The sequence below is a fragment of the Rhinopithecus roxellana genome, chromosome 1 (genome assembly GCF_007565055.1).
Source record: "Rhinopithecus roxellana isolate Shanxi Qingling chromosome 1, ASM756505v1, whole genome shotgun sequence".
Classification (NCBI taxonomy): domain Eukaryota; kingdom Metazoa; phylum Chordata; class Mammalia; order Primates; family Cercopithecidae; genus Rhinopithecus; species Rhinopithecus roxellana.
The window spans coordinates 203255699-203327074 of NC_044549.1; the positions used below are offsets into that span (position 1 = coordinate 203255699).

At 48.1% G+C, this 71376-nt stretch overlaps 1 protein-coding gene across 1 annotated transcript; it reads left to right on the forward strand.

Annotated features, from left to right (window-relative positions):
• The first annotated feature begins 22061 nt into the window (after window positions 1–22061).
• NRROS (negative regulator of reactive oxygen species) lies at window positions 22062–38229 on the forward strand. Its single transcript, XM_010381187.2, has 3 exons — window positions 22062–22242; window positions 35139–35259; window positions 35979–38229. The coding sequence occupies exons 1-3, from the start codon at window positions 22136–22138 to the stop codon at window positions 37947–37949; spliced, it is 2199 nt and encodes a 732-aa protein (XP_010379489.2). The 5' UTR covers window positions 22062–22135; the 3' UTR covers window positions 37950–38229.
• The last annotated feature ends 33147 nt before the right edge of the window (window positions 38230–71376 follow it).

Sequence of the window (71376 nt, forward strand, 5' to 3'; positions counted from 1 at the left end):
CTCAGGAGGCTGAGGGAGGAGAATCACTTGAATCCAGGAGGCAGAGGTTGCAGTGAGCCAAGATCATGCCACTGCACTCCAGCCTGGGCAGCACAGCAAGGATCTGTCTCAACACAACACAAAACAAACAAAACCAATAGGTAACATTCATCCCACTGTTGTGTAGACTCACAATGGGCCGAATGTATTCCGTCCGAGCTTCCAGGTCCACGGTCCACCCCCTCCCACCCTGCTCTCCTCTCTCCGAGCTTCCAGGTCCACGGTCCACCCCCTCCCACCCTGCTCTCCTCTCAGCAGACCTGTGTCCTTTGGCTGCTAGCTGGAGTCCCTAACAGGGATCCCCGTCAGGGAGGAGAGAGTGGTTGTGTGTGTTCCCCTGGTTTCCTCCTACAGGGGCTTCCTCAGGGAGCTGCTTCCCTAGATCACAGGTCACAGGGCTTCCCAAGGAGCCTCTCCATGGCGCGTGCGGATTCTGCCTTTTGGGTTCAGAGGTCACAGGGCTTCCCAAGGAGCCTCTCCATGGCGCGTGCGTACTCTGCCTTTTGGGTTCTGATCACCGTTGCCTCCCCCAGACCTAGGGATAGTAACAGTCCTTTGGGGCAAGTCCTGGGTTCCCGCATTCCCATGACCACACTGTGTACTGGTCCCTTTATTAAACCCTCCTCGAACTGCCTAGCTTGCAGGTGCCAACTCTTTCCTATAATATGACGTCATATGTCATCATGCACTTTTTTTTTTTTTTTTTTTTTTTTGAGACGGAGTTTTGCTCTGTCGCCCAGGCTGGAGTGCAGTGGTGTGATCTCAGCCGTTCACTGCAACCTCCGCCTCCTGGGTTCAAGCGATTCTCCTGCCTCAGCCTCCTGAGTAGCTGGGATTACAGGCATGCACCACCACGCCCGGCTAATTTTTGTGTTTTTAGTAGAGATGGGGTTTTGCCATGTTGGCCAGGCTGGTGTCGAACTCCTGACCTCAGGTGATCCACACGCCTCGGCCTCCCAAAGTGCTGGGACCACAGGCGTGAGCCACAACGCCCGGCCACACAATACAGATTCTATGTCCACATTTGGAGAATTACCTTTGATTGTGAGTGTTCAGCCTCAAGAAAACAGCAAGGCAGGCAAAGTCTAAAGGAGGGAAGTGAAGAGTTCAAGAGGTGGGAGTGTGCAGCCATGTTGGGACCGACATGGCTTACAATCTTCACATTAATCACTTACAGGTTTGATTATAGACTAGAATATTAGTATAGGGAGCACATCTTAAACCTGGAGATATGCTTTAAATAAATGAAATGGAGTATTACCTATGCAGAAGGTTGTACACATGAAATTCATTACTCTAAGAGGCAGTACAATTTGAAAGTAAAAATCAATTCCAAATGGTTTAAATACACAAATGAAGGAATTTTAAGTCACCCAGGGAAACTTGAATTTTGAGGTTAATATCAAGATATGAGAGAGGTGGCCGGGCGCGGTGGCTCAAGCCTGTAATCCCAGCACTTTGGGAGGCCAAGACGGGCGGATCACGAGGTCAGGAGATCGAGACCATCCTGGCTAACACGGTGAAACCCCGTCTCTACTAAAAATACAAACCTAGCCGGGTGAGGTGGCGGGCGCCTGTAGTCCCAGCTACTCGGGAGGCTGAGGCAGGAGAATGGTGTAAACCCGGGAGGCAGAGCTTGCAGTGAGCTGAGATCTGGCCACTGCACTCCAGTCCAGGCAACAGAGCGAGACTCCGCCTCAAAAAAAAAAAAAAAAAAAAAAAGATATGAGAGAGGTAAATGGACTAGAGCTGATCTGGAAATTCTTATGTTTAATAATAAAGAACATTTTGAACATAAATAAAACTTACGTTAGCTCCTCATTTTCCACCTTAGCTGGCACTTCTGAAAACATACACCTTATATAATACATTTACCTCTCTCATTTGAATTCTGAACTACTATCTGCTGCCCTCTCAGGAGGTTTTAACCTGGAGTCCATGGATTCTAGGGGGTCTGTGGATAGAATTGTATTTCAACATAGTCTATTTCTTCTCGAGTATGTATTTCATTTTCTACATTTAAAAACATGATTCTGAGGAGTCCACAGGAGTTGCCAGAGTACCAGAGGGTTGTGTGGCAAGATGAAGTTTAAGATTCCCTTGTAGGCCAGGTGTGGTGGCTCATGCCCGTAATCCCAGCACTTTGGGAGGCCGAGGTGGGCAGATCACCTGAGGTCAGGAGTTTGAGACCAGCCTGACCAACATGGTGAAACCCCATCTCTACTAAAAATACAAAAATTAGCCAGGTGTGGTGGTGCACACCTGTAGTCTCAGCTACTCGGGAGGCTGAGGCAGGAGAATCACTTGAACCTGGCAGGCGGAGGTTGCAGTGAGCCGAGATCACACCACTGCACTCCAGCCTGGGTGAAAGAGTGAGACTCCATCTCGAAAAAAACAAAGATTCCCTTGTAGACCAAACCAGTTGTCTGGGTTTCCCAGGGCACTGCCTTGCTTCACACTTCTTGTAAGGGTCCTGGTTAACAGGGCACTTCCCAGCCTTTGGAGAGACAGGGATCTCTTTCCACTTTGGTGTGGATGCAGAAGCACAGAGACTAGAGTTGAGGCAGAAATGAGTAAGAAGCTCTCCCAGCCCAGGGCCTGTTTGGGAAGGAGGAAGCTGAGCTGCCAGGGTCATCTTCCAGGCCCAGCACAAGCAGCACCTCCCTTCCCTGACTGCTGCCAACATAGACTCTCTCTGCAGTTCCACTCCCTGATCCCATCCTGCATGACTGGATACACTTTTGGACCAAGCACTGAGACAAAACTGAATTTAAAAATTTAAATTAGGCCAGGTGCAGTGGCTCACGCCTGTCATCCCAGCACTTTGGGAGGCCAAGGTGGGCAGATAACCTGAGGTTGGGAGTTTGAAACCAGCCTGGCCAACATGGAGAAACCCCATCTCTACTAAAAATACAAAATTAGCCGGGTATGGTGGTGCACACCTGTAATCCCAGTTACTCAGGAGGCTGAGACAGGAGAATCACTTGAACCAGGGAGGCGGAGTTTGCAGTGAGCCGAGATGGCACCATTGCACTCCAGCCTGGGCAACAAGAGCAAAAATCCATCTCAAAAAAAAAAAAAAAAAAAAAATTAGTGGGGTGTGGTGGCACGTGCCTGTAATCCCAGCTACTCAGGAGGCTGAGGGAGGAGAATTGCTTGAACCCAGGAGGCAGAGGTTGCAGTGAGCTGAGATCGCGCCCCTGCACTCCAGCCTGACAAAGACAAGTTCTTGAGAACAAAAGGTTCTTTAGTTCCCTACATGGGCCCCTAGTGACCACCGCCATCTCATTAATAAATGGCTTTGATTCTTGGGCTCAGTAAACAAAATGGCTTGTGGCGTGTGGAACTGAGTGTCTTTATGCTTTTGAAAATTGTACTAAATGCTTGTCTCCAGAGGTTTGGCCCTTAGACAATGCCTGGAGGGAAATTTATTTGCAAAACTCCCCACTCTCTGGAAAATCATTTGTTCTGGTCAGATTCCTGGAATTCATATATAGATACTGGGGTATCTCACAACTGGTGCCCGTCACAATTTTTTCTGCCACTTTGGGTTAAGTTTTCCTCCGGGCGTTTCAGTTCTAAGAATGCTCCCTTTGACAGAGAAAACAGAAGCAACATACAGGCTGAGGAGTTCTGCTTTCTCTTGTCACCCACCAACATGACAACATTGACCACAAACAGCGTATCCCCTTTTTTGCTTTGAATATGGCTTTATGAAGCCCTTGTACGGGCCTCAATCCACGTGAGGCTTTCCCTTTCTCGGAAGCACACTGCCATTTGTTCCATCTTATGTTCCTCTGCAGGCAAAAGCACCCTCTGTTCAGCTCAGGCCCACCTTCTCCTACAGTCACATCAACAAACATCTGCAACCTTGGGTTTCTTTAAGCCCCGTCCTCCTTTTTTGCTGAATTGAGATTTTACTGGCACAGTGAATGTTCTTAGGAAGTACTCAATTCTTGAGCATCTTTCCAACCTCTCAAGCCATGGTATGTTCTTTTAATTGGTAAAATCCAGGGACCACGTCTAACTGGGCCCTGCCATTTCTCTCGCTATTATATACTGGAAGAAGACACAGTTGCTTTCTCCCAAGCTTCCTGTCATTTCCACTCTGCCAACCAATTCCTCCTTTTGGCCAAATTTAGTTCAGAGTGGCAGTTCCCCTTACTACTTCCTCTACTCTCTGGAAGATGAAATTGTCAGCATGCAATAATAATAGCTGACGCCTACTGAGTTCTTTCTGTGCCAGAGGCACCTTTACTATGAGGAAGCAGAGGCACGGAGATGCGAAGTATCTTGCTCAAGTTCATCCATCTGGCAGGTGGCGGGGTGTGGGCAATCGAGCCAGGGTCTGACTCCAGAGCCCAAGTTCTGTTTCTTGCTCTACGCACCTGAAATTGAAGACTGATTTCAGCTGGACAGACTTTCATTATTATTATTATTATTATTATTATTATTATTATACTTTAAGTTCTAGGGTACATGTGCACAACGTGCAGGTTTGTTACATATGTCTACATGTGCCATGTTGGTGTGCTGCACCCATTAACTCGTCATTTACATTAGGTATTTCTCCTAATGCTATCCCTCCCCCAGTCTCCCTCCCCACGACAGGCCCTGGTGTGTGATGTTCCCCTTCCTGTGTCCAAGTGATCTCATTGTTCAATTCCCACCTATGAGTGAGAACATGCGGTGGGTGGTTTTCTGTCCTTGCGATAGTTTGCTCAGAATGATGGTTTCCAGCTTCATCCATGTCCCGACAAAGGTCATGAACTCATCCTTTTTTTATGGCTGCATAGTATTCCATGGTGTATATGTGCCACATTTTCTTAATCCAGTCTATCATTGATGGACATTTGGGTTGATTCCAAGTCTTTGCTATTGTGAATAGTGCCGCAATAAACATACATGTGCATGTGTCTTTATAGCAGCATGATTTATAATCCTTTGGGTATATACCCAGTAATGGGATGGCTGGGTCAAATGGTATTTCTAGTTCTAGATCCTTGAGGAATCGCCACACTGTCTTCCACAATGGTTGAACTAGTTTACAGTCCCACCAACAGTGTAAAAGTGTTCCTATTTCTCCACATCCTCTCCAGCACCTGTTGTTTCCTGACTTTTTAATGATCGCCATTCTAACTGGTATGAGATGTTATCTCATTGTGGTTTTGATTTGCATTTCTCTGATGCCCAGTGATGATGAGCATTTTTTCATGTGTCTGTTGGCAGCATAAATGTCTTCTTTTGAGAAGTGTCTGTTCATATCCTTTACCTACTTTTTGATGGGGTTGTTTGATTTTTTCTTGTAAATTTGTTTAAGTTCTTTGTAGATTCTGGATATTAGCCCTTTGTCATATGAGTAGATTGCAAAAATTTTCTCCCATTCTGTAGGTTGCCTGTTCACTCTGATGGTAGTTTCTTTTGCTGTGCAGAAGCTCTTTAGTTTAATTAGATCCCATTTGTCAATTTTGGCTTTTGCTGCCATTGCTTTTGGTGTTTCAGACATGAAGTCCTTGCCCATGCCTATGTCCTGAATGGTATTCCCTAGGTTTTTTGCTAGGGATTTTCTGGTTTTAGGTTTGACATTTAAGTCTGTAATCTGTCTTGAATTAATTTTTGTATAATGTGTAAGGAAGGGATCCAGTTTCAGCTTTCTACATATGGCTAGCCAGTTTTTCCCAGCTGGACAGACTTTCAGCAGGTCCAAGGATATCCAGGTCTCCCATCAGCATGTCCCCACCTTGGGGTTGCCTTTGTGATAGGGATGGGTCTGTGGTCTCTTTCCTGAGTCTGGCTGTGAGAGCTGGGTAACTCCCACTGTAGTGGACAGAGATATACCTGTCTGGTATCTCTTCTTGTCTTCCACCCTTAGCCTTCTATCCCTGTGACCTACGACCCCACACCCCCTCCACTCCTCACAGGGCTTTCTTGGTTACTTCCAGGATGTCTTCATGTTCTCCCCGGACGATTCATGCAGGCAGGCTTTTCTTAAACACCTTTTCTTCTTCCTGCCTGTGGACCGTCTTACATTCACTGTAGACGTGGCTGGCAGAGTAAATGGTGGCATCGCCTGTGGACCATCTTACACTCACTGTAGACGTGGCTGGCAGAGGATAATGGTGGCCCCGCCTGTGGACCATCTTACACTCACTGTAGACGTGGCTGGCAGAGGATAATGGTGGCCCCGCCTGTGGACCGTCTTACACTCACTGTAGACGTGGCTGGCAGAGGATAATGGTGGCCCCGCCTGTGGACCGTCTTACACTCACTGTAGACGTGGCTGGCAGAGGATAATGGTGGCCCCGCCTGTGGACCGTCTTACACTCACTGTAGACGTGGCTGGCAGAGGATAATGGTGGCCCCGCCTGTGGACCGTCTTACACTCACTGTAGACGTGGCTGGCAGAGGATAATGGTGGCCCCGCCTGTGGACCGTCTTACACTCACTGTAGACGTGGCTGGCAGAGGATAATGGTGGCCCCGCCTGTGGACCGTCTTACACTTACTGTAGACGTGGCTGGCAGAGGATAATGGTGGCCCCGCCTGTGGACCGTCTTACACTCACTGTAGACGTGGCTGGCAGAAGGTAATGGTGACCCCGCCTGTGGACCGTCTTACACTCACTGTAGACGTGACTGGCAGAAGGTAATGGTGGCCCCGCCTGTGGACCGTCTTACATTCACTGTAGATGTGACTGGCAGGAGGATAATGGTGGCCCCGCCTGTGGACCGTCTTACACTCACTGTAGACGTGACTGGCAGAAGGTAATGGTGGCTCCGCTAGACCATCTTACACTCACTGTAGACGTGGCTGGCAGAGGGTAATGGTGACCCCACCTGTGGACCATCTTACACTCACTGTAGACGTGGCTGGCAGAGGATAATGGTGGCCCCGCCTGTGGACCATCTTACATTCACTGTAGACGTGGCTGGCAGAGGATAATGGTGGCCCCGCCTGTGGACCATCTTACATTCACTGTAGACGTGGCTGGCAGAGGATAATGGTGACCCCGCCTCTGGGACCACTTGATTGGTGGTGGGTTCCCAAGTGGAACAGTTCTTCTTTGTGGATACCTCTCTAAATGGTTCTGCTCCTTTTCTCCCTAAATTTCAGTAAGTTTTGGAAATGCCGCATTTTCTGGGTTAAGTAATCTCGTTTTAACTAAATGGCTCTCCAAGGCTGCTTCTCTTCCATAGTTATTGAGAATACATCTCACTTTGCCCCACTTAATAAAAACCCTGCAGTCACAATAAAAACAACAAACACGGAGTTCTTAATACGCGTCAGGTGCTGTGTCTTAAGGGTTTACAGGATTGATTTGTTAAATTTTTCACAATTCCATGAAGTAGGTGCTCTTATTATCACCATTTTACAGATGTGGAAATGGAGGCACAGAGAGGCCACACCACTACTGAACAGGGCATTTTTGCTCATAGAACAAAGTCTATGTGAATCTGTTTCTTTTACAAACTTTCTATTAATAATTTTCAGCCAGTCCATGTGATCAAGAGGGCCCTAGATTGAAAGAAGTATCATTTCATTGAAATTATTTCAAATTTAGGCCAGGCGCGATGGCTCACGCCTGTAATCCCAGCACTTTGGGAGGCTGAGGCAGCAGATCACGAGGTCAGGAATTCAAGACCAGCCTGGCCAACATGGTGAAATCCCGTCTCTACTAAAAATACAAAAATTAAGTCGGCGTGGTGGGGGGCACCTGTAATCCTAGCTACTCAGGAGGCTGAGGCAGGATAATCGCTTGAACCCGGGAGGCAGAGGTTGCAGTGAGGCAAGCTCGTGTCACTGCACTCCAGCCTAGGTGACAGAGTGAGACTTCATCTCCAAAACAAAAAACAAAACAAAACAAAAAACAAAGGAAAGAAAGATTTCAAATTTAGTATTATCAAATTCCACCTATAGGCCACTGTATACTTAGAATCTATTAGCTTCTGGTCCATAATTTAAATTATCATGTTTGTTATTATAATTATGTAGAATTGTAATTTCAGAACAGCTTAAATAGTAATTTGACCCAAACTGCAAATATTCTTCTCACATAACCAACTGTAAGTCAATTCTATCAGTTTCTTATTTTTAAGTTTGGTTTGAGTTTACTTCACCTATAAACATTTATTGTCTGTTAACCTTTCTGCCAATATTTTGAGCATGCTGCAAATATTTCAGTGTTTTCTATCTTATTATGCAGTTTTGGCTAACATTTAACTCCTATTCTTTTATGCATTCCCAGACCTAACTTACCCTAAAGTATAGCCCACCAAGAAACATCATCTCAGAATATCAGACACTACTGCCTCTGTGAATAGTTCCATTACTCCGTCTCTCAAATGGCTCAGTTCCCACTGGGGTAGTAGACTGTAATTTTTGACTTTTGCCAATTGAATTGCAGCTCTGGCTTCCCTGGGAGCCCAGCAGCTTTGCACATAGGTGCAGGTGATGCAGCAGGTTACTCTGGCAAGACTTGCTGTCATTGCCTTCTGCTAATTCCAGGAAAAAACGTATTTTACCTTTCCAAATCCTAGTACCTCTTTTCTTCCCCTGTCTCTCCTCCTTCCCTCCTCACCTTTCTCAACTTGGAGGGGTTTAATTTGCATTTTCTTTTCCTACTTGGAGAATGAGTCAGGGTTTTGTTTGTGTTTGTTTTGTTTTGTTTTTCTTTTTGTTTGTTTGTTTTTTGACAGAGTCTCGCTCTGTCACCAGGTTGGAGTGCAGTGGCACCATCTCGGCTCTCTGCAACCTCCACCTCCCGGGTTCAAGCAATTCTCCTGCCTCAGACTCGCAAGTAGCTGGGACTACAGGCGCGCACCACTACACCCAGCTAATTTTTGTATTTTTAGTAGGGACAGGGTTTTACCATGTTGGCCAGGATGGTCTCGATCTCTTGACCTAGTGATCCGCCCACCTCGGCCTCCCAAAGTGCTGGCATTACAGGCATGAGCCACTGCACCTGGCCCATGAGTCAGGGTTTTTAACTGCAAACAACAGAAACTGATTCTGATTCCACTTGAGCAGGAAAGGAATTTATTGGAAGGATAGTGGGTAAATGTCAGTGTGAAGGCTGGAGATGCAGGTGAGCAAATGGCAGCAGCAAGGGGAGGTGGGCAGCTGCACCCACAGCCATGGTCATGCCAGGGGGTGGCTTGTTTGGAAAGCTGCATCACTGTGACTCCCTGGGACATCAGAGGCTGCAGCTGCCACCCCTGGAGGCAGCTTCCTCACATACTTGCTCCATGCCCATGTTTCTTAGCACACATTCAGGCAGTGGAGCCCAGATCATGCAACCAAATCCTAATTTCCAAGGGATAGGACTCTGTTTCCAACCAAAACCATGCAAGAAAAGCCTCCCCTTAGCAGTAAAGAGGTTCAGATGCTGAGCACCCATCAAACACAACCCCTGCAAATATTGACTATTAGAGATTCCAGCTCTAGGGACATCGTCCTTTTATCCCCAAGCAGAAGAAGAGAGTCATTTCTGCTCTCAAAGGGATGAGTGCCCCTTCTCCTTAACAAGGAATACCAACTTCCTGCAGTTTTCTGATATTTAACAATATATACTTTATATATTTAAATTATATAATGTTAAATATTTATATTATTCTTAATATAATTATATTTAATATATTATACTAATATGATAATTTATTAATATAGTAGATATATTTCATATATTAATGATCTCCCTAGTAATCATCTCCAACATGGGATTAAGGATAATTGTGGCAATTTTGAAATTTGGTTTTGTTTTTGAGACAGGGTCTCGCTTTGTCACCCAGGCTGGAGTGCAGTGGCACAATCTTGGCTCACTGCAGCCTTGACCTCCTGGGTGCAAATGATCCTTTTGCCTCAGCCTCCCGAGTAGCTGGGACGACAGACGCGTGCCACCATGCCTGGCTAATTCTTTTGCAGTTTGCATTTTTGTAGAAATGGGGTTTTACCATGTTGCCTAGGCTGGTCTCAAACTCTCGAGCTCAAGGGATCCACCCACCTCAGCCTCCCAGAGTACTGGAATTACAGGTGTGGGCCACCTTGCCTTGCCCAGATTATTTTATTTTATTTATTTTATTTTATCATTTCATTTGGTTTCATTTCATTTTTTATTTCAGACAGAGTCTTGCTCTGTCACCAGGCTGGAGTGCAGTGGTGCGATCTCGGCTCACTGCAACCTCCATCTCCCGGGTTCACACCATTCTCCTGCTTCAGCCTTCTGAGTAGCTGGGAGTACAGACGCGCACCACTACACCCAGCTAATTTTTGTATTTGCAGTAGAGAAAGGGTTTCACCATGTTGGCCAGAATGGTCTTGACCTCTTGACCTTGTGATCCACCCACCTCGGCCTCCTAAAGTGCTGGGATTACAGGTGTGAGCCACCATGCCTGGCCGATAATTGTATTTTAAATAAGAAAACTAAAGCTTCAAAATCCTTAAAATGTAATGCTTAAAAACATTTATACAGATATTAAAGGAATAGTTCAATAGCAGTGAAATATTTTTAATTTGAGAAGCCAAATACATATTCATGAATCACTCTACAGCTACAAAGAGAAACTGCAGTATTTCAAAATAGTATGGTCAAAATACTATGTCATTCTGTTTAACTAGCTTTAAGATGTTGCTAGTTGCTCCAATATTCTATCTGATTTAGACTATAACAGGAAACCACATGTTTTACATAATGTATTTTCCAAATAACTGGAGAGTATCAGTTTAAGCACTCATCTTTTTTATTCTGATTTTCAAAAACGTTAAACAAATCGCACTTCACGGAGATTACAGATGTGAGCCGCCGCACTTCCCTTTCTCGTATACTGAGTCCATGTTAATCTATTCTTTTTTTCTGGCGTGATCTCGGCTCATTTGCAACCTCCGCCTCCCAGGTTCAAGTGATTCTCCTGTCTCAGCCTCCTGAGTAGCTGGGATTACAAGCATGCGCCACCACACCGAACTAATTTTGTATTTTTAGTAGAAACAGGGTTTCACCATGTTGGTCAGGCTGGTCTCAAGCTCCTGACCTCAGGCGATCGGCCCACTTCAGCCTCCCAAAGTACTGGGATTACAGGTACAGGTGTGGGCCACCGTGCCTGGCCTTTATTTTATTTATTTATTTATTTATTTATTTATTGGAGACAGAGTCTTGCTCTGTTGCCAGGCTGGAGTGCAGTGGTACAATCTCAGCTCACTACAACCTCCGCCTCCTGTGTTCATGCCATTCTCCTGCTTCAGCCTCCTGAGTAGCTGGAACTACAGGCATGCACCACTATACCCAGCTAATTTTTTTGTATTTTTAGTAGAGACAGGGTTTCACCATGTTGGCCAGAATGGTCTCGATCTCTTGACCTTGTGATCGACCCACCTCGGCCTCCCAAAGTGCTGGGATTACAGGTGTGAGCCACAGTGCCCAGTGGTTTATTTTTATATAACAGCTTTATTGAGATATAACTCACTTACCATATAATTTACACATTTAATGTGTACGAGGCAATTTTTCTGGCATATTCACAGTCATGAAACCATCACCACAATTTTAGAACATTTTCATAACCTCAAAAGGAAACCCCATATGCATTACCAGTCACTCCCATTTTCCCCCAAACCCCCAGGCCTAGGTAACCACTGATCTTTTTTTTTTTTTTTTTTTTTTTTTTTTTTTTTTGAGACGGAGTCTTGCTCTGCCACCCAGCCCAGGCTGGAGTGCAGTGGCGAAATCTCGGCTCACTGCAAGCTCCGCCTCCCAGGTTCACACCATTCTCCTGCCTCAGCCTCCCGAGTAGCTGGGACTACAGGGGCCCACCACCACGCCTGGCTAATTTTTTGTATTTTTAGTAGAGACAGGGTTTCACCGTGTTAACCAGGATGGTCTCGATCTCCTGACCTTGTGATCCGCCCATCTCGGCCTTCCAAAGTGCTGGGATTACAGGCGTGAGCCACTGCACCTGGCCGGTAACCACTAATCTTTCTCTACATATTTGCCTTTTCTGGACAACTCATATAAATGAAATCATGTAACATGTGATCATCTGTGACTGACTTTTTTCACTTAGCATAATGTTTTCGAAGTTTGTTCCTGTTGTAGCACGTATCAGTACTTTTCTCTTCCATGACTGAAAAATGTTCCACTGCACGGCCAGACGCAGTGGCTCACACCAGTATTGCCAGCACTTTGGGAGGCTGAGGTGGGTGGATAGCTTGAGCTCAGGAGCGCGAGACCAGCCTGGGCAGAAACCCTATTTCTACCAAATATACAAAAAATTAGTCAGGTGTGGTGGGAGGCACCTGTGGTCTCAGCTATTGTGGAGGCTGAGGTGGGAGGATTGCTCGAGCCCAGGAGGAGTTTGCAGTGAGCTGAGATAGCGCCACTGAACTCTAGCCTGGGTGACAGAAGGAGACCTCATCAAAAAAAAAAAAAAAAAAAAGAAAAGAAAAAAGAAAAGAAAGAAGGAAAGAAGGAAGGAAGGAGAAAGAAAAAAAGAAATTCCACTGCATGGATATACTGTATTTATCCACTTGTTAGTTGATGGACATTTGGGTTGTTTCTGCTTCTCGGTAATCATGACTAATGCTGTTCTGAACATTCATATTCAGGGGTTTGTACAACGTCTTCCTTTCTTTTGGGTCCCTAGGAATGGAATTTGTGAGCCACCTGATAACTCCATGCTTTTACCTTTTGAGGAGCTGCCAGACCCCCTTTCCAAAGTCTCTGCACCATCTGACATTCCCACCAGCTGTGTATGAGGGTCCCAGTTTCTCCACATACTTGTTATTATTTGACCTTTTGATCCTAGCCATCCTAAGGCATATAAAGTGATATGTCATTGTAGCTTTCGTTTTTTTGGGTTTTTTTAGACAGGGTTTCACTCCCGTCGCCCAGGATGGAGTGCAATGGGACAATCTCGGCTCACTGCAACCTCTGCTTCCCGGGTTCAAGCGAGTCTCCTGCCTCAACCTCCCAAGTAGCTGGGATTACAGACATAGGCCACTATGCCCGGCTAATTTTTGTATTTTTTGTAGAGACGGGGGTTCACCATGTTGGCCAGGCTGGGCTTGAACTCCTGGGCTCAAGCGATCCATCCACCTCAGCTTCCCAAAGCACTGGGATTATAGGCATGAGCCATAGCTCCTGGCCTCTCATTGTAGTTTTGATTTGCATTTCCCTGATGACAAATGATACTAAGCATCTTTTCATATGATTACTGGCCATTTGTATACCTTCTGCGGAAATGTGGTAACACCCTTTGCTCATTTTAAAACAGGGTTATTTGTTTATTATTGAGTTGAAATAATTCCTTCTTTTGAGTGTCAGCGACTGAGTTTCACTGTGACACAGAGGGGCCCTCCTGGACAGGTGTGGCAGATACTCCATATTAAAAGGCAACATGATGCTGTCAGGAAGAACAAAAAAGCAATTATAAAAACATGTTATTACATATTTATGCATCTTTTTTCTTACTCTCTCTTCCCTATCTATTCTCACAGCTGTAAATATGAATTATTTCTCTAGGTAGAGGCCAAGAGTAAGTCAGCTTCTCCCAAGAATGAGTTGCCTGGGTTTTGAGACAGTTTTCTGCCATATTTTGGGTAATTGTAGTCGCCAGGAGTCTGATTTCTGAGGACATTAGGTGCCATTTGCCGTAAGTGGAGACAGTAGGTTGAAGAGGGTGGGACTAACTGGGGAAAGTTTTGGGGAGGTGAATCTTCAGTAAAATCTCCAGGAACACAATGCTGAGGACCTGACAGAGAGGAGGAGATTCCAAGGCTGGGGGAACTGGGCACTGGGTCCTGTAGAAGCGAATTGGCAAGATGAATGAGCAGGGCATCACTGGTGTGACTGATCTTGGTCAAGGCGGTGAGAAGCCGTGAAGAGGCAGGGTCTGCATGGGAGCAGTGGAAGGTCTAAAATTCAGCCTTTGAGCTCAGGGCTAGGCTCATGCTAGTAATTGGTTCTGATAGGTTAAGCTTCCTCTGGTTTGTTGGTGTGAGAAGAAAGAAAACCTACTCCTCCCTGTTTCCGCCTCACCAGCTTCCCCTCCTCGGCCAACCCCACCCTGCCCCCAGCCCGTGTGGCTAAACTGCCCAACTGCCAATTAAAATCCACACCTCCCAACAGACCTCGCATCACCCAAAAGCCCCAGTCCCCGCCATTCCTTCTACTCCCCGGCTGAGAGTCGCTCCAGCCAATCACCTTCCAGGTGCAGGGCGACCGCTGCAGGGCCTCTGCCTCTTCGGGGGCCTCTCCCTCCCACCTCCCCTGATTGTGGCTGAACTGTCACCACTTGACAGCAAACCACACTTGACACAGGAAGGAGAACAGGGCCCATAGCCCTGGGCCTCCATGAAATCAACAAGGGCGCGTTCCTCCCACCGCAGGCGCTGCTGAGCCTCCCGCCCTTCCTTCCGGTCGCTCTGGGTCTCGCGAGGCCCCGCAGGGAGCCCTCTGGTGGTCTCGCGAGGCCCCGCAGGGAGCCCTCTGGTGGTCTCGCGAGGCCCCGCAGGGAGCCCAATGGTGGTCTCGCGAGGCCCCGCAGGGAGCCCTCTGGTGGTCTCGCGAGGCCCCGCAGGGAGCCCTCTGGTGGTCTCGCGAGGCCCCGCAGGGAGCCCAATGGTGGTCTCGCGAGGCCCCGCAGGGAGCCCCCTGGTGGTCTCGCGAGGCCCCGCAGGGAGCCCTCTGGTGGTCTCGCGAGGCCCCGCAGGGAGCCCAATGGTGGTCTCGCGAGGCCTCGCAGGGCGCCCTCTGGTGGTCTTGTCCTTCGCGGAAGGGAGAGGAAGAAAAAATCTCTTTTTCTTACTCTACTTACAACTACTTCTTTTCTTCCAACTCCTTTTTGGTTCTTCCTGACAGCATCGTGTTGCCTTTTAACATGGGGGCAGGTGGGCGGGAGATGGGTCTGCGGCCCTCGGACTTCTGCTTCGTGGCAGTTTGCACCTTGCCCCGCTCGCTGCCAACGCGCCTGCGGGCTGGGTTCGCTCTTCCTCCTCTCCCGCGTCTCAGGAACCTGCAGCTGACCCCCCAGCCCGCGCCCTCCCGGTTCTAGGAATCCACCACTTTCCTGCTTTTGCTTGGGTGTCTGGCGGAGGGCAGTGGGGCCGAGGAAGGAGCAATGAGGAGCGCTCTGAGCCGGAGTCGGCTCCAGTGAGGAGCTGCCGGAGGGTGTTGGGCTTTTTGCAGAGTGAGGAGCAGAGTCATGGGGCGTCAAGTCAGAGGGAGCAGGGAAGGGCCCGGATCATACAGGGCCTTGGGCCTGTGGTAAGGACTCTGGGATTTATATTCACCAGTTATGAAAAAGGACTTCTCGGCCGGGCGCGGTGGCTCACACCTGTAATCCCAGCACTTCGGGAGGCCGAGGCGGACGGATCGCCCAAGGTCAGGAGTTCGAGACCAGCCTGGACAACATGGTGAAACCTCGTCCCTACTAAAAATACAAAAATTAGCCGGACGTGGTGGTGCACACCTGCAATCCCAGATACTTGGGAGGCTGAGGCAGGAGAATCTCTTGAACCCGCGAGGCGGAGGTTGCAGTGAGCCGAGCTCCTGCCATTGCACTCCAGCCTGGGCAACAAGAGCGAAACTCTGTCAAAAAAAAAAAAAAAAAAAAAAGAAAGAAAGAGAGAAAAGAAAGAAAGAAGAAAAGAAAGAGGACTTGTCAATGACCACAAATGAGTAAGTCCTCAACCTCTGCAACGGCTCTAGAGCAAATGACACTTCAGCCTTCATTCATTTAAGAAACCTGTGCTTAGCCCCTACCAGGTGCTAGACTAAGTGTTCTTGAGGATACATACAAATATGAACCAGCCAGAGGCCCTGCCTGACAGGACTCGCTGACCAGGGGGAAGGCATAACTGCACAGATGAGCTGGGACGCCCCATGGGAAATGCTGGTCAGAGCCAGCAACAAAGTCCTGTCGAGGCACAAAGAGAGGCTGTCATCCCCCTGCAGCCTCCTCCTTGGCATGGCCTCATTTTCCTTGTCGGATCCTTAGTGTCCCACCCCATGCCAGGTCCCACCCCAGGAGGGTCCAGTGCACACTTCCAGAAAGTTTAGGCTGCACTGTCCTAGCGGCTGTGCCCTTCGTGCCCTCCCCCTCCCAGGACTCTCCCAGCACCGCATGCCCATTTTTCCTATGGTCCTTTCTGCCCTAGACCAGAACATGGTTCGTCGTGGGTGCCCCTTCCCCTTGCTGTCCCACTGCACGCCCTGGCACAGACAGGACACTTCCATGTTGTCTTTGCACCACCTGAACTCTGATCATAGGTTGATATTGTCGGTGTTCAGGACAGGAAGAGGCAGTGTCCCCACCGAGGTCAGTCACCGGAGTCAGTGGCTAAGGGAGGCCGTGGGCAGCAGGGAGCCAGAGGAGCTGATCTCAGGATTAGGAGACCGCCGCTTCCTCCAGGAGGAGAAAACCTGCCGGGAAGAGCCCCCAGCCCCACCCCCACCTCCGCACTGCCTTCGGCCTCTGCATTGACCCCTCCACTTTTCCAGGACAGGCATCATGAGGCGTTGAATGGTACCAGTGTGGGCGGTGGACTCTCCTCTTTCCGGTTTTAATTCTTGGTTCTTAAAAACTTCGTTCCAAATGAGGGAAATGAAACTACTGAACACTCTCCCCCAGGAGCCAGCTGACGTGGGGCAAGAGAACAATTCCCAGTTAAGGCCCCAAAGGAAATCCCCTCCCTGCCATGTGCTGAGGCTGGAGAAGTGGGGGCTGGGAGAAGTGGAGGCTGGAGAAGTGGGGGCTGGGAGAAGTGGGGGCTGGAGAAGTGGGGGCTGGAGAATTGGAGACTGGGATAAGTAGGGGCTGGGAGAAGTGGGGCTGGGAGAAGTGGGGGCTGGAGAAGTGGGGAAGGCTCTAGCTCACTGCTGAGCCAGGCCCCGCCACCAAGGTGAAGGACCTGTGTGTGGCCAGCAGCTGAGAGCCCACAGCACAGTGGAGAATCCCAGAGGCACGAGCGAGAGGACCATGATTTTGCCCCGGATGAGCCACCAGTTCCAGGTCCCCATGGCTCCACTGCTTAGGTGCAATCCCTCTGCTCCTCTCTCACAGACCTGTCTGGGGTGGGAGCAGCCCCAGCTCCTCCCATAGCTCCCTTGCACACTGAGTTGTGTCTCCTCTCACAGTCTGGCTGTAGCCCCCCACCCCTGGTCTCGAATAGGTTACCCTCTGGAAAAGCAGTCAGGGGTGGGGGTCAAGGGCAGAAGCCAAGGCTCCTTTTGATCTTCTTGGGAGGCTGAGAAGTCCCACAAGTGACAAACTCTTATGAGGCTTAGTTTAAGAAAGAAAAGAGATCCCCACACCCGCAGAGGGCAACAGCTAGAGGATTATACAGACAATGCAGGCTGACTGCCATCATTCCTTCCTTCTTCCCTCTCTTCGTTTCTTTCCTCCTCCTTTCTTTCTTTCTTTTTTTTTTTTTTTTTTTTGGAGATGAAGTTTCATTTTTGTTGCCCAGGCTGGAGTGCAGTGGCACGATCTCGGCTCACTGCAACCTCCACCTCCCAGGTTCCAGCAATTTTCTCGCCTCAGCCTCCCGAGTAGTTGGGATTGCTGGCATGTGCCATCACGCCCAGCTAATTTTTTGTATTTTTAATAGAGACAGGGTTTCACTATGTTGGTCAGGCTGGTCTTGAATGCCTGACCTCAGGTGATCCACCCACCTTGGCCTCCCAAAGTGCTGGGATTACAGATGTGAGCCACCGCACCTGGCCTCCTCCTTTCTTTGAGCAAATAGTCACCAAGCCCCTTTATGTGCATAAAACACTATATTTTTTGGAATAACACATGACCCCTGCCTCCAAAACTTTGTAGTAGGCCAAGCATGGTGGCTCACACCTGTAATCCCAGCACTTTGGGAGGCCAAGGTGGGTGGATCACCTGAGGTCAGCAGTTCAAGACCAGCCTGGCCAACATAGTGAAACGCATCTCTACTAAAAATACAAAAAATTAGCTGGAAGTGGTGGCAGGTGCCTGTAATCCCAGCTACTTGGGAGGCTGAGGCAGGAGAATTGCTTGAACCCAGGAGACGGAGGCTGCAGTGAGCTGAGATCGTGCCATTGCACTCCAGCCTGGGCAACAAGAGCGAAACTCTGTCTCAAAAGAAGAAAAAGTTTGTAGTGCAGTTGTGGAAACAAGACAGAAGTGCAAAAAATTAAATCACAACATGAGATGTCATGAGGCCGGTGGATACTGGGGACGCTGGCACTGTATGTTCAGAGGACAAGGTGGCAGTTGCAGTGGGGAAGGCTTCATGGAGGAGGAGATGGAGAAGGCTTCACGGAGGAGGGAAGTCCAAGCCATGCCTTTGGGATGGGGAGGGTTGGGGTGGGCAGAAGAGGCCATTCCAAAGAAGGGAACCCTCTGGCAGAGAGACTAGAGAGTGGGGAGGGTTTGTTCTGTGTTCGGGGAAATAGTGAGCAGCCCGGGCTGGGTGAACCTGCCTGCAGGTCATGTGTGCAGTGATCATGAAGTGTGGGTGGTAGTGGTGAAGAGAGGCTGGAGGTGAGCTCAGGCTGAATGAGGCATCTGGACTTTCTCCTCCAGCCAGGAGGTGCCTGGTTTCTTGCTTTCACTTTGGATCTCAGAGATGCTGCTGTGCTGCTTACTACTATACTTGCTTTATTCCTGTTGAGTGGAATAAAGCAAACACCCTAATATGTGGAGCAGGCTCAAAGAAAGAGGCACATGGTCCCCCAGAAATTCTCACCATCCTGTGGAGGGGTGAGCTTGGCCAGGGCAAGCAGGCTGGATGCACCAGGGTTGCATTGGACAAGAAGCACTTTGGTCTCCTCTGCCTCGAAAAGCACAGTGAGCAGGGAGCCCAGAGCTCACAACCAAGTTGGAGGATCCAGAGCTGTGCAGTCAGGCTTCCAGCCTTGCTGGCATGTTCTGCTTTCACCTGGAATCTGTGCTGGTTTCAGCTGGACGTCCAGGCTTCCACCCACTGAGCCAGCGTGCTGCTAGACTAGCAGAGGGCTGCTGGTGTTACCAACCAACTGGCTTGTCTCTACACATCCCTCCAGACCACTGGGGCCAGGTGCAGTGGCTCACACCTATAATTCCAGCACTTTGGGAGGCCGAGGTGGGCAGATTGCTTGAGACCAGCCCAGACAACGTGGTGAGACCCCTGTCTTTACCAAAACTACAAAAGACATGGTGGTGTGTGCCTGTGGTCCCAGCTACTCAGGAGGCTGAGGTAGGAGGATCACCGGAGCCCAAAGGTTGAGGCTGCAGTGAGCCTTGATTATGCCACTGCACTCCAGCCTAGGCAACAGAGTGAGACCCTGTCTCAGAAAAAAAGAATTAAAAAGAATAAAAAAGACCATTGGTTTACTAGATTTTTTTGAGGGGTAGCAGCTGCCTTTCTCAAAAGAAATTCTATAGAGAACGCCAATGTATAAAACATATCAAAGTGGAATTATTGGGATGCGGAGGGAATGGGGTACCTGGATCCCACCTGCCAGTCTTTAGGCATTCATGAGGAACCCCTGAACCTGCTGAAGCCTGTAAAAGGGCTTAAGCAGAGAGTGAGATGACCCAATGCACATTTTAGAAAGATGCCCGTGGCTGCTGGGTAGAGCCGACATTGGAGGGGGACGAGATTAGGGGCCGGGGAGCCAGTTTCAGGAGGCTATGAAAGTGGTCCAGACGTGAGCCGATGAGGTCTAGACCCAGCGCAACAGCCTAAGGACGAAGAGCAGGGCTGGATTCCAGAAACATTTCTGAGCTAGAATCAGCAGGAATTTGTGGTCAATTGGATATGAAGGATGAAGTCTGTGAGGGCTGGGCTGCCTGGGCTGAAATATACCGCAAAGTGTGACAGCCATACAGGAGAGAAACTGTTGGGACAAAGGATAAGAGTTGAGTTTGGGGCCAGGCACAGTGGCTCATGCCTGTAATCCCAGGACTCCATGAGACTGAGGTGGGCGGATCACCTGAGGTCAGGAGTTTGAGACCAGCCTGGCCAACATGGTGAAACCCCATCTCTACCAAAAATACAAAAATTAGCTGGGTGTGGTCGTGGGTGCCTGTAATTCCAGCTACTTGGGAGGCTGAGGCAGGAGAATCACTTGAACTCGGGAGGCAGAGGTTGCAGTGAGCTGAAATCGCACCACTGCTCTAGCCTAGGTGACAGAGTGAAACTCTGTCAGAAAAAAGAGAGAGTTGAGTTTGGGATACATCATGTTGTGGTGACTCTGGGACATATAGTAGTTGATTGACCAGTAAAGAGTTGAAAAAGCAAGTCTGGATCTTCTGGATCTTCTCTTGTGGAAGAGAATGTTGGAGCTAGAGATTAAAATTGGGGAGTTATCAATAGATTGGTAGACACAAAAGACATGGAGTAGAGAATGTGCATACCGGCGAGAAAGAGGCCTGAATCAGGCACCTGGGTTTGCGACAATTCGATCTTTATTTAGCTTTTTCATTGGTGTCATTGTTATTACCATTATGAGAGAATGTTTTATTTTTTTAATTATTTTTATTTTTATTTATTTATTTATTTATTTATTTATTTATTTATTTATTTATTTTTGAGACCGCACTGCTACCCAGGCTGGAGTGCAGTGGCCGGATCTCAGCTCACTGCAAGCTCCGCCTCCTGGGTTTAGGCCATTCTCCTGCCTCAGCCTCCCCAGTAGCTGGGACTACAGGCGCCCGCCACCTCGCCCGGCTAATTTTTTTGTACTTTTTAGTAGAGACGGGGTTTCACCGTGTTAGCCAGGATGGTCTCGATCTCCTGACCTCGTGATCCGCCCGTCTCGGCCTCCCAAAGTGCTGGGATTACAGGCTTGAGCCACCGCGCCCGGCCAAATTATTTTTATTTTTTTAAACACGGGGTCACGCTGTATGGCACAGGCTGGAGCGCAATGGCATGATCTCAGCTCACTGCAGCCTCAACCTCCCTGAGCTCAGGTGATCCTCCCACCTCAGCCTCCCAAATAGCTGGGACTACAGGTGCGTGCCACCAGGTCTGGCTAAGTTTTAAATTTTTTGTACATACAGGGTCTCAGTATGTTGCCCAGGCACTCAAGAGGTCGGCCTGCCTTGACCTCCCAAAATGCCAGGATTACAAGCCCGAGCCTCTGTGCCCGGCCATGAGTGAATATAGTAGAAAGCAGAGACGATGTGTGGGATGTTTGGAGCGAAAAGGACTTGCTCCTGTTCTCTTAGGATGGACAGTGCTACACACAGTCACAAATCACAGGCTACAGGAGAGGCACCCAATCCTGCAGGACACTTCAACGTTGCAGATTAGAAGGGGAATGAGAGATCAGAACTGGAGGTCCCTTGTCTGAGCCCCTGAGTATGGTGGTCCACGTCACTCACTCTGCATGCAGCAGACACTGTAAGCATTTCACCTTCTCTAGGCAACAGTAGTTCCTCAAGACCAGGAGCGCTGGGATAATGCATATAAAGCTCTGGGCACAGTGTCTGGCGCCCCTTCGATGATGGTTATATTATCAATTTTCTTATTCCTTTGAATTACTGGCAAGAGCTGGCAGGGAACTTTGTACACATCAGGTACAAAAAAACCCATCCATGCAGTCTGTGATCACGAAGCTCGTGGCACTCTCTGACAGTCCACGACAAAGCAATTCCCCTTCTTCCTAACACAGTGAGGGTCCATCAAGGAGATGACCCACAAGGACCAGCTGAGTGGATAAAAAGACAGACCGGCTGAGTGGCTGACCCTGGCAGACGGCGGGCTGCCCCTCTTTACAACCGCGCTGCCCTTCCCCAGGTCGGCCTCAGCTTGGTCCTTGGCTGGAAGCTCGTAGAAAAGTTTCTGGGTCAGCAGACCCCACAGGCAAGGGTCCCCTGGCCGGCCGCCCCAGCGAGGCACCAAGGCAGGAAAGCCGGGGGAGCCTGGTTAGCGTCGCGGGAAAATCGCTGACACATCCCCGCAGCTGGGCCCCCAGGCCGGCAGGTGCAGGTGTCCGGGCCCGCGCCCCGCAGCCCGCCCCATCCCCCGCGCGCCGCTGCGGTTCCCCCTGAGAACCGGGTCTGAGGAGCCTGTGCTGAGTCGCCCAGCAGCCCGCTCTCCATGTGACTTCAGTTTCCGTCTGTTCCTTCCGCTGGCGCTAAAATAATCTGATGCCCCACAGAAAGGAGGTAGCCCAGCCCCGCGATCGGCTGCTCTCGAGGAGGCCGGAGCCCCGGAGAGGATGCGCCCCGCGGAGCCGCCTGCGCCTGCGGGAGCCGTGAGTATTTCCTGCGTGGGGCGTCCCCGGGGACTTCTGCAGGTGGGCGAGCTCCAGCGAGGTGGGGCGGGAGGAGGCCGGCGTGCGGCGCGCAGCTCGGGGCTGAGGAGGAAGCTGTGGCTGCATCCAGGCGCCGCGCTTCTGTGCTGGGCGTGGGGGCCGCAGCTCCGGGTGGAGGCGGAGATACCTCCCTCCGGAGCGCTTAGAGCTGAAGAAGCGGGTGCGGTGTAGTGGAAACCACGAGGGCTTCAGACTCAGACGTGGGTTTGAGTCCTGGCTCTGCAGGGAGCGTGTGAGCAGGACAGTTAAGGTTTCCGAGCCTCAGTTTTCTCATCTGCAAAATGGGGACAGCGATGCTGCCTCCCTGGACTGGGCGACTGGATATGATGGGACCACTCTGTGCACACTCAGCATGCTGAGCGCTGGGCTCTCCTTTCCTGCCCCACAACGTGGACTGAGAACCACTGTTTCATAGATGAAGACGCTAAGGCTGGTTAACAGCTACACCTATTCACAGACTCCGTCCACGTGCCAGGCCTGTCCAAGGCCCTGGGGATACAGCTGTGAAGATGTGCAAAGCCCCTTCCCCCACAGACGGTGTGTCCTTGGGAGAGTCACTGGGGCTCTGTGACTTGGATCCTAGCCTAGCCTTAGATCCATGGCTTATCAGAGGGAAACTAACAGGAGGGCGACTCAGACTAGGATGCTCTTCCGTGGCCCTCGTGGCCTCTCCATGTGGGCCGGCTTCTGAAGGGTCAGCATACTTCCCCACATACCCAGGAGCTAGAGGGAAAGAAGGAGCCACCGGTGTGGCTTTGTGCTGCCTCTGAGACAAGGTGAACACGTGCCAGTTGGTGGCTGGGACTGGAGGGGGCCAGGTTGGGGTCCTAAGAATGGAGCCTCTGGACTGGGCTGGTCCGGGCTGCTGTGCTTCCGGAGGGGCTGAGGGGACCCCACTGGAGGCTTCTTCATGATGGGTACAGCCTGTGAGGAGTCTGGATGCTGGAGACACTCAGAGTCTATGGAGCTGGCCCTCCGTGCTTTCCTGTGTGCTCCTTACCTGTGGCTGTGACACACAGACTGTTCCTGTGGATGCTGGGGGGTTGCTGGGCTTTACATACAATACATATTTATTCTCCTCACACACCCTCAGGTTTGTATGTGTATGCCTGATAGTTCCTGAAGATTATAGAATCATGGGCCCAGGAAAAAACCTTAACTCCTGCCTTTAGGTTTAAAAATAATAATAATAATAACTCAGCTTCACAAAGAAGGCACTTTAAAAAAAATTATTTATTTTCAGAGACAGGCTCTTGCTCTGTTGCCCAGACTGGAGTACGGTGGCACAATCACAGATCACAGGCTGAAACTCTTGGGCTCAAATGATCCTCCTGCTTCAGCCACCTGAGTAGCTAGGGAAACAGGTGCACGCCACCATGCCAGCTAATTTAAAAAAATTTTTTTGTAGAGACAGGATCTTGCTATGTTGCTCAGGCTCGTCTCGAACTCCTGGGCTCAAGCAATCCTCCTGCCTTGGCCTCCCAAAGTGCCGGGAGTGTGAGCATGCGTCACCGCACCCAGCTTTCATCTAATGAGTACCCTCATGGAAACTTCATGAAAACACATATAAACATAATCTCTCATAGTTTTTAAATTCATCTTCCAAGAGATCCTGCTCTTTGATGATGAGACATAACTTGGTAGACTCCAAAACAGAGAGTAGACGCCTAGTATCTTTGTTCTGGGCATTAAGAATACATTGACCTTTCTGTCTCTGGTCTTGACTCTTTTGGAAGAGAGATGCTAGTACTGATGACAACCTGCATTCTGGCTGCGGTGTGTGTCCACACTGCAAAGTGTGCACAGACTCTCGTATGGACAATGACTGTGCCTCGCATCATGCTCAGATCCGTTTCAGAGCCTCAGAAGTTAGGAGAGGGTGGACTTTCAACCATGACTGAAAGCACTGTCTTTCTTAGGACATGCTGTGTCTATAACATACTTACAGGTGTCTGCACTCACTGATGCTTGTTGAGGTGTCATTACACATCAGTGACAAACATTTATCATTTTTTTTTGCTTTTGGTAGAACCTGTTTATTGTACCCACTTTCCTGCCACACCATTTTTCTCAACTCCATCATGAAACAAATGTCATGTGGTCAGTCTGTGATGAGGCTCAGGGCTAGGTTAGGTGATTATTTCTGAAAGCTCAGAGAGGTGAAGGAAAAAGGACATCAATGCTTGGATCTTATAAGCCTCACATGCAACGATAAACCCAAGTTCAAGGATCAGATTCTTAGACTGGTTTGATTGCAAATGACAAAAAAACCAACGCAAATATGCTTCAGGAAAAAGAAAAAAAGAAAAAAGAAGGATTTATTGTTTCAAATAACTGAAAAGTGTATGGGCAATAGTTTCAGGCATGGCTGAGTCCAAATGCTCAAACAGCATTGCCAGGAATCCATCTGTCTCCGTTCCTCAGCTTTGCCTTTCTCTCTGTGGGCCTCATTACCAGGCAAGTCCTGGAGCTGGTGGCCAAGATGGCTGCCTGCAGCTCCAACTATATCCCCACTGGTTTGGTATCTGAAACAGAAAGAGCAAGTCTCCTTTCCATGAGTTCTAGCAACTGCCCTTGGATTGAGTCTCATGGGCTTGGCTTTTATGATGAGTGTGTGTTAGGAAAATGGAGTTGCTCTCACGGGCCCAGCCTTATTCATAGGCCCCACCCCGGAACCAGGAACTGGGATCAGACCCCAACATACGCAGACTTTTTAAGAAAGGAAGGGGGTTGGTTGCACAACAGTGTGAGTGTACTTAACACTACTGACTTGTACACCTAAAAACGGTTAAGATGATCACTTTCGGCCGGGCGCGGTGGCTCACCCCTGCAATCTCAGCACTTTGGGAGGCCGAGGCGGGCGGATCACCTGAGGTCAGGAGTTCGAGACCAGCCTGGCCAACATGGTGAAACCCCGTCTCTACTAAAAATACAAAAATTAGCCGGGCATGGTGGTGCGCGCCTGTAATCCCAGCTACTCAGGAGGCTGAGGCAGGAGAATCCCTTGAACCGTGAAGGCTGAGGTTGCAGTGAGCCGAGATCGTGCCATTGCACTCCAGCCTGAGCGACAAGAGCAAAACTCCGTCTCAAAAAAAAAAAAAAAAGATAATCGCTTTCATGTTTTGTGTATTTTACTACAATTAAACATTTTCTAAAGGAAAAAAGGAAAGAAAGGGGTGATTTTCTCAAAGGGGAATTGAGGACTTGTTACCAGAAGGAGAAATGAATGTGAGGAGGCGAAACCAACCAGTTTCCAGAGCGACTGGAGTCAGGTGCTGAGACCAAACCAAGGTGCCTTTTCTCACTTTAATGCCTCAGGGATTTTAGACTGAACAGAGTGAAGAAAGGAGGAAGTGGAACCTTGTCATGGTCCTCACCTACGAGCTGGGCGCGAGGAGCGGCTGGTACTGGATGGGCTCCATGCGGCTGCAAAGCCTGGTGAGGTCACAGGGACTCCCCTCCTCCAGCCCCAACCCAAAAGGTTGCCTAAGGCAGGTGCTGCGCCATGTGCACCAAACAACTTTCTGCAGCCACCTCCAAGAAAGAGAAGGACTGGGAGGGATTTCTCCCAGGAGAGAGCACATAAGGCTCCGTCTTTTCACCTGTCTGTTCTCAAACAGGACCTGAGTATCTGAGGCAGCCTCACACCCACAGTGGCTGGCAGGGGCTCACCCTGGGGTACATATCGTGTTCTCCTAAGCTCATGTCACTCCATTTGAGATGTCAACTGGACACAGACTCCTGCTGATCCTCCTGTCATTCACTCCTCTCCTGGTCCAGCCCTGATCCCTGAGATCTCTTCTGCCCTTCCAGTGTCTTCCCTCCGTGGTCCTCAGACACCAGGGCTGAGCCTTTTCCCTTGGCCCTGCAGGGTCACCTTCCGTGGTCCTCAGACACCAAGGCTGAGCCCTTTCCCTCGGCCCTGCAGGCTCAGTGGGGAGTGGGGCTTTCCCTGCCTGGCCCTGGACCACCTCCTTCAACTTCAGCAAGTTAGTGGCCTCCCGGTCACCAGCCAGCCTGGCACCCTGAGACCTCCTCACAGGCCTCGCCCAGTGGCCTTTCTCTTGTTCTAGGTCATTGGGCCCTTCCTCAGGTCCTTAAACTGATGCTTCCATTCGGCTTGTCATCTCCTTCCAAATCCCCAGTTTTCTCCTAGGCTCTCTGCCTCCTTTAGAAGGCCTCTGACAGCCCCCACCTTGCTTCGCCTCCACAGAAGGCCATGGTCCCATGATGCACTCAGGGGCGCTGTTCAGAATATCAGGCACCGCGTGGCACAGCTACTCGGGAGGCTGAGGCAGGAGAATCGCTTGAACCCCGGAGGCGGAGGTTGCAGTGAGCCAAGTTCACGCCACTGCACTCTAGACTGGGTAACAGAGCAAGACCTTGTCTCAAAAAAAAAAAGTTAAATCACTTGATATGCATTCTGAAATATTTAGAGGAAAGTGTATCAGTGACGCAATGTACTTCAAAATGCACAATGAGGCCGGACACAGTGGCTCATGCCTGTAATCCCAGTACTTTGGGAGGTCAGGGTGGGCAGATCGCCTGAGGTCAGGAGTTTGAGACCAGCCTGGCCAACATGGTGAAACCCCGTCTCTACTAAAAATACAAAAATTAGTCAGATGTGATGGTGATCTGTGCTGATCTGGTGCCTGTGATCCCAGCGACTCAGGAGGCTGAGGCAGGAGAATCTCTTGAATCCCGGAGGTGGAGGTCGCAGTGAGTGGAGATCGTGCCATTGCACTCCAGCATTGTGACAGAGTGAGACTCTGTCTCAAAAAAAAAGAAAGAAATGCAGCGTGTGTGGTGCTGTGTGCCTGTAGCCCCAGCTACTCGGTAGCCTTAGGTGGGAGGACTACTTGAGGCCAGGAGCCTGCAGCTGTAGTGTGCTGCAATCCCGTCTGTGAATAACTACTGCACTCCAGCCTGGGCAACATGGCGAGACCTCTAAAAAAAAAAAGAAGAGCCGGGCGCGGTGGCTCAAGCCTGTAATCCCAGCACTTTGGGAGGCCGAGACGGGCGGATCACGAGGTCAGGAGATCGAGACCATCCTGACTAACACAGTGAAACCCCCTCTCTACTAAAAATACAAAAAACTAGCCGGGCGAGGTGGCGGGCGCCTGTAGTCCCAGCTACTCGGGAGGCTGAGGCAGGAGAATGGCGTAAACCCGGGAGGCGGAGCTTGCAGTGAGCTGAGATCCGGCCACTGCACTCCAGTCGGGGCGACAGAGCGAGACTCCGCCTCAAAAAAAAAAAAAAAAAGAAGAAGAAAGAAAGATGGACAGAAGGATAGATAGATGGATAGTATGTTGTTGGGGAAAAGCTAAATGACTAACAGTACCTAGTAACTGTTCACATTCCTTGTTATAATCATAAAAACCAAATAATAAGAAATTAGAAAACTTCCATTGGAACAGTAACTACCTGAAATACACTGTCATATGAATTGCCGGATTATTGCTCCACTGAACTATTCGTTTGTGATGAGGAGGTGATACCAGCACTGAGCCTGGAAGGATGAACAGAGCTTTGTAGGTGGACGAGACCAGCGAAAGAGCCTTTCCCACAGAGGAAAGAGTATGTGGGCATGCGTGATTTAGTCAAGGATTGCAGGCATCCCAGGGTGGCTGGGGCTTGCGGTATTGAGGTTGAGTTGATGCAGAAGTCACAGACCTGGGTTTGAATTGTGGCTCTAACATTCTCTAGCTACATGGCCTAAACCTATGTGAGCCTCCATTGACCAAGTGTGAAATGGGGATGACAATATTTACCTGCTAGGATTTTTGTGGGAATTATATGTAAAGCACCTGGTATAGCACATGTTCCAAGGTGAGCACTCAGTAAGCGTGAGCTGTCACAGTGAAGAGCCCGGACAGGATCTGGGAGCAATTATGCAGACCTCGAACACCACTGAGTTGACCTTTGAATTGGCCTCTTGTCAGGAATCCGTATCATTGCATTCTTCAGTTGTACATGTTCTCAAGGAAACCACAAAACCATGTAGTCCAGGTGGGGAGATGTATTTTCATTGTTTTACCACTGCGGCCACTAAGCCGCTGTCATTACCCATCGTTCCCGCCAACAGTCTACCATGGACTCTGGGTGATCTCTTCCCCTTGCACATCCCAGGGTCCACACACTGCAGCTCCCAGGGGTGGGAGAAGGGACGAAAGCTCCTTCTCCTTCACTGTATTTCCTTCAACACCAGCTCGCTGTTTGCACAGAAGAACTCCGCTTTCCCTTTGATTAATGCACCACTTTGTCTCACGATAGAAAGTGTCTGTCCCCCTCCAGTGGGGGAGTGTTCTCCCGCGGGCCTTGGAGGACTTGGAGGTGGGGGTCTCCTGCCCACTGAACTGGAGTCCAAAACATTCCCTCACACTGACAAAGCCTTTCATCACACACTATCTCATTCAGCCTTGACACAACCCCGTGAGGTCAGCAAGGCAGGTGTCGTCCTCCATGGCCACCACCAGAGTGAAGGAGCCAGACTTGGGCCCAGGTCTCCTTCCCCAGCCCAGGGTCCCTTCCTCTACACAGATGCCACCTGCTCCTTCGTGTCAAGAAGGGCGGTGGCAGGTGGTCGCTCCCTCGGAAGTGACCAGCGGGAACAAACTCATGATGCTGACGGGAAATGAGATGTTACTGCGTTACGCAGCTGAGTGCTCATCAGCAGGGATTATGTGGGTCTCTCCTATAGAAAGGTGACACCGAGGACCCAGCCCCAGCCACCACCAGCATGCCAGGGTGCGGTGTCACCTCCTAGTGGGAGCAGGTTTGCATTCTTTAAGACCTGTGGCCAGATGCAGCCTGTGGGCATGGAACAGGACAAGGTGAACTGCCCTCTGCTGGCCCTGCCAGGCTGATGCTGACCACATAGGGAAGCCAGTTGGCTTATTGGTGGCCCTGAGGAAATGAGGGCTGAGCAGGGAGGTGCTCAAGACCGGCTCCTCACACTGGCTGTCTGGAGTCGCTGTGGGAAGGGCCCAAGGGAAGAAGGGTTGCTGTGGCCCCTAAATCCCACTCCAGGTGGAGGCAGAGCCTCCTCCATTCCCAGAGAGTCCCTTGTCACAAGCCCCAGTAGAGCCCAGGCTGACCAGGAGTGCGAGGCTCAGGTGGGAACCGGAGATCTGCGTTTAACCAGTGCTGGGAACCAGGCCTTTCCCGAGCCACCGTGCGCCTCTCATTTCACCTCTCTGGCCTGCGTATTCTTTTAGCAAACTTGGGGATTATACTACACATTCTGCTTTACACTTTCCTTTCCTTGATATTATTTTATTATGAACATCTTTCTGTGTCAATCAATATATTGCTACCAAAGCATTTTTTTTATCACACCACGTCATTCCTATTGTGTAGTTTCATCATAAGTGATTCAGCCAGTGCTCCCATTATTGGACTTTTCAGGGTTTCCACTTTGTTATTATTATTACTAATGTTACAATGAAGACTCCTTTTAAAATATTTTTATGTACATTGTATTTCCTTAGGATAAATTCCTAGACATTGAATCAAAGAGAATCCACACTTTCAAGGTCTTTGATAAATTGTGCTAAATTGTCCCTCAGAAAAAACATGCCAATTTTCTGTTTTACCTGCAGGATGTGAGACAGTTCTTAGGAGGAAAAATTTCAAAACCTTTGTATTGCCTGTATTTTAACAAATTCATTATTAAGAGAAAGCTAGAGAAGCAAATCACAAGCTCTAATTCACACATCACAATTCTAAATGTTTGCTGTTCCAGTCCTCAATTTCAGGTTCTTGTTAATGCATCCACCATTTGAATATTCACTTTTTCAAAATACAGGAATGTATTAATTTACCAAAGATCACAATCGGTTTTTTCTTTTTTCTTTTTTGAGATGGACTCCTACTTCGTTGCCCAGGCTGCAGTGCAATAGCAGGGTCTCGGCTCATGGAAACCTCCGCCTCCCCGGTTCAAGTGATTCTCTTGGCTCAGCCTCCCGAGTAGCTGGAATTACAGGTGCCTGCCACTATGCCCGACTAATTTTTGTATTTTTAGTAGGGACGGGGTTTCACCATGTTGGCCAGGCTGATCTCAAACTCCTGACCTCAGGTGATCCACCTGCCTTGGCCTCCCAAAGTCCTGGGATTACAAGCGTGAGCCACCGCGCCCAGCCACCCGGCTAACTTTTGTATTTTTAATAGACACAGGTTTTCTCTATGTTGGCCAGGCTGGTCTCGAACCCCTGATCTCAGGTGATCCACCCACCTCGGACTCCCAAAGTGCTGGGATTACAGGTGTGAGCCACTGTGCCCGGCCTGTATTTCCATGTTTAACATGACAAATGTTTCCTAAGCACCTTTCTGAGAAGAGTGTTTGAAAAAGATACATTAGTAATTCCTGGAAATATGGGGACAACGATTCCCATAATTTTACCTCTGTTTTCAGGAACATTTATTTCATTTTCCTCGTTTTTAAATGTGAGTACTTTAAAACTTACAGAAAAGTTTACAAGAAAGTACAATGCCAAATTTATCGAGTAGTAATATTTTGCTTTACCATCTCTATTGAGCCATTTGAAGGTAGGTCACATAAATTACGGACACCGTGAAAGTGCCCTGTAAGTGCTTCAGCCTCCCAAAGTGCTGGGATTACAGGCTTGAGCCACCGCACCTGTCGCAAAGAAACGTAATTTCTAAAACAAAGGAGACTCTTTGCAGCGGCTGCACGTTCTTCTTCCTCACTGTCAGTGTTCTCTGGTTGCAGAATACAACCTCCATTCATGTTGTTTTTATGAATGAATCTTTTTACCACTTTCTTACTATGACCAGGTCTGGAGGCTGAAAACCATGTTGTCTTCTCTGCCTAAAAAGCAACACCACATCTTCATAGACAGGGTTGGCTATGGAGTAGACTCACAGCATTCCGTAACTAGCTAGAATGCAGCAGTGTTCCAAATGGGCCAAACCTTGTCAAGACAGGAGCAACAGGCAACTCAGGGTCCCAGGAACACTCACCAGCTGGCAGCCCCTCGGGAAGCTCCTGGGCTTTCCACCTGTTCCGGGATGCTGGGCACGTGCTGGCTTAGATGCGCTCTTACAGCTGCAGGCGCTGTGGCGTGGCCCTCAGCCCTGAGGATGTGTGGGAGGAGAGGAAGCAAGTCCTGTACTCGCAGGGGATGAGTCACAGAATTTTGCAGGGAGATACGGCAAGCAGATTGTTTACCTTGGACTCTTTGCAGTGCCATGGCTCTGAGGAAGCTCTCTGCAGCTACACACTCTAGGAAGAGGGTTTCTCAACCTCAGTGGTCAGTATTTTGAAAGGCTTTTATTTCTTTACAGTCATTACATCTAATTTAGCACTGGGTCATGGCCATTCTCACATGATTGTCTCAGGCAAGGTCCAACCAGGAAACAGAAACTGCCCTGTTTATTTAAAACAGAGGATATTGAATGCAAGAAAGTGGCAACACATGATGGAAGAGGCGGAGAAGGCAAATCAGCAAATACACAGTCAACACGGCGATGAGCAGCTTCAGGAAGCTTCTTATCCTCACCCTAACTCGGTAGGGTGAGGATGAGAGGAGGAGGTAGGCCAGGCACCGTGGCTCATGCCTGCAATCTCAGCACTTTGGGAGGTCAAGGTGGGTGGATCACCTGAGGTCATAAGTTCAAGACCAGCCTGGCCATCATGGTGAAACCTCATCTCTACTGAAAATACAAAAATTAGCCAGGCATGGTGGCGCACGCCTGTAATCCCAGCTACTCGGGAGGCTGAGGCAGGAGAATCGCTTGAACTCGGGAGGCAGAGGTTGCAGTGAGGCGGGATTGCAACATTGTACTCCAACAAGAACAAAACTCTGTCTCAAAAAAACAAAAACAAAAACAGAGAGGAGGAGGTGGTGTCACCAGAGCCTGGGGTCAGCGGAAGAAACTCTAGGATGTCTCTATCCAAGGCAGAGAGGAAGGGAGAGAAATACCCGGATTCTTTCTGCCCTCTGCTCTCTGACCTCCCAGGAGTGGCTTCCATTGACTAAACCGGCTGGAGGTCAGCTGACAGCAGAGTTTGGGATTCAGAGCCTTCAGAAGTCAGAGCCCTGCCACACCGAGGGCAGCAGGGAAGGGGAAGGCATGGCTCTGGGGACAGACTGCGGTGAGCCAGCACAGTCATCTGTGCCCAAGGTTAGCCGTGCTCGGCAATTTATGAATGTAGTTTTTGATTGAACCTTCCTGCATACCTTTTACACATCTGGTTGGTATAATTCATCCTTCCAGCCACATTACTCAGGCCTTTATTTTAGACTTTGTGGAGCTGCTGAATTACCTTGGAGATTACACAGGAACAACCAGCACTCAGTCGACTCACTGGTGTTTGAAACTCACAAGTTGTGATTAATAATTGTGTTACTACCTTTACAGCTACGAAGCCCTTTCACATATATGAGACTGGTTTATTCTCATGCCACTCTGGAATAGTTATCATTACTCCCATTTTGTAGGTGGATTCTCCGAGTCTTGGAGACTTTGAATTCCTGAAGGACAAATAAGAAATAACAGAGGCAGAATTCAAACTCTAGTCTGCTTGGTTCCAAATTCCCTCATCTTCCCATGCTGCTTCCTGCCAGAAGGAGCTACCCAGGGCCACAGCAAGAGTTTTTCTGGGCTGGTTGGCTGAGTTTAGGAGGAAGGAGAGGATATATATATATATATATATATTTTTTTTTTTTTTTTTTTTTTTTTTTTTTTTTTTGAGACGGAGTCTTGCTCTGTGGCCCAGGCTGGAGTGCAGTGGCCGGATCTCAGCTCACTGCAAGCTCCGCCTCCCGGGTTTACGCCATTCTCCTGCCTCAGCCTCCAGAATAGCTGGGACTACAGGTGCCGCCACCTCACCCGGCTAATTTTTTTGTATTTTTTTAGTAGAGACGGGGTTTCACCGTGTTAGCCAGGATGGTCTCGATCTCCTGACCTCGTGATCTGCCCGCCTCGGCCTCCCAAAGTGCTGGGATTACAGGCTTGAGCCACCGCGCCCGGCCAGGAGAGGATATATTTTAAACTTGCAAAATTCTAGATGATCCATAAATTAAAATGCCGTTGCTGAGTGTGACGCGAGGCCTGTCTTGCCTTCCAGTCTGAAGGTTACCTCCTCACTGAAGGACCTGCAGTCTTGCCCCTTACACATCTAGATTCAGTTCTTCAATATACAGGGCTGGCTGTTCTAGAAAGATTGGAGTCACAGCAGTGGGTGCCAGCCTACACCTGACAGAGGCGGGCAGGGAGGAAGGGAGGGTTCTTATCTCCCCATCTCCCTCAGTAAAATTCAGGATGCCCAGTGAAATTTGAATGTCAGATAGACAATTTGTTGGTATAAGGATGTATCTAGCATTGAAATGATGCCTTGTAATTTACTAAATCTGAAACTGTGCAACCTCATCTCATGGTGGGCAGTGATGGTGATCCCAGGTTTCGGGGGCGTGGGGGCGGGGAAGGGTGCTGGCAGCTCTGCTTTTGCCCTCTCTCCCCTGTGCCGGCCACAGGGTGCAGTGTGGGTGCAGAGGCAGAAGTGGGTCTGGAAGGGGATTCCCAGTGTCTGGCAAGTTCTGGTGAATTCCGCATTGGAGGTTCTCTCTGTAGTAAGGGGAGTTGGCCTGGCCTGAAGTGAAAGCTGGCTTACCCGTTTCATTTAGCTCTTCAGTTAGTCTGTTTGCACTGGTGGGCATTCAAATCTGATCAAGAAGGTAAAATGAGCCTTCAGAATCCCTACATGCATGTGAAGAAAGGAAAGAGGAGGCCCCTGAGTGGCTGGAGCGAGCAGGTGGGGTGAGCTGGTGCCGCTGGCCCAGGAGAAGATGGGAGGGCAGACACTGGGCCTCGGGTGGGTGTCAAGGAAGGGGGCAGACGGAATGCTGGGGCTGGCTCTTGCTGCTGGGTATGCAGAATGCAGAGCTGGGGGCATGCACCAGGCGTCAGGTCCCCAGCAGGGCAGCAGTGAGTGCAGCCTCTGCCCTGCTCACTCGTCAGAGCTCGGGGAGCTCGGGGAGCTGCCGCTAAGGCCATCCACAACCTCCAGTAGTGTCTCTGGGCCTTTGTTCACCTGGCAAATGTGATGAGTATACTGCGTTTCCTTTTTGGCTCCTCTTAGTTCTGAATCTCTGCTGGTGTGTGTGTACCTTCAAGCCTCCTCATTACCGCTGTTCTGTGTGCACCGGCCAGACAAGAGGGCTGGCAACCTCGTTTCGTTAACCATCTTTATTCTATCCAAAGTTTTCTTCTTCATTTTCCCCTCCATTTTTCCCCCTGTCCAGGCAAAACATCAAACCTCTTTTTCCAAAGGGTCATAGTGAAATGAGTTAACCGAAGAGGTCAGCCTCACATTAGCAGCTGAGTAGTAACTCTGTGGGACAGAGGCTCCAATCCGTTTCCAGTCTCAGTCCACTCTCCAATTGTTCATTCATTCACTCAGCAAGGACTTACTGAGCTCATGGGATGCATCAGGCCGATCGGAGCTGGAGGCAGGAACACTTCAGCAGAATTACGAAATATGGGAAACTCCAGGTGACGGGAGGCCTGGTTACTCAAGCCTTATGCTTCTCCCTTCTGTGCTGGACTCAGTGAAGTTTAGTGTTCAGCCACCCGTCCATCAACGGGTAGAGGCAAAATGAAATTGAGTTCTTGTCAACAGTTTCAGTGAAAGGCTGGAAGTCTTGGCTAAATGGAGGTATTTGAGTAACCTGTGGGCTGCACCTCTGTGGCTCTGTGAGCTCCATCGAGCTCCAAGACCACGTAGAATTGGAACTGGCTCCTTCTCCCGAGAATACAAAAGCCCTCTGGGATGTCCTTCTCTGACTTGCTTCTTCCCTGCTCTCTGTCCACAGGGCTGCCCTTGAGATGGAGTTGCTGCCCCTTTGGCTGTGCCTGGGTTTTCACTTCTTGACAGTGGACTGGAGGAACAGAAGTGTAACGGCCACAGCAGCTTCCCAACGGGGCTGTAAGCTGGTGAGTTTTCCCTTGAACCCTGATCTGTCGGTTGCTCCTGTCCTGACAAAGGTTGGTCCATTCAGAAAAAGCTGACGGATCGTCCATCAGGAAGGGCCTGAATCACTCTGTGCCTGCCCAGCACAATCAGAGTAGAGCCCTGTTCAGCAAAAGCACTGAGCTGGGTATTCAGAGCCCTGGCTCCAGTCCCAGCACTGCCCCTGGCTCTTCACTTCTCCACTGCAGTCCCACTTTACTTCCCTGTACAATTCAGGATGGTGAAAGCTCTCAAGTCCTTTTATTTTTTTTTTTTTTGAGATGGAGTCTCACTCTGTCGCTCAGGCTGGAGTGCAATGGCACGATCTCAGCTCACTGCAAGCTCCGCCTCCCGGGTTCTAGCAATTCTCTGCCTCAGCCTCCCAAGTAGCTGGGATTACAGGTGTCCGCCACCATGCCTGGCTAGTTTTTTGTATTTTCTGTAGAGACAGGATTTCACCATGTTGGCCAGGCTGGTTTTGAACTCCTGACCTCAAGGGATCCACCCGCCTCGGCCTCCCAAAGTGCTGGGATTACGGGCACGAGCCACTGTTCCTGGCCTTTTCTATCCTGCTTTGAAAGTGAACATCCCTGGAGCCATCCCCGGCGGTTGCAGGGACAGTCTGATAAGTGAACTAAGTTTCTGTGCATAAATGCCTGCCTCTGGGCCTCCTCCCTGCTGACCAGTGTGGTTTTGGCCGCAGGTGGGTGGAGACACTGACTGCCGAGGGCAGAGCCTTGCTTCGGTGCCCAGCAGCCTCCCGCCCCACGCCCGGACGCTCATCCTGGATGCCAACCCTCTCAAGGCCCTGTGGAATCACTCCCTCCAGCCTTACCCTCTCCTGGAGAGCCTCAGCCTGCACAGCTGCCACCTGGAACGTATCGGCCGCGGCGCCTTCCAGGAGCAAGGCCACCTGCGTAGCCTGGTCCTGGGGGACAACTGCCTTTCAGAGAACTACAAAGAGACGGCAGCGGCACTCCACACCCTGCCAGGCCTGCAGAGGCTGGACTTGTCAGGAAACTCCCTGACGGAGGACATGGCGGCCCTCATGCTCCAGAACCTCTCCTCGCTGCAGTCCCTGTCCCTGGCGAGGAACACCATCATGCGGCTGGATGACTCCGTCTTCGAGGGCCTGGAGCGTCTCCGGGAGCTGGATTTGCAGAGGAACTACATCTTTGAGATTGAGGGAGGTGCTTTTGACGGCCTGACTGAGCTGAGACACCTCAACCTGGCCTACAACAACCTCCCCTGCATTGTGGACTTTGGGCTCACACAGCTGCAGTCCCTCAACGTCAGCTACAATGTCCTGGAGTGGTTCCTCGCCGCCGGGGGAGAGGCTGCGTTTGAGCTGGAGACGCTGGACCTGTCTCACAACCAGCTGTTGTTTTTCCCGTTGCTGCCCCAGTACAGCAAGTTGCATACCCTCCTGCTGCGTGACAACAACATGGGCTTCTACAGGGACCTGTACAACACCTCGTCGTCAAGGGAGATGGTGGCCCAGTTCCTCCTTGTGGACGGCAATGTGACCAACATCACCACTGTCAACCTCTGGGAAGAATTTTCCTCCAGCGACCTCGCAGATCTCCGCTTCCTGGACATGAGCCAGAACCAGTTCCAGTACCTGCCAGATGGCTTCCTGAGGAAAATGCCTTCCCTCTCCCACCTGAACCTCAACCAGAACTGCCTGATGACGCTTCACATTCGGGAGCACGAGCCCCCTGGAGCGCTCACCGAGCTGGACCTGAGCCACAACCAGCTGTCGGAGCTGCACCTGACTCCAGGGCTCGCCAGCTGCCTGGGCAGCCTGCGCTTGTTCAACCTGAGCTCCAACCAGCTCCTGGGCATCCCCCCTGGCCTCTTCGCCAATGCCAGGAACATCACTACACTTGACATGAGCCACAATCAGATCTCACTTTGTCCCCTGCCAGCTGCCTCGGACCGGGTGGGCCCCCCTAGCTGTGTGGATTTCAGGAATATGGCATCTTTAAGGAGCCTCTCTCTGGAGGGCTGTGGGCTGGGGGCATTGCCAGACTGCCCTTTCCAAGGGACCTCCCTCACCTACTTAGACCTCTCAAGCAATTGGGGGGTTCTGAATGGGAGCCTCGCCCCACTCCGGGATGTTGCCCCCATGTTACAGGTCCTGTCTCTCAGGAACATGGGCCTCCACTCCAACTTTATGGCATTGGACTTCTCTGGGTTTGGGAATCTGAGGGACTTAGACCTGTCGGGAAATTGCTTGACCACCTTCCCAAGGTTTGGGGGCAGCCTGGCCCTGGAGACCCTGGATCTCCGTAGAAACTCGCTCACAGCCCTTCCCCAGAAGGCTGTGTCTGAGCAACTCGCGAGAGGTCTGCGGACCATCTACCTCAGTCAGAATCCGTATGACTGCTGTGGGGTGGACGGCTGGGGGGCCCTGCAGCATGGGCAGACGGTGGCCGACTGGGCCACGGTCACTTGTAACCTCTCCTCCAAGATCATCCGCCTGGCGGAGCTGCCCGGGGGTGTGCCTCAGGACTGTAAGTGGGAGCGGCTGGACCTGGGCCTGCTCTACCTCGTGCTCATCCTCCCCAGCTGCCTCACCCTGCTGGTGGCCTGCACCCTCATCGTCCTCACTTTTAAGAAGCCTCTGCTTTGGGTGATCAAGAGCCGCTGCCGCTGGTCCTCTGTTTACTGACCTGCCTGGGTGCCAAGACTCGGAACTTGGTCTGCACACAACAGGACGTTTTCTCTTTTCTCTGCTGGCTTTCAAGATGTGATGCAGAGGCCAAGTCTGACGAATTGAAGTTTCAATTAAAATTTAAAATGTTTCCATTCCTCATCTCCACCCCCCGCCCCCCGCCCAAGTTCTTTTTCCATCATTATAATTCATCCTTATTATCGTGGTAAAATATTTATTAGGTGACATTTTATAGAAATAAAAGGTAACGTGTCTCATAAATATTTTTTAAATTAAATGCAGCTTGTGTGTATTTGTTTAATGTTCCTTTGTGGTTTCCCTTGGATTATTATTTTTTTTATTTTTGAGACGGAGTCTTGCTCTGCCACCCAGGCTGGAGTGCAGTGGCCGGATCTCAGCTCACTGCAAGCTCCATCTCCCGGGTTTACGCCATTCTCCTGCCTCAGCCTCCCGAGTAGCTGGGACTACAGGCGCCCGCCACCTCGCCCGGCTAGTTTTTTGTATTTTTTAGTAGAGACGGGGTTTCACCGTGTTAGCCAGGATGGTCTCGATCTCCTGACCTCGTGATCCGCCCGTCTCGGCCTCCCAAAGTGCTGGGATTACAGGCTTGAGCCAAAGCGCCCGGCCTGGATTATTTTTTAATGTCCTCCCCTTGGTGACTTCCACAGAGCCGAAAGGGTTGCAATTCAATGCAACCTACAGGAAAAAATTCCAAGAGCGTGTGCTGGAGACGGTGAGTCAGTGCCCTGGGGATGCAGCAAGGCAAGGATTCCATAGCACAACAAAAACAACAACAACAACAAAGAATTTCAAAGCACAGCCGGAGGGTCTGAAGTAAGATCGTAAGATCCTAAGCTGTGGCCTCTCACCTGCTGTGTGACCGGCCACTGCCATCAGAACAGGCCTGTGATCCTAGCACTTTGGGAGGCGGAGGTGGGTGGATCATCTGAGGTCAGGAGTTCGAGACCAGCTTGGCCAACGTGGTGAAACCCCGTCTCTATTACAAATACAAAAATTAGCCGGGTGTGGTGGTCTGTGCCTGTAGTCCCATCTACTCGGGAAGCTGAGACAGGAGAATTGCTTGAACCCAGGAGGCAGAGGTTGCAGTGAACTGAGATCACACCACTGCACTCCAGCCTGGGCGATGGAGCGAGACTCTGTCTCAAAAATAAATAAATAAGTAAATTAATTAATTAATTAATTAATTAATGGACCTTTAGCTGGGCCCTCTCCAGGTGCCCTGGCTTCATACCCAGAGTCTCTGGCAGATAGACATGACTCTTCTGTGGAGAAACTAAGAGAGTAATAACTGGCCCCGACTTTATCCAGTCAGTAAGCCAGAGACAGTCCTCGTTCTGAAGGGAAGTAAAGAGGAATGCAGAAAGGAATGAATTCTGCTCGCTTGTGAACCCTCCTAACTCTTCACAAAAAAATTGCTTACAACTTCTTAGCAGATGTTCAGTATCTGTATTCACTAGATTCTCAGCTTCCCTTCTCCCTCTATTCAATGACAATGTTCGTGCTCCTCTCTGAGAGAAAAGATAACAGACATGGCCCCGTCCTTGGGTCGTTTAGAATTTACACTGTCCTCAAAGTTTTTAATCCCTGCTTACTAAATCATAAAGGAATTAAACGCAACAGGGGAGGGATGGGGAGGGAGAGAGGCTAGAAATCCCACAAACTGCTATTACCATGCAGACTGTCAGCAGAAATGTTTAGGCAAATCAAAGAGATAAAATCAGTGATCTTCCTTCGACAAAGCAGAAACTTCCCTTGGAGGCTCTACGGAGGTTTGAACAAGGCCGTCTCAGGCCCCACATTCAACAGCATTAGCGGCAGGCCCTGTTAGGCTTGACCCTTATCATGACCCCACCTTTCCCTCCTCCACTGCGCCCAGCCTGGTGCCGGCGATGCCTCTCAGGTTACCTTGAAGCCTTCCGGGCAAGTCCCATCAGCCAACGCAACATCAGACCAGACTCTCCTGATTTCCTCTCCCCATCAACAAAAACCCTCCCTGGGGTCCTGCTGTTTCCTAAGGTGACAACTAGTTAAATTAGACAAATGCACCTACCTGTGGCTGGTGCACTGACCGCTTCTCTTGAGTCAATGTGTCCCCTCTTGTATCAATCAGCGTTCTTGTCTCATGCAGCTGAAGACGGTTCTGTCTGATTTAAGCAGCTTATGCATTTAGTAAGAGAATATTGGTAAGCTCTGGACTCTCGGGAAGGCTGAGGAACAGGCTTGGAAAATAGGCAGGAACAGAAGATGCCGCGTAGCAATTGGGACCTGCTTGTCTCGAACTCCTGACTTCAGCCCAAATCATGCCATAAGCAGTGACTGTGGGAGCATGGCTGCAGCCACCCCTGCCACCCGCTGCTGACATAAATGCTCCCTAAATTCTGCTGTGTCACCAGCTCCTGACCTTGGGTCATGCGCCCCTGCCTTGAGTACAAGAAGGACCGGCACAGCCATGCTGTACCTCTTGGCGAGGTGTCTATGGCAGAAGATAGGCTCCACGTCCTCCAAATTCTCATGAGGGGGCAGAGCTCTTGAAACCTAGGAAGGGAAGTAAGATGTTGAGCAAACAAAATGAATGAAAAGTAAGTCCCATATCCTTCTATGGCTGCATGTACATTGTATTCATTTATTTATTTCTTAGCCTGAGTCTCGCTTTGTCACGCAGGCTGGAGTGCAGTGGCATGATCTCTGCTCACTGCAACCTCTGCCTCCCAGGTTCAAGCGATTCTCCTGCCTCAGCCTCCTGAATAGCTGGGACTACAGGCGCCCGCCACCACGCCCGGCTAATTTTTGTATTTTTAGTAGAGATGGGGTTTCACCATGTTGGCCAGGCTGGTCTTGAACTCCTGGCCTCAGGGTGATCCGCCCACCATGGCCTCCCAAAGTGTTGGGATTACAAGTATGAGCCACCGCGCCCAGCCAGCATGTACATTTTAGCAGGCAACTTCTGGAAAGAAATTCTTAGCACAAAGAAATGACTCAAATGATGGAAACTTCAGACAGAATCTCAGGCCAGTGGGGGAGATCGTTTGGGGTTCAGCAGGCCTTTTGAAGCCCCTCAAGTCACACCATGTAGCTGACCACTCTTTCCGTTCTTGGGATCCAGCCCGGGAGGATGGCAAATTGAGCTCCAGCCCTGCCTGTGACTGTGACTTTAGAAGGCTGTGGGCTTTCCTTCCTAGTGTTTTCCATCACAAGAATCCAAAGGTGATTTCCTGCTGGGCGCAGTGGCTCACGCCTATAATACCAGCACTTTGGGAGGCTGAGGTGGGTGGATCACCTGAGGTCAGGAGTTCGAAACCAGCCTGGTCAACATGACGAAACCCCTTCTCTGCTAAAAACACAAAAATTAGCTGGGTGTGGTGGTGAATGCCTGTAATCCCAGCTACTTGGGAGTCTGAGGCAGGAGAATCGCTTGAACCTGGGAGGCGGAGGTTGCAGTGAGCCGAGATGGTGCCACTGCAGTTCAGCCAGGTCGACAAGACGAAATTCCGTCTCAAAAAAAAAAAAAAAAAAAAAAGGATGATTTTCTAGGTTTCTCTCAGTGTGGAAAGTTACATAGGTAAGGTGCTTTCTGCCTCCAGTCCTCAGCCATGGTTCCCCCAGCAAATTCTGTCCCCTTTCCCTGCTTCTCCCACTCCGACCTGGACCCATAGGACAGCGTACTGGCAAGGGAAGGACTCACAAAGCCTGCTACCAGCGTTCTCCAGTGGGGCCAGAATGGTGGTCTGCCTAAGAGCTCCCATTCAGCCAGGTGGGGCACCACATGGTTCTTCCTCAGTGGGTGGGAAGTAGGGGGCCATCCCCAATTGCCACATGCCAGAATATTCAGACAGGAGAATATTCAGAATCACAGATAAATCATGTCAGAGACTGGTCTGTGAACATGAGTAACAGTAACTTAGATTTTGGAAATCCAGTCATAAAACAAAAGCTGAAGGTTTTTCTAGAGGCATTTAAATTAGGGATCAATTTCAATTGATTCTTTCTTTCCTTCTTTTTTTCCTTCCTTCCTTCCTTCCTTCCTTCCTTCCTTCCTTCCTTCCTTCCTTCCTTCCTTCCTTCCTTCCTTCCTTCTTTCCTTCCTTCTCTCTCTCTCTCTTTCTTTTTTGAGACGGAGTCTCGCTCTATTGCCAGGCTGGAGTGCAATGGAGCAGTCTCAGCTCACTGTAATCTCTGCCTCCCAGGTTCAAGCGATTCTCCTGCCTGAGCCTCTTAAGTAGCTGGGATTACAGGCATGCGCCACCACACCCGGCTAATTTTGTATTTTTAGTAGAAATGAGGTTTCACCATGTTGGCTAGGATGGTCTCGATCTCCTGACCTCGTGATCCGCCCACTTCGGCCTCCCACAGTGCTGGGATTCCAGGCCTGAGCCACTGCACCTGCCGATTTTTTTAAAGGACCCCAGTTGCAAGCAATTGGACAAACTCTAATCCTTGGTTTGTATCACTGGTCATATCACTTTTTATTTATTTAATGTGCCAGATAACTTCCATTTGCCCCTCCAGATCCATTTCCCACTCTTTTCCACCCTGCCCCAGGAGGCTGGCCTCAATGGGCTCCCTTGGCCTTTGGCTTCCAGAGGTATTTGCCTAGAGGGAGGTTTGGAAAATTAGAGGGGAGGAAGAAAGTGAGATGAGAGTATTTATTCTCCTGACTCCTCCCTGTATATATGTCTCAAACTGGCTGCACCTATCAACCAAACTCATACTCGTCTCAGGGCGGCTCTTTGCACACGAATCTCTGCCTTGGGTGTCTGGGAACCACTCGCTGCCCTGGCTGTCTTCTCTGGGCCTAGCATGGGTAACAGCTCTGCCTCACCAGCTCGTGTAATTGCATTACCCTTTGTGGTCTGCCTTCCCTCACCACCCCTTTGTGAATCGTCCCTTTATAAACCCTCCTGACTTGTCCTTGTTTGAACGTGCCATCTGGTTCCTGCTGGGTCCCTGCATGATGCAGCTGGCTACTCATTTAGTAATACTGAGCCCGAGAGATTCCAGCACTTGTATCAGGGACCCACAGAGTGCTAAGGATGCAGCCAGCACTACGAAAGCAAATCTCCCGAAGATGGAGCCCTCTGATTTCCATGGAGTCCATGGGTGGACATGAGGAAGACGGCATGCCTCAGTATGTTGCAAACATATTCATATTTTACCCAAATTAGAGTGGGAGAACTTTCTAGCCTTGGAGACCTTCTTTAAGAGTGTGGGTGTCGTGATGGCCAAAGCAAACAGATGATGGAGCTAGGGGGAAAAAAAGTGTTATTTAAAAAAATACTTCTCAGCCAGGGACGGTGGCTCATGCCTATAATCCCAGCACTTCAGGAGGCTGAGGCAGGCAGATCACCTGAGGTCGGAGTTCGAGACCAGCCTGCCCAACATGATGAAACCCTGTCTCCACTAAAAATGCAAAAAATTAACCAGGCACGGTGGCTCATGCCTGTAATCCCAGCTACTGGGCGGGGGGGGGGGGGGGGGGCGGGGCTGAGGCAGAAGAATCTCTTAAACCCGGCAGGCGGAGGTTGCGTTGAGCCAGGATCGCACCACCACACTCCAGCCTGCACAACAAGAGCAAAACTCCGTCCAAGAAAACCAACAACAACAACAACAACAAAACACAAAAACAGAAAAAAAAATAAAAAACCTCATCCCACCAACTAGTCACCTCCTATTTCATCCTCATCAACAAGTACCAAGCACTTATTTTGTGCTAAGTGCTTTATGTGGATAATTTTGCTTAATCTTGGAGAAAACCCTCGGCTGAGAGCACTTAAGATTTGTTCAAGGTGGCTGGGTGTGGTGGCGGGTGCCTATAATCCCAGCTACTGGGGCACTGAAGCAGGAGACTATCTTGTACCCGGGAGGCAGAAGTTGCGTTGAGCCAAGATCGCGCCACTGCACTCCAGCCTGGGCAAAAAGAGCGAAACTCCGTCTCAAAAAAACCAAAAAACCAAAACAAAAACAAACAAAAAATAAAAATAAAAAACACTTCTCACCAATTCGTCGTCTTCTATTTCATCCTCATCGACAAGTACCAAGTACTTATTTTGTGCTAAGTGCTTTATGTGGATAATTTCCCTTAATCGCAGAGAAATCCCTCGGCTGAGAGCACTAAAGATTTGTTCAAGGTGGCTGGGCGTGGGGGCTAATGCCTGTAATCTCAGCACTTTGGGAGGCCATGGCAGGAAGATTACTTGAGGGTCAGGATTTTGAGAGCAGCCTGGGAGCAGAGCAAGACCCCATCTCTACAAAAAAATACAAAAGTTAGTCAGGCACGGTAGTATGTGCTTGCAGGCTCAGCTACTCAAGAGGCTGATCACTTGAGCTCAGGAGGTGGAAGCTGCAGGGAGCCATGACTGCACCACTGCACTCCAGCCTGGGCAACAGAATGAGATCCTGTCTCCAAAAAAAAAAAAAAAGATGATTTGCCCAAGAACTGTGGTGAAGATATTAATATTACGCAAAGAAGAGAAAACAGCTTCAACAACTTGTCATCTTTATCAAGCCTATCAAACTGTCAGCCGATAGTGGTTAGTGGTTGCTGAACAGCACGTTTGCTGATTAAATGGCAGACATGGAGAAGGCAGGAGAATCTCTTAAACCCGGCAGGCAGAGGTTGCGTTGAGCCAGGATCGCACCACCACACTCCAGCCTGGGCAACAAGAGCGAAACTCTGTCCAAAAAAACCACCAACAACAAAACAAACAAACAAACAAACAAAAACACAAAAACAGAAAAAAAAACTCATCTCACCAACTAGTCACCTTCTATTTCATTCTCATCAACAAGCACCAAGCACTTATTTTGTGCTAAGTGCTTTATGTGGATAATTTCGCTTAATCTTGGAGAAAACCCTCGGCTGAGAGCACTTAAGATTTGTTCAAGGTGGCTGGGTGTGGTGGTTCATGCCTGTAATCCCAGCTACTCGGGGTAGCTGGGTAGAGTGATTGAAGATCACTCACTTCCACTGAGCCTGTTCAAAGGCAGCAGCATGATGTAGTGATAGCTTGGAGGTAATTAACACCAGAGGAACCTCACTCAGTTCCTTCTTCAGCCAAGCAACATCTTCCTGCTGAACCATCAGGATCAAAGGCTGGCGTAGGGGGACCATGATTTTCACCGTGATTTTAATGGTTCATGGTGGGTGTGGGCACTGATTAGGAAAACCATCTTGCCAGGGAGGAAACTATTTCTGAGATAATCACCTGATCCAAGTTTTTCAAAAGTAGAACCCAACTTTTGTAGATGTCATTTCTCAGGGAACAAAGACTAGGTGAAGGCCGGGCGCAGTGGCTCACGCCTGTAATCCCAACACTTTGGGAGGCTAAGGCGGGTGGATCACCTGAGGTCAAGAGTTCGAGACCAGCCTGACCAATATGGTGAAACCCTGTCTCTGCTAAAAATACAAAAATTAGCCGGGCGTGGTGGCGCGTAGTAGTCCAAACTGTAGTCCAAACTGCTAGGAAGGCCTGAGGCATGAGAATCGCTTGAACTCAGGAGGTGGAGGTTGCAGTGAGCCGAGAGATCGTACCTTTGTATTCCAGCCTGGAGTGACAAAGCAAGACTCTGTCACCAAAAAAAAAAAAAAAAAAAAAGGTCTTCTGTAATTGGTCCCAAAACCACGGTGTCTTTCACTCATTCCAGACACGGCTTTTGTTTTCAAGGTCCCATCGTCCTGCCAGTGCAATCGGTGCAAAGACTGTCCTCAGCAGCTTTTTGGACCTTCTGTCCAAAGTTGGTTCTGTTGAAGGAGAGTCAAACTCCGGAAGAAAAAATAAATTTTTTTTTTGAGACAGAGTCTTGCTCTGTCCCCCAGGCTGGAGTGCAGTTGAGCGATCTCGGCTCACTGCAACCTCTGCCTCTTGTGTTTGAGCAATTCTCCTGCCTCAGCCTCCCGAGTAGCTGGGATTACAGGTGTCAGTCACCATGCCTGGCTAAATTTTGTATTTTTAGTAGAGACCATGTTGGCCAGGCTTGTTTCAAACTCCTGACCTCAGGTGATCCACCTGCCTCGGCCTCCCAAAGTGCTGGGGATTACAGGCGTGAGCCACCACACCCGGCCAGAACTCTGTAAAATATTTGAAGAGATGTATTCTGAGCCAAATATGAGTGACCATGGCCCATGACTGGTCCTGAGAACATGTACCTAAGGTGGTCGGGCGCAGCTTGGTTTTATACATTTCAGAGAGGCAGGAGACATTTAGAGAGCCACCACGCCCGGCTAATTTTAAATCAAATACATTTAAGAAATGCATTGCGGCTGGGCACGGTGGCTCACGCCTGTAATCCCAGCATTTGGGAGGCCGAGGTGGGAGGATCACAAGGTCAAGAGATCAAGAGCATCCTGGCCAACATGGTGAAACCCTGTCTACAAAAATTAGCTGGGCGTGGTGGTGTACGCCTGTAATCCCAGCTACATGGAAGGCTGAGGCAGGAGAATTGCTTGAACCCAAGAGGCAGAGGTTGCTGTGAGCTGAGATCCCACCACTGCACTCCAGCCTAGGTGACAGACTTAGACTCTATTTTCTTAGTCAAGAAAAGAAAATTGGCCGGGCGCGGTGGCTCAAGCCTGTAATCCCAGCACTTTGGGAGGCCGAGACGGGCGGATCACGAGGTCAGGAGATCGAGACCATCCTGGCTAATACGGTGAAACCCCGACTCTACTAAAAATACAAAAACTAGCTGGGCGAGGTGGCGGGCGCCTGTAGTCCCAGCTACTCGGGAGGCTGAGGCAGGAGAATGGCGTAAACCCGGGAGGCGGAGCTTGCAGTGAGCTGAGATCTGGCCACTGCACTCCAGTCCGGGCGACAGAGCGAGACTCCGCCTCAAAAAAAAAAAAAAAAGAAAATTTTTTTTAATTGCATCATATTTAAAACTCTTATCCCTGTACACACTGAGTTTGCAACCAGTAATCCCTCCCTCTGCTTATTTCAAGGGTGTTTAGCTTATAAATGGCAACACAGCAAACCATTTTACATATAAGGACATTAGGAGCAATTCTGACACTAAGTGAGTCTGTGTCTCAATGACTGATTAACCCTTAGTAACTTTACATAACAGCACCTTATCTTGCTGAGACTGAGAGAAGTTCCTTGCATCATCTCAAAATCTTAAGAGAGATGGTATTAGCAGATGACGGTTCAAAAACCGTCTTTCCTTCAGACCTCCAAAAACCTTTGTCTAGGAGAACATGGGAAGGTACACATACAGTTACATCAAATCTCAGTGGGGATAAAGCTGGCATGGACACCGGGGAGGGGGGGCCTGCACAGTGCAACCCCAGTGGGGCCTCCCAGTCACTGAGGGGGAAACGGGGCCGGCATGGGGAGGGCAGAGAGAGCAAGGAGGAGGGGAGAGGCCATGCTGTGGAGGGTGGGTGTGTGCTCTCTTTTCCGGCTACTGTTTTCAATGTGGTAAGCACATCCCTTCAGCTGAATGCCCTGGAGAGGAAGCCCAGTGCTTCCTGTTGTCTTACCAATGCTGCAAAACGTAAGTTAGAAATAAAGAAAAAAGGGGGAAAGGGGAAAAAAATGGGAAGCTCTCCTAGCTAGATCTCAATGCCAGCCTTTAGGAGGAAACTCAGCTCACATTTTTTCCCTGGAGATGCGGAGGAAGAGGCACACCTCACATGTGAGCTGTTTCCCAAATCAATCAGGATTCAGAAAATAATGTCTCTCTATAAAAGGGGCATTGTTGGCTGGGCGTGGTGGCTCATGCCTGTAATCCCTGCACTTTGGGAGGCTGAGGTGGGAGGATCACCTGAGGTCAGAAGTTTCAGACCAGCCAGGCCAACATGGTGAAACCCCATCCCTACTAAAAATACAAAAATCAGCCAAGTGTGGTGGTGCACGCCTGTGGTCCCAGCTACTCGGGAGGCTGAGGCAGGAGAATCGCTGGAACCCGGGAGGCGGAGGTTGCAGTGATCAGAGATTGCACCACTGCACTCCAGCCTGAGTGAGAGAGCAAGACTCTGTCTCAAAAAAAAAAAAAAAAAAAAAAAAAAAAAAAAAAAAAAGAAAAAGAAAAGAAAAGAAAAAGAAAAAGAAAATACAAGAAAAACAGCAGAATAAACAACAGAGTTGAAAGTCTTAAAAGGAAGACTAAGGAGATATGTGTGGGAGATACAGCCAAAGAAATATACCCACCCTGTTTAATGCCCTCAAAATCCTTCCCTTCTGTGAGAATCGATCCCAAGGTTTTGTAGTGTTGGAAAGAATCATTTAAATATCAGATTTTGTTTCATGGCTTTGCTGCTCTGAGCATCTTAGCTGCCAATGAGATACTTACTTCATGAAATGTAGCAGAAACATCCTGGCCCCCATGGTAGAGTACACAGGCAGTCCTGACAGGTCACCCGGTATTCATATACTTATTTATTTATATTGCCATTATTAATATACGTTTATTTATTTATTTATTTGTTTGTTTGTTTGTTTGTTTGTTTATTTTTATTTTTATTATTTTTTTTGAGATGGAGTCTCGCTCTGTCGCCCAGGCTGGAGTGCCGTGGCCCGATCTCGGCTCATTGCAAGCTCCATCTCCTGGGTTCACGCCATTCTCCCGCCTCAGCCTCCCGAGTAGCTGGGACTACAGGCGCCGCCACCGCGCCCCGCTAATTTTTTGTATTTTTTAGTAGAGACGGGGTTTCACCGTGTTAGCCCGGATGGTCTTGATCTCCTGACCTCATGATCCGCCCGTCTCGGCCTCCCAAAGTGCTGGGATTACAGGCTTGAGCCACCGCACCTGGCCACATTTATTTATTTTTAACATTACCATACAACTTACCACTTACCAAAATAGCCTCTCTTTGGCTGGCATGTCACTGATAAACTTTTTTCTACTATGCTTCAAAAAGCCAATATAGCTCCATTCAAATTTTATTTGGCCATTTGCCTTCCCCACACCCCCTTCTTGGATACTGTCTTTGAGACGTGTGGGAAGGAGCGTCTTTAAACTGTCGTCCGCTAATGGCGCCTCTCCCGAAATTCTGAGATTATACAAGAAACTTCTCTGAAAAGGTTCCAGCGAACCTCGACTTTCTTGATCTAGATTTCTTGAAGAATATCATCTTCCTCTACTGCCTGGGTTTCATTTTGTAGAACGTCCTTCCTCTGAAAGAGCGATAACAACAAAAATTCCACTTTGATCGTAACAGTCGATTAGAAAAGGAAACGCCCTTCAATTCTCTAACTTTTCAAAAATGTCACGTTTTCGGCCGGGCGCGGTGGCTCACGCCTGTCATCCCAGCACTTTGGGAGGCCGAGGCGGGCGGATCACGAGGTCAGGAGATCGAGACCATCCTGGCTAACACGGTGAAACCCCGTCTCTACTAAAAATACAAAAAACTAGCCGGGCGAGGTGGCGGCGCCTGTGGTCGCAGCTACTCCAGAGGCTGAGGCGGGAGAATGGCGGGAACCCGGGAGGCGGAGCTTGCAGTGAGCTGAGATCCGGCCACTCACTCCAGCCCGGGCGACAGAGCGAGACTCCGTCTCAAAAAAAAAAAAATCATGCTTTCCTTTCGAATGCAAGTCAGCGTTGCCTCCCCAACTCTGCTTCCTACAGTTGTCCTAACAGGCAACTATTTTTTCTTCTTTTATTTCTTTATGGCCACTGTCCTGATTTAGTTTATTATTTTTAACTTTTGTGGGTACAGAAAAGTGCATATATTTATGGGGGACGTGAGATGTTTTAATACAGGTGCACAATGTATAATAATCATATCAGGGTAAATGAGTACCCATCACCTCAAGCATTTATCTTTTCTTTGTGTTAGAAATGATCCAAATATACTCCTTTAGGTATTTAAAAATGTACGGTAAATTACTGTTGACTATAGTCACTCTATTTTGCTATTAAATACCAGATTTTATTCATTCATTCATTTTTTTTCCCCTGAGACAGGGTCTTGCTCTGTCACCCACGCTGAAGTACAGTGACCGGATCGTGGCTCACTGCCTTCTCAGCTTCCTTGGCTCAAATGATTCTCCCACCTCAGTCTCCTGGGTACTGGGATCACAGGCGTGCACCCCTACGCCTGGCTAATTTATTTTATTTTTTTTTATTTTCGAGACGGAGTCTCACTTTGTTGCCCAGGCTGGAGTGCAGTGGCTCGATCTGGGCTCACTGCAACCTCTGCCTCCTGAGTTCAAGCGATTCTCCTGCCTCAGTCTCACGAGTAGCTGGGATTACAGGTGCTCGCCACCATGCCAAGCTCATTTTTGTATTTTTAGTAAAGACGGGGTTTCACCAAGTTGGCCAGGCTGGTCTTAAACTCCCGACCTCAGACAGTCTGCCCGCCTCGGCCTCCTAAAGTGCTGGGATTACAGGCTTGAGCCACCGAGCCCAGCCCTTTTTTTATGTTTTGCAGAGATGGTGTCTCACTATGTTGTCCACGCTGGTCTTGAACTTCTGGGCTCAATCATTCTCCCATATTGGCTTCCCACAGTGCTGGTAACATGAGCCCCTGCACCCAGTCCATTGTTTCTTTTTATTTATTTATTTATTTATTTATTTTTTTTGAGATGGAGTTTCTCTCCTGTTGCCCAGGCTGAAGTGCAATGGTGTGATCTTGGCTCACTGCAACCACTGGCTCACTGCAACCACTGGCTCACTGCAACCACTGGCTCACTGCAACCACCGCCTCCCCAGTTCAAATGACTCTCCTGCCTCAGCCTCCCGAGTAGCTGAGATTACAGGCACGCACCACCATGCCCAGCTAATTTTGTATTTTAGTAGAGACAGGGTTTCACCATGTTGGTCAGGCTGGTCTCGAACTCTTGGCCTCATGCGATCAGCCCACCTTGGCCTCCCAAAGTGCTGGGATTACAGGTGTGAGCACGGTGCCTGTCCCATTGTTTCTAACTATATTTTTGTACCCATTAACTATCCCAGTTCCCTCTGACCAATCACCCTTCCCAGCCTACGGAAATCATCATTCACTCTATCTCCAGGGATTCAACTGTTTTACTACTTTTAGCTCCCACAAATAAATGAAAACACGTGAAGTTTATCTTTCTGTGCCTGGCTTATTTCACTTCACATAATGACCTCCAGTTCCATCCATGCCACTGCAAATGACAGGATCTCATGCTTTTTCTTGGCTGAATAGTACTCCACTGTGTATATGGACCGGTTTCTTTATCCATTCAGCTGTTGATGGACACTTAGGTTGCTTCCAAATCTGAGCTATTGTGAATAGTACAGCAATAAACATGGGAGGGCAGATATCTCTTTGATATACAGATTTCCTTTCTTTTGGGTATATACCTAGCAGTGGGGTTGATGGATCAGATGCTAGCTCTATTTTTAGTTTTTGTTTGTGTGTTTTGAGACAGGGTCTCACCCTGTCGCCCAGGCTGGAGTGTAGTGGCATGAACTCGGCTCCCTGCAGCCTGAAACTCTTGGGCTCAAGTGATCCTCTCACCTCAGCCTCCCAAGTAGCTGGGACTACAGGCATCCGCTACCATGCCCAGCTAATTTTTTGTATATTTTGTGTATATATATACAAAATAGAGAGAGAGAGAGAGAGAGAGAGAGAGAGAGAGAGAGAGAGACAGAGACAGAGACAGAGAGAGATGGAGATTTGCTCTTGTTGCCCTGGCTGGAGTGCAATGGCATGACCTCGGCTCATTGCAACCTCTGCCTCCCGAGTTCAAGTGATTCTCCTGCCTCAGCCTCCTGAGGAGCTGGGATTACAGGCACGTGCCACCATGCCCAGCTAATTTTGTATTTTCAGTAGAGATGGGGTTTCACCATATTGGTCAGGCTGGTCTCGAACTCCTGACCTCAGGTGATCCACCCACCTTGGCCTTCCAACGTGCTGGGATTACGGGCGTGAGCCACCGTGCCCAGCCAATTTTTTGTATTTTTAGTAGAGACAGGGTTTCACCAGGGTTGTTCAGGTGGGTCTCGAACTCCTGACCTCAGGTGATCCACCCACCTCGGACTGCCAAAGTGCTGAGATTACAGACATGAGCCACCACATCCGGCCCCAAATACTTTTTTTAAAGTTATGTTTAAAAATGAAATAACTCTTTGCATAACGCATGTGTTCACAAATAAGAAAGTGGCATATATTAATTCAGTGGCTGAAATATAATTCTATGTATGAAAGTACAAAGTCTTTTTACAAATGTGCTTTATTTACTTTTGATTGGTAGTGCTTCTCCTGAGGTTCCCATGGTGGGCGCAGTTCTGCAGCTATTCCCCTTTCTATGAGTATTTTGTGTCTCCCATTCTTCTCCCTGTCAACCCTGCCCCAGCACCCAGCAGGTAGAAAGAACATCGTTGTTCATACTTTTAAAGTTTATTTAGACCAACAGCAAAATAGTCTAACAACTCAATTTTTTTTTCTTTCAATGGCTATTAACTCGAGTACTCTCCCCTTTTTGGAATTTAAAATCTTACAAATAGGCACAATTTGTTTCTCAGGCTTCAAAGGAAGAAAAGAGCTGATGCTTGTTTGAGCAGCTCAGCCTCTGGTGCCTGGCATCAAATTCCATTAGCTCATCATTGAATTTATCATCTTTTCCCTTCCTGACTTAATCTTTTTTTTTTCCTCCCAATTTGTACCCACTCAGTCCTTTTTTATTTCATTTTCAAGTGTCCCTCTTGGGTGTATTTTTGTGAGTGAGTTCATGAACACATTTTACTTCTATTGGGGGGCTTAGTTTTCCAGTGTTGATTTCTTAGCTTGTGAATCTCTCCATAGCCCTTGCAAAATGTTGCACTTACTGTTGTTTACTTTTGTAGTTTGTGGGGTTTTTGTTTATTTGTTTGCTTGTTTTGAGAGGGAGTCTTGCTCTGTCACCCGGGCTGGAGTGCAGTGGCCGGATCTCAGCTCACTGCAAGCTCCGCCTCCCGGGTTCCAGTGATTCTCCCGCCTCAGCCTCCTGAGTAGCTGGGACTACAGACGCCGCCACCTCGCCCGGCTAATGTTTGTATTTTCAGTAGAAATGGGGTCTCTCCATGTTGGCCAGGCTGGTCTCAAACTCCTGACCTCACGTGATCCGCCTGCCTCGGCCTCCCAAAGTGCTGGGACGACAGGCGTGACCACCGCGCGGCGAGTCTGTGGTTTTCATCCCTCGGTCGCTTGGGGAGCTGCGGGATCCAAGATGGCGGCCGCCATGGCTGCTTGGTTAGGACGTGAGTGGTGCCTGGGCTTTGATGCTGTGAGGTTTGTTCGTTCTCAGAGGGCATTTTAATTTTGAGTTACTACTAGGTTGCCATGTTACTGGGATTCAATATTAAATTCTAGATCCTGTTTAATTTTTGGTAGTAGATGACAGTGCTCATCACCTTTTTTGAGACGAGAACGTAGAGCCTGTTTGGGGAACTTGTATCAAGAGAGGGAGGGTTGCCGGTTGAATGGTATCAATCCTTCGAGTCATCGCCAGTTCACAATTTCTATCTTCTAATGGGACATACTGTTTTTCCCAACCCCAAGAAGCCTTTTGCTAGATACATGATTTTTTTTTAATCAGCCTTTTTTTTTTTTTTTTTTTTGAGACGGAGTCTCGCTCTGTCGCCGGGGCGGGAGTGCAGTGGCCAGATCTCAGCTCACTGCAAGCTCCGCCTCCCGGGTTTACGCCATTCTCCTGCCTCAGCCTCCCGAGTAGCTGGGACTACAGGCGCCCGCCACCTCGCCCCGCTAGTTTTTTGTAGTTTTTTTTTTAGTAGAGACGGGGTTTCACCGTGTTAGCCAGGATGGTCTCGATCTCCTGACTTCGTGATCCGCCCGCCTCGGCCTCCCAAAGTGCTGGGATTATAGGCGTGAGCCACCGCGTCTGGCCCCGTTTTTATTTTTTATTGGCTATAAGTTTTCCACGGTCAGTTCCTGAGCTTCCGCAGGTGGAAAGGTAGGACAGCCTGCGGTCTGGCTGTTGCATCTACTCTGAGGTTACTCGAGGTCGAGGAGCAGCACCAGAATAACAGAGACAGCTTTTGACTGGGCGTTAGCACTGAGGTTACAGTCCCAGATTGACTCTAAGGAAACGTGTGCCCTTGAGCTAAGCATTTCCCTCCTGGGCTTCACTTTCCTCACCTACAAATTAAGGAGGTTGAACTAGATAATTTATACAGTTTTCTGCAAATCTAACATTCTGTGATTCTAAGAGCTTTCTGTTGGATTATCTGGGTGAATTAAGCAGGTATTAGAAATATTTATAAATAAAATATCAATTGTAAATAAAATTAGAAAGAGTGGAAGGGTCAGCTTAGTTAAGAAAGGGAGCAATGTGCAGGTGTTTGGTTTGCTCGAGGCCCAGAGAGGAGCATGAAGCAGGCTTCCCTTCCTGTCCCCACAGCCTTTATTTGATTGTTTATAGCGGTGAGCTTGCAGTGTGTGAGGACACCTATATGGATTTTGTTTGTTGTCTCTGAGGGTTTCAGCTAACATATCCACAAAGTCCAATAGCCCTCTGAGATGGATATGTCTCAGCTCTATCTTTCTCATCCAGGTTCCAGCATCTACCTGCGAGATACTGACCAGGAACCTCTTTCCTAACACCCCTAAAATAGTCTGGAATCTGCCCCCCACCCCTCAAACCAGCTGACAGCAACACTAGGACAAGTTTATATGTTACTAAGCTGACAAAGGGCACTCTGCTTGGGAACTGCCCACGGTTTTCTTGGTATCAGTCAACTAGAGCTTCACCACCCACCCCCACATCCTCAAATCTGATGTCCTAGTCAGGGAATTACAGCTTGGTCTTCCCTTACGATTTCAACATCATAAACCTTTTAGGTCTGTTCACTTTTAGAAAGTTGCATTTATTTGGTTGGGGCTTATTTAACGTCCAAATACACAGAAATCTTACTCCTTGTTTGAGCAAATCCCTAAGTCATTCATTCATTCAGCAAATATTTACCAAGCTGGTGCTGTCTGCAAGGCACTACTTAGCTCTGGGGATACATACAAAGCTTGTCATTTACAAGTTGTTTTTCTTCACTTCCATCCCCCATCCCTCCACTGTTCCTCACTCCCCTCAGTATCCTGAGAACTGAGTACTGAACTACTCCGGTCAGCACTGGGTTGAGGTTCTCTGTGCTACATTAGGACCATGACAGGAAGGGCGTGTGGCATATGGATCACATAAACTCTTTTCTGTGTCTTCAGTTTTCTTAATTTAATGTGCTCCTGACGGAGGAATCAGTTCCTCTTCCTGTGTCACCCATGCATTTGCCACATACTATAACACAATAGGCCATTTCTGTTCTTAGTCTTAAAGCTGGATGACACAGAATATCAATTTGCCACATATCCAGCCATCCAACAGACACATTAGTCTAGGCTCTGGGTTCAGAATCTCAAAGAAACTAGAAAACAAGTAATATTGGCTTAGACCTATTGCCAGTCAGTTGCCTCTTTACTTTCAGATCCATTCTCCACCCTTTCCTGTTTTGCTCTGTATCCATCCATACTGATATAAATACATATCTGAATAAATTGATAAGTGGGAAAGAAGAATTATAAATAATGTGTGTAGATTCTCTCCATTCTAGGAAGTGAATCTTATCCTCCTCTGCTGCCCTCACTCAACTTGTGAGTGTGGCTGGACTTAATGACTCACTTCCAAAAATAAAATATGGAAAGGCAAAAATAGTACCGTCACAGTAAAGCAATCTGGCAGATACTACTTGAACCAAGTGATCCAGGTTAACATCACCAATGCTGTCATGTAAGTAGTATGTACCCCTTGATACAACGTGATGAGAAGGGAACGTCACCTCTGGTCTTCTTTCCAATAACTCATCACCCCAGTCCTATAATGAGAAAAATACAAGACATCCCAATCTGAAGTACATTCTACAAAACATCTGACTAGTCCTCTTCAAAACTGTTGAGGTCATGAAATACAAGGAAAGCCTAAGAAAGTAATAACTAAACACAGTGCAGTGTTCTGGATTGGATCCTGGAAGAAACAAAGATCACTAATGAAAATATCTGGTGAAATATGAGTAAAGTCTGGAGTTTATTAATAGTAACATATCAATGTTGATTTCTTAGTTTTGACAAAAGTATTGGATAAACAAATTGGGTGAGAGGTATATGGAAACGTTTTGTATATCTTCAGAACTTTTCTGCGACTCTGAAATTATTCTAAAACAAAAAAAAATTAATAAACTTTCAAGAGGAAAAAAATGAATTACCAATGTCAGGAATTAAAATGAGAATATTGCTACAGATCCCACAACAATAAGATGATAATAAGATGTTATAACTATCTTTGTGCAATAATTTGAATAGTTTAGATGAAATCAGCAAAGTCTTTGGAAAATACAAGTAAATAAATATGAGATGAGAAGAAAGAATAAAATCTGAATAGTCCTGTAAGTTGGATTAGTAATAAAACCTTCCTACAAAGAAAACTCCATGTCCAGATGACTTTACTAGTGAATTACTCAAAATATTGAAGAAAGAAAAATATTAGTTTTCTTCAATTTTTTTTTTTTAAAACAATAAAACTTCATGACCAGCCTGACCAACATGGTGAAACCCCATCTCTACTAAAAATACAAAAATTAGCCAGGTGTGGTGGCTCATGCCTATAATCCCAGCTACTCGGGAGGCTGAGGCAGGAGAATTGCTTGAACATGGGAGATGGAGGTTGCAGTGAGCTGAGGTCGCACCACTGCACTCCAGCCTGGGCGATGGAGCGAGACTCTGTCTCAAAACAACAACAACAACAACAAAAAAGGAAAAGATAATGTATTCCAACGTGTTTTATGAGGTGGGCAAAATTCCGATATCGAGACTCAAAAACAGACATTGCAAAAAGAGAGAATTGTTGGACAACCTCTTTAATAAGCTTGGATATAAATATCCTCAACAAAATATTAACAAAGCAAATCTGGCAATATACCCAAAAAAGACCTCACACTTTGCTCAGTAATGCCGGGTTTATTCTAGTAATGCAAGATTAGTATAACATTTGAAAGTCAATCAACACAAATTTTACATGAACAGACTAAAAGAATAATCATGTAATCATCTCAATATACAAAAAAGCACCTGAAAAAAATCAATACCTGTTAACGTAAGGAAACCAATAATAGAGAATTTGTGAATCCATTAAATAGTATCCATCTGTGCCGGGCGCGGTGGCTCACGCCTGTAATCCCAGCACTTTGGGAGGCTGAAGAAGGCGGATCATGAGGTCAGGAGTTCAAGACTAGCCTGACCAAGATGGTGAAACCCCGTCTCTACTGAAAATACAAAAATTAGCTGGGTGTGGTGGCGGGCACCTGTAGTCCCACCTGCTCAGGAGGCTGAGGCAGGAGAATCGCTTGAACCCAGGAGGCAGAGGTTGCAGTGAGCCAAGATTGTGCCACTGAACTCCAGCCTGGGCAACAGAGCAAGAGTCCATCTCAAATAATAATAATAATAATAGTATCCACCTGCAAAAAGTTTTCACAAAATACTGCAAAAATAGTATCCATCTGAAAAAAGCACTTTTTGCAGAACTTTTCTGTGACTCTGAACTTTTCTGTGACTCCGAAATTATTCTAAAACACAAGAAAATTTTAATTAGGTATACATATCATCAAACTGCATGCTGAAATATTGAATACTTTCCCCTGACATCAGAAACATGGCAATGGTATGTACCATCACCACCAATACCCAACAGTGTACTGGAGGTTCCAGCCATTACTATCAAGAAAGCAGGGAAAGGAATAAAAACTGGAAACCAAAAAAACCTGTCATTATTCACAAATGACATGACGATATACATAGAAAGTCTGAAAGAATCTGCAAATAAACTATGAGATTTCACAAATGAATTTAGCACAGTTGCTAGAAGGAAGGTCAGTATACAAAAACCAACTGTATTTGTGCATGCTTCTACAATCAACTAGAAAATAAAAATCTTTAAGACGCCATTTATACTAACACCGAGCAATTCCATTCCTAGTACTTATCCAAGGAAAATGAGTCCACTGAAAGACATGTACTCATTTTTAGCAGCTGTATCACAGTAACCAAAAGCTGACAACCACTAAATGTCCATCCACAGAGGGCTGAATCACCAAATTGTAATATATTCATATATTGGAATACCACACAGCAATACAAAAGAGTAAGTTACCGGCCGGGCGCGGTGGCTCAAGCCTGTAATCCCAGCACTTTGGGAGGCCGAGATGGGCGGATCACGAGGTCAGGAGATCGAGACCATCCCGGCTAATACGGTGAAACTCCGTCTCTACTAAAAAATACAAAAAACTAGCTTGGTGAGGTGGCGGGCGCCTGTAGTCCCAGCTACACGGGAGGCTGAGGCAGGAGAATGGCGTAAACCTGGGAGGCGGAGCTTGCAGTGAGCTGAGATCCAGCCACTGCACTCCAGCCGGGGCGACAGAGCCAGACTCCGTCTCGGAAAAAAAAAAAAAAAAAAAAAAAAAAGTAAGTTACCATTTTATGCCACAGAGTCAATGAATCTCACTGCCCTATGTTGAGCAAATAAACCAGATGCCAAAAAGTATATACTGTTTTATTCAATTACATTCAAGATGACGAAAGCAATCTAAGGTGGTAGAAGTTAGAGTAGTTCATTCTTTTGGGGGTTTGGTATTGACAAGGAAGGGGATGAGGCAGCCTTTTGGAGGTGCTGGAGATGTGTGGTGGTGCCCACAGGCGTGTACAACCATGTCAACATTCATTGAACTGTACACTTAAAATTGATGCACTTTGCTGTACCTCCATTCAATAAAAATAACTATGGAATAATAGAAACCAATCTAGACAGTGATAATACTGTAGACAACATATGACGAAAGCCTGGACCAAAGGGCGTGAGGGCGGGGATTGTAATTTCTGAGACTGACTCTTCAGGACTTAGAATCTCCTCAGAAAGAAACATAAGCATAAAAGTTACTGCCCTATAATGATGACATAGATTTTTTTTCTTTTTTTTTTTTTTTCTTTTTTTTTTTTTTGAGACGGAGTCTCGCTCTGTCACCCAGGCTGGAGTGCTGTGGCCGGATCTCAGCTCACTGAAAGCTCCGCCTCCCGGGTTCACGCCATTCTCCTGCCTCAGCCTCCCGAGTAGCTGGGACTACAGGCGCCGCTACCTCGCCCGGCTAGTTTTTTGTAGTTTTTAGTAGAGACGGGGTTTCACCGTGTTAGCCAGGATGGTCTCGATCTCCTGACCTCGTGATCCGCCCGTCTCGGCCTCCCAAAGTGCTGGGATTACAGGCTTGAGCCACCGCGCCCGGCCAGATTTTTTTTTCTTTGCAATTTTATCTTTTCTTTTTTTCGTTCTGGTTGCCCAGGCTGCAGTGCAGTGGCACGATCTCGGCTGACCACAACCTCCGCCTCCTGGGTTCAAGCAGTTCTCCTGTCTCAACCTCCTGAGTATCTGGGATTAGAGGCATGCACCACCATGCCTGGCTAATTCTGTATTTTTAGTAGATAAGAGGTTTCTCCATGTTGGTCAGACTGGTCTCGAACTCCTGACCTCAGGTGATCCGCCCGCCTCAGCCTCCCAAAGTGCTGGGATTATAGGCGTGAGCCATAACACCCAGCCCTTATCTTGTATTTTAAAGGACACTGTTGCTTTACACATTTGATATCAGTGGTTTTCAAAAAGTCAATTGCTTATGTGTTACTACCTAGCTTGAGAAAACTTGTAGGTCTTTTTATTAGCAAACACACATTGTGTGGAAAACACGCTACTCTCTGGAAGAAAAGCAAAAAAGGAGCCTCAGGAAATGAACCTGTAAATTAAAGAAAGGAGGGAGATGCTTCCTCCAGCTAGTGGGAAACCTGGAGAGGGGACAGAGGTGACTCTTCCCCCACTCCCACACCTCTGGACTTTTCCCTCACGGAGGAAGGAAGGAGATGCGGGTATATTTGCTGGAAGGATTTTTTCTGAAGTGGGATGTAAACAAAATACTGTGAACCAACCTAAGGCAATTTGTCTGTTTATAATCATTGGTAGGTAACAGATGAGGTCCACAGACGTCCTGACCCACAACATCATGGCCACAATGGAAGCAAGTCTCAGCCCAGATAGGGCCGCATGCACATCATGTTTACTAGCAGGCAGGTACAGAAACAGTTTTCAAATGTGTTCTGAGGACCTTTCCAGTACTACTCCATTCCACTTGACACAAATGAAACCCTAGTCTCCAGTGAGGATTCAGCTAGTATCTTGTCAAACCCAAAGACTCTTTTTTTTTTGAAACAGAGCCTTGCCCTGTTTTCCAGGCTGGAGTGCAATGGCACGATCTCAGCTCACTGCAGCCTCCACCTTCTGGGTTCAAGCAATTCTCCTGCGTCAGCCTCCTGAGGAGCTGGGATGACAGGCACCTGCCACCACTCCTGGCTAATTTTTTTGTATTTTTAGTAGTGATGAGGTTTCACCATGTTGGTCAGGCTTGTCTCGAACCCCTGACCTCAGGTGATCCACCCGCCTCGGCTTCCCAAAGTGCTGGGATTACAGGCCTGAGCCATTGCACCTGGCAGTCAAGACTCTTTTTTGAATCAGTGGCTGGATTACAGGAGCGTTTAGGAGTCAAACCTACCGTGCTGTTCTAAGGGTATGAGTCACCAGGCATGGGATCCTGCCCCTGCAATGGCAGGAAAAGCTCTTCAAGTATTTCCAGAGAATCCACACATCCTGGACACTGCTAGCCTCTCTAACATCCGTCGTGCTGGTTAAAGCCTCCCGTGTGAGTGGACACAGAGCTATCTGAAGCATTTGATGACTTGCTTCACTAATCGCCCCTAGAGTGTGTGCTCTCGCTCAGGGCAGCTAGCCCTAGCTTGCATCTACAATCTGATGAGCACACACATTTACATCACAGTGATTCTGCTGGAGTCTTCAAATTATAGACAACAGAACAGAAGCCATCACAGAAAGGTTCTCTTTCTTTTATTTTTCATTTTTTTGAGATGGGAGTCTCGCTCTTGTTGCCCAGGCTGGAGTGCAATGGAGCAATCTCGGCTCATCGTGACCTCCGCCACCCGGGTTAAAGTAATTCTCCTGCCTCGGCCTTCTGAGTAGCTGGGATTACAGACACGCACCACCACGCTTGGCTAGTTTTCTTGTATTTTCAGTAGAGACGGGGTTTCTTCATGTTGGTCAGGCTGACCTCAAACTCCCGACCTCAGGTGATCTGCCCACCTCGGCCTCCCAAAATGCTGGGATTACAGGTGTGAGCCACTGCGCCCGGCCCAGAAAGATTTTTTCTTTTTCTTTTTTTTTTTTGAGACGGAGTCTCTGTCGCCCAGGTTGGAGTGCAATGGCGTGATCTTGGCTCACTGCAACCTCTGCCTCCCGGGTTCAACCGCTTCTCTTGCCCCAGCCTCCTGAGTAACTGGGACTGCAGGCACCCAACACCACGCTCGGCTAATATTTTTGTATTTTTAGTAGAGACGGGGTTTCACTGTGTTGGCCAGGCTGGTCTTGATCTCCTAACCTCATGATCCACCCACCTCGGCCTCCCAAAGTGCTGGGATTACAGGCGTGAGCCACCGCGCCCGGCCAGGGTTTTCTTAATGGAGGGACATAAAGTCGATATTAGTGGAAAGGGACAAGGCCCCTCTTTTACAGTGGACAGAACTGAAAGGACTATGAGTGACAAAAATTAGGGATGAGTGGAACACAAAACAGGAAATAGAAGGAGTTACAGTGAAAGGACTATGAGTGACAAAAATTAGGGATGAGTGGAACACAAAACAGGAAACAGAAGGAGTTACAGTGAAAGGACTATGAGTGACAAAAATTAGGGATGAGTGGAACACAAAACAGGAAATAGAAGGAGTTACAGTGAAAGGACTATGAGTGACAAAAATTAGGGATGAGTGGAACACAAAACAGGAAACAGAAGGAGTTACAGTGAAAGGACTATGAGTGACAAAAATTAGGGATGAGTGGAACACAAAACAGGAAATAGAAGGAGTTACAGTGAAAGGACTATGAGTGAGAAAAATTAGGGATGAGTGGAACACAAAACAGGAAATAGAAGGAGTTACAGTGAAAGGACTATGAGTGAGAAAAATTAGGGATGAGTGGAACACAAAACAGGAAATAGAAGGAGTTACAGTGAAAGGACTATGAGTGAGAAAAATTAGGGATGAGTGGAACACAAAACAGGAAATAGAAGGAGTTACAGTGAAAGGACTATGAGTGACAAAAATTAGGGATGAGTGGAACACAAAACAGGAAATAGAAGGAGTTACAGTGAAAGGACTATGAGTGAGAAAAATTAGGGATGAGTGGAACACAAAACAGGAAATAGAAGGAGTTACAGTGAAAGGACTATGAGTGAGAAAAATTAGGGATGAGTGGAACACAAAACAGGAAATAGAAGGAGTTACAGTGAAAGGACTATGAGTGAGAAAAATTAGGGATGAGTGGAACACAAAACAGGAAATAGAAGGAGTTACAGTGAAAGGACTATGAGTGACAAAAATTAGGGATGAGTGGAACACAAAACAGGAAAACAGAAGGAGTTACAGTGAAAGGACTATGAGTGACAAAAATTAGGGATGAGTGGAACACAAAACAGGAAAACAGAAGGAGTTACAGTGAAAGGACTATGAGTGAGAAAAATTAGGGATGAGTGGAACACAAAACAGAAAATAGAAGGAGTTACAGTGAAAGGACTATGAGTGAGAAAAATTAGGGATGAGTGGAACACAAAACAGGAAAACAGAAGGAGTTACAGTGAAAGGACTATGAGTGAGAAAAATTAGGGATGAGTGGAACACAAAACAGGAAAACAGAAGGAGTTACAGTGAAAGGACTATGAGTGAGAAAAATTAGGGATGAGTGGAACACAAAACAGGAAAACAGAAGGAGTTACAGTGAAAGGACTATGAGTGACAAAAATTAGGGATGAGTGGAACACAAAACAGGAAAACAGAAGGAGTTACAGTGAAAGGACTATGAGTGAGAAAAATTAGGGATGAGTGGAACACAAAACAGAAAATAGAAGGAGTTACAGTGAAAGGACTATGAGTGAGAAAAATTAGGGATGAGTGGAACACAAAACAGGAAAACAGAAGGAGTTACAGTGAAAGGACTATGAGTGAGAAAAATTAGGGATGAGTGGAACACAAAACAGGAAAACAGAAGGAGTTACAGTGAAAGGACTATGAGTGAGAAAAATTAGGGATGAGTGGAACACAAAACAGGAAAACAGAAGGAGTTACAGTGAAAGGACTATGAGTGAGAAAAATTAGGGATGAGTGGAACACAAAACAGGAAAACAGAAGGAGTTACAGTGAAAGGACTATGAGTGACAAAAATTAGGGATGAGTGGAACACAAAACAGAAAATAGAAGGAGTTACAGTGAAAGGACTATGAGTGAGAAAAATTAGGGATGAGTGGAACACAAAACAGGAAAACAGAAGGAGTTACAGTGAAAGGACTATGAGTGAGAAAAATTAGGGATGAGTGGAACACAAAACAGGAAAACAGAAGGAGTTACAGTGAAAGGACTATGAGTGAGAAAAATTAGGGATGAGTGGAACACAAAACAGAAAATAGAAGGAGTTACAGTGAAAGGACTATGAGTGAGAAAAATTAGGGATGAGTGGAACACAAAACAGGAAAACAGAAGGAGTTACAGTGAAAGGACTATGAGTGAGAAAAATTAGGGATGAGTGGAACACAAAACAGGAAAACAGAAGGAGTTACAGTGAAAGGACTATGAGTGAGAAAAATTAGGGATGAGTGGAACACAAAACAGGAAAACAGAAGGAGTTACAGTGAAAGGACTATGAGTGACAAAAATTAGGGATGAGTGGAACACAAAACAGGAAAACAGAAGGAGTTACAGTGAAAGGACTATGAGTGACAAAAATTAGGGATGAGTGGAACACAAAACAGGAAATAGAAGGAGTTACAGTGAAAGGACTATGAGTGAGAAAAATTAGGGATGAGTGGAACACAAAACAGAAAATAGAAGGAGTTACAGTGAAAGGACTATGAGTGACAAAAATTAGGGATGAGTGGAACACAAAACAGGAAAACAGAAGGAGTTACAGTGACATTGTTTGAAGTGTTTTGTTTTTGTTTGAGGTGGAGTCTTGCTCTGTCACCCAGGCTGGAGTGCAGTGGCGCGATCTTGGCTGACTGCAGTCTCCATCTCGCGGGTTCAAGCTATTCTCCTGCCTCAGCCTCCTGAGTGGCTGGGAGTACAGGTGTTCACCACGATGCCTGTATTTTTGTATTTTTAGTAGAGATGGGGTTTCACCGTGGTGGCCAGGTTGGTCTCAAACTCCTGACCTCAAGTAATCCCCTGCCTTGGCCTCCCAAAGTGTTGGGATCACAGGTGTGAGCCACTGCGCCCGGCCTGTTTGAAGTTTTCTTAATGTATTGCATTAAATCAAAGAGGGCTGTAAAATGTTTTTCAACTCCAGGTGAGCTCTGAAAGTGCCTAGTCCTTGGGTTTACCCAAACCAGTGTTTAACTCCTACCACTGCCACTCACGAAATGCTAGGTTGCCTACTATTGACATCCCTCTGCTCCTTGGTTTCTTCATCTGCATGATAGGATCAGACCTTCTTCTGTGAGGAAATTCGGAAAGGAAAAGCCACACCTAGCAGAGACAATTGACATTGGCACCCTTCTGCCCCCTGGCGGTAATTTTTAGAACTATGTGGGTAGTGGCGAGGGCAAAAATAAAACGTGGAAAAGGGCAAAACAAAAACCACCCAATGTCTTCCTTGTAAGGCAGAGCCGCGTCAATCATTCATTGTCTTGCCTCCTCGGTGCGTTCTCCCTCCCACCACTATCAGTAGTCCAGCCACGCATGGCAGGAAGCTCCAGGAGTCACCCACTTACCCTAGAGCAAGCTTGTCTAGCCCGCTGCCCGCCGGCCGCATGTGGCCCAGGCGGCTTTGAATGCAGCCTAACACTAATTGGTAAGCTTTTTCCCTTGTGACTTTTTTAAAGCTCACCAGCTATCATGAGTGTTAGTGTATTTTTCAGTGTGTGGCCCAAGACAATTCTTTTAATGTGGGAAGAAGAAAGACTGGACACCCCTACCCTAGAGGAATGACAGTGTGTAGTATTTGTTTTCATCCTTATTTTCCTTCTCCTCTACATAGCATGGATTGTGGAGCATATCCATGTCTTCAGGTCATTAGTGTGACTTTTAGGGGATGTGATCACAGAGTCGAAGCCGTGGGAGATACAGGATTCAGCTGAAGATCACTTAAATATCCAGCACTGCTGTAGCACTAGTGATAGAAAGAATATGAAGAGAATTCAAGATTGAACAAAGTGGCCTGGGTGCAGTGGCTCAGGCCTGTAATCCCAGCACTTTGGGAGGCCAAGGCAGGTGGATCACCTGAGGTCGGGAGTTAGAGACCAGCCTGGCCAACATGGTGAAACCCCGTCTCTACTAAAAATACAAAAAAATTAGCCAGGAGTGGTGGTGGGCGCCTGTAACCCCAGCTACTCAGGAGGCTGAGGCAGGAGAAGTGCTTGAACCTGAGAGGTTGCAGTGAGCCAAGATTGCCCCACTGCACTCCAGCCTGGGCGACAGAGCAAAACTCCATCTCAAAAAAAAAAAAAGATTGAACAAAGCAGCAAATAGATTAATTGGATTTAATTAAGTGATGAAAGAATTGAGTAATGGAACTTCACGCATTCTAACCAGGTGATAAAGCAGAAAAAGTTCAAAGATTTAGTAGGGGTTTAAATTGAGTTTAAGAGAATGGGATTACAATTCCAATCCCATTGATAAGACAAATTTCATTTTTAAAAATTCATGTATTGGCCGGGCGCGGTGGCTCAAGCCTGTAATCCCAGCACTCTGGGAGGCCGAGACGGGCGGATCACGAGGTCAGGAGATCGAGACCATCCTGGCTAACATGGTGAAACCCCGTCTCTACTAAAAATACAAAAAACTAGCCGGGCGACCTGGCGGGCGCCTGTAGTCCCAGCTACTGGGGAGGCTGAGGCAGGAGAGTGGCGGGAACCTGGGAGGCGGAGCTTGCAGTGAGCTGAGATCCGGCCACTGCACTCCAGCCTGGGTGACAGAGCGAGACTCCTTCTCAAAAAAAAAAAAAAAAAATTCATGTATTTCCCTCCTTTATACAACTGCAAATGTGAGTTTGGAGCTGGAGTGGGAGAGGAAAGCAAAGAATGAAGGGAAAGAAATAGGAAGAAGATTCTAAGAATGGGGGCAGCATGGGAGAAGCAGTGGCAGCAGAGTCCTGGCATATAGATGCCAAAATCAAAACTTCTGCCCTGTTTCCTAACTGCTTGGTGTCAGCCCTGGGGCATTCCTCGAGCCTGTGACCTTGGCACCCTCTATGTTGACCTGGGCTCTTCCTTTGTCATTCCACCTGGATGTCCTTTGGTGGGTCCTGGCCAGGGTCCTATTGCTCCCTTGAACCTCTGGAGCTTTGGTCTGCTACATTTTCTTACACTGATGCCGACTCAGGCCTAATCCTGGGTAAAGTCGCAATGTGGCTGAAGTGTCTGGGTGTAATTCAAGAATCCTCCAGGGAGAATCAGGAGTTTTGAGTTCCAGTTCCAACTTGGTAATTTACCAAGTCACAGCCTCCTGGAGCCTGGTTTTCTCTATCAATAAAATGAAGAAATCTGTCTTCTCTAGTTCATAAGTTGTCAAGATCAAATGTGTAAATACATAGGCGAGTGCTTATGAAAGGTAAGACCTCTATCACTGCAAAGAAGCATCATTGATAACTAGTACATTATAATCTGCTGCCATCTGCCTTCCCCATATGTACCCTATCATTCTCGGAGTCCCTCCTTCCTGCCTTTTCCCCATCTCCTATCACAACCTGCTTTTTGTATGCGATTGCTATTTACACCTTGATAATACTAAATCAGAGATTTATACAACTAAATTTGAGATAGTTATGCCTTGTCCAGAAATATTCACATATTAAGCCTGATGTCTATTTGGGTGGTAAAAACATTTAGTCCTTGTTTAAGCAATGTTAACCAGCAGTTTGGGGTAGGAGGGAGAAGTGAGGCTTTCTTTGTGTTCTGAAATCACTATACTTCCTGCCTGAATTAGCCTGTCTGAGCTGGAATTCAGAGTTAATATTTGGATCAATGTTTTAAAGGGACAACTGTAGACTCCCATTGCCTTTTCTATGTGCATAATTTTTGTGTGGTTTTTACTGGAATCTTATTACAGTTACAGTTGCCATCCCATGGACCAACATGGTCCATCGAGGGCCATAGCAGTGACAGGCTCAGTGCACAGATGCTGGAGCCACATGACGTGAGTTCAAATCTCAGCTCTCCCACTGATGACTGTGTGGCCTTGGACAGGCTGCTTCACTGCTCCGGGCCTCAGTTTTCTAACTTGCAAAATGGGGGAGATTGATAATACTTGTCTCCAGAGGTTTGTTGGGAGGATTAAATAATACGTCTAAAACACCTAGAGCAATGTCTGGCACTGAGTACACATTAGCTAGAATTTATTTCAATTGCATGTTTGAAAAAATTTAAACCATTCAGAAATTTAATTTTAAAAATAAAAAATAAAACCTCACTTAAGCTCTCTATCTCCCACTTTAACCCCACTCCCCTTTCCACAGGCAAACTGTTAACAGTCACTTTGCAAACATCATTCAAGAGGTTTGTTTTGTTTTTGTTTTGAGGTGGAGTTTCGCTCTTGTCGCCCAGGCTGCAGTGCAATGACGCAATCTTGGCTCACCGCAACCTCCACCTCCCGGGTTCAAGCGATTCTCCTGCCTCAGCCTCCTGAGTAGCTGGAATTACAGGTATGCGCCACCACGCTCAGCTAATTTTGTATTTTTAGTAGAGATGGGGTTTCTCCATGTTGGTCAGGCTGGTCTCAAACTTTTGCCTTCAGGTGATCTGCCCGCCTCGGCCTCCCAAAGTGCTGGGATCACAGGTGTGAGCCACTGCGCCTGGCCTCATTCAAGAATTTTCACTGATGTAGTTTTTAAGTCAAGGAATTATAATATGCTATTTGGCAACTTGTTTTCCTCACTAAACCGTGTAGCTAGGAGTTATTTCCAGGTCACTATGCCCAGTGCTACCTTCTTCTTCCTACAGGTTTCATAGCATGCCACAGCATGGACGCCGCACAATTCACTTAACCAGTGTCTTATTGATGGATATCTGGAGTGTTTCCAGTTTTCCACGATCATATTCGCTTTTTACACATTCTTTTCTTTTTATAACTCAGAACCATCAAGCTGAAGCCCAGCAGGGCTTCCTCATTTCATCATCATCGCTCATTTCCTATTGAGCAAAGCTTCTTCCTCGGGTCAGCTCTTGCCACACTTCTTTCTACAGAAAGAAGAAGTGGAGTTATCTGTCCTGGGTTTCGGGAGTAAAGACACCCATTCCCTTGCTGGTGCTGCCACGCGGCTTTGCCCACACAGCCCCTGTCCCTGGGGTTCCTGAATAATAGCCTGCTGGACAAAACCAACATCCCTTTGGCTACAGCACGGCTAATTGCACTTAATAGGTTGTAATAGTTCTGGCAGAGACAGGCTGCTTCCCATGCTGTCTTTCACCACCTCATTGAAGAGACGTGTGTTCCAGTGTGAGGCTGTTCCTCCATGTCATCCCAATAAATGCTCCAATGGTCAGGGGCCATTGTCAGGATGGTTCCCTTGTCAGGAACGCTCTTTCCTCTCCCTTCGACACAGACAGACCTCCCTTTGAGGACACACTCAACTCCAACTCCTTTTGTGAAGCTTCCCCAGCTGCTCCAGCCCGCATGAATCCTTCCCTCTGCCGAATTTCTTCAGCAAGAATGCCTTCTAGGCCGGGCGCGGTGGCTCACACTTGTAATCCCAGCAATTTGGGAGGCCAAGGCAGGCGGATCACAAGGTCAGAAATTCGAGACCAGCCTGGTCAACATGGTAAAATCCCGTCCCTACTAAAAATACAAAAAATTAGCCGGGCATGGTGGCACATGTCTGTAATCCCAGCTACTCAGGAAGCTGAGACAGGATAATTGCTTGAACCTGGGAGGTAGAAGTTGCAGTGGGCTGAGATTGTGCCACTGCACTCCAGCCTGGGTGACAAGAGAGGGACTCTGTCTCAAACAAATTAAAAAAAAAAAAAAAAAGGAAAAGAAATGCAAATTCTTAGGCTCCACCCCAGACTTACTGAATCAGAAATTCTGGGGGTGGGACGCAGCAATCTGCGTTATCGTAAGTCCTACAGGTGAGTCTGCTGCATGCTGAAGTCTAAGGACCACTAGCTTGAGTAGAGATTCAAAGTTTGTGTCTCTAGCACAGAAAGACTTTTGCAACGAGTCTCGGGAGGTGTAAAGCAAGTAGAGAGGACTGCAGCTGTTTAGAGTAGTCCTAAGAAGATTCCACTTAGGAGAACTCAAGTGTCGGGGGCTGGGAAGCCCCAGCTGGCAGGGAGGGGTCCTACCTGGCGAGCCACCCCACAAGGGCCTGTGCTGGTCAAGGGTCTCCCAGAGGGTCTTCTGCGGGCAGGAGAAACACAGGTGTCCAGGACTAGCATTCTGACTGCTAGGTGGCCCTAGTGTTTCTCTCCTGGGACCAATTGGAGAGGGAACCCTTAGCTGCCAGAGGAAGAGACTGATGGAGGCAGCAGGACAGGAGGAAGGCCTGTGGGAGGAGGGTGCCAGAGTGGGAAGGGAGCATGTGAGGAGAGTCTTGATGGTTAATGCCAATTACCTCTAGAAAATTACCAGGCTTTACAGACTCAAGAGCTACTACCCAAAAGATTGAAAACACTGCCTTAAAAAAAAAAAAAAAAAAAAAAATAACCCACCCCAGGGAAGAGAGAGAGCTATTTAGAAAACTCCAGAGGCAAATAAGCTCAGACAAATCTGAGATTTGTCTAGTTTCTGCTCCTAAGTCCTGTCTGAGAATCAGGCACCTAAGAGATGGGGCATTGTGTCCATCAGAGATGGTGGAGAGGCTGGGGGTGGTGACTCCCGCCTGTAATCCCAGCACTTTGGGAGGCCAAGGCAGGCAGATCACCTGAGGTCAGGAGTTCGAGACCAGACTGGCCAAGGTGGTGAAACTCTGTCTCTACTAAAAGTATAAAAATTAGCCAGGTGTGGTGGTGCACGCCTGTAGTCCCAGCTACTCAGGAGGCTGAGGCAGGAGAATCGCTTGAACCTGGGAGGCAGAGGTTGCAGTGAGCCGAGTCACACCACTGCACTCCAGCCTGGGTGACAGAGCGAGACTATCTCAAAAATGAAAAGAGAAAGTGAAGAAAGCCATCATCTCTGGTGGTTTGCAAGTTTGATTTTAGCAGCAGAAACCTTAATGAAGATCTCAAGTGGAACTCTGAAATGGGAAAAACTTAAACACGTAAGAATTGAGGTGCTGTGGATAAATTAGGAGTCCAGTTCCCACCTCCTTATTCTTTTTGTCACTCAGGAACAATGACCACTTTTACACCTCGACCCCAACCCTAGCTCCCCAGGATGCTGCTCCACAGAGGGCAGCTTGAAAAATGCCGAGGGTTAACCTCCTCTCGGGCGCCTTGCTGGGCTGCTTTAGGGAGCTAGGGTCACTCCTTCATAAAGTCATCCTTCCCATTGCTGGCAGTTTGGATCTTCAGAAAGTTCTGTCTTTTCTTTTTTGGCTTGTCTGCCAGGCTAGAGTATGCAGGGGCACAATCCCGGCTCACTGCAACCTCTGCCTCCTGGGTTCAAGCGATTCTCCTGCCTCAGCCTCCCAAGTAGCTGGGACTACAGGCACCCGCCACCATGCCCTGCTAATTTTTGGAATTTTAGTAGAGATGGGGGTTTCACCATGTTGGCCAGGCTGGTCTCGAGCTCCTGACCTCAAGTGATCCACCCGCCTTGGCCTCCCAAAGTGCTGAGATTACAGGCGTGAGCCACCATGCCCAGCCAGAAAGTTCTGTCTTTTCTTGAGGTGAGAGCTGCTCCCTAAATTTCCAATCACTGTGCCTGGTTTTTCCCTCTAGAAGCACTAATACATTCTTCTACGTTGAAGATCTTTAAATAACTAAAGAGCTCTAAGAGCAATCTTCTAATTTTTGCCTTTTCCAGGCAAAAATCTTGCAAAGCATTCTCATGTGACATGGTCACTCTCTGTGGGACACACTCCAGTTTGTCAACATCTTTTAAAATGAGACTCCTGGAAGAAAACAGGGCTCCAGACAGGATCTGATCAGGACAGTGTAAGATGGAGCCATTCCTTTCCCTGACCTGAGCATTTAACCTCAAGTAATGCAGCGTAGGCTTCCATTAGCTTTCTGGGCAGTCAATCCGCAGTGTTCATACTGCATCTGCTGCCAGTTCGATGCCTCTGTCTGTGCCACGTTAATTGCTTTCAGGTTAACTCTTTCCTGTCCTGTGCTCTTGCAGTTGGGATTTCTTCATGCAACCGTGGACTTTCCTTGTGTCTCCATAATGTCTCGTCCTGTTGGTGTTAGTCCAGTCACTCAACATATTATAAAATACAGATATTTT

What these genes read in the sequence shown, in the direction of transcription:
- NRROS (XM_010381187.2), top strand. Translation starts at nt 22,136, where the DNA reads ATGCCCCACAGAAAGGAGGTAGCCCAGCCCCGCGATCGGCTGCTCTCG. An exon ending in CGCCTGCGCCTGCGGGAGCC is followed by an intron (nt 22,243 to 35,138) that starts GTGAGTATTTCC and finishes CTCTGTCCACAG; the next exon opens with GGCTGCCCTTGAGATGGAGT. An exon ending in CCCAACGGGGCTGTAAGCTG is followed by an intron (nt 35,260 to 35,978) that starts GTGAGTTTTCCC and finishes TTTTGGCCGCAG; the next exon opens with GTGGGTGGAGACACTGACTG.